This window comes from Vulpes lagopus, chromosome 24 (assembly GCF_018345385.1).
Source record: "Vulpes lagopus strain Blue_001 chromosome 24, ASM1834538v1, whole genome shotgun sequence".
Lineage (NCBI taxonomy): Eukaryota > Metazoa > Chordata > Mammalia > Carnivora > Canidae > Vulpes > Vulpes lagopus.
In genome coordinates, this window is record NC_054847.1 from 32,585,856 (window position 1) to 32,653,861 (window position 68,006).

The following is a 68,006-nucleotide window of genomic DNA, read 5'->3' on the forward strand; positions in this document are numbered from 1 at the left end:
GACTTGCCCAGGACCCCAGGGTCACGCCCTGAGCTGAAGACAGATACTCAACCACTGAGTCAACCCAGGCGTCCCTAAAACATTTTCATAGCCTCAAAAAGATAGCCCAGAGCCTTGAGCTATCACTCCCCATCCCCCCAAATACTCCAATCCTAAACAAACAACCAAAAATGTAATTTCTCGGGATCCCTGGGTGGCGCAGCGGTTTAGCGCTTGCCTTTGGCCCAGGGCGCGATCCTGGAGACCCGGGATCTAATCCCACATCAGGCTCCCGGTGCATGGAGCCTGCTTCTCCCTCTGCCTATGTCTCTGCCTCTCTCTCTCTCTCTCTCTCTCTCTCTGTGACTATCATAAATAGTAAATTAAAAAAAAATTTTTTTTTAAATGTAATTTCTCTCTTTACACATATGCCCATTCCGGACATTTCGTATAATCATATAATATGTGGTTTTGGTGACTGGCTTCTTTTCACTAAGCATGATGCTTTCAAAGTTCATCACGGTCTAACATGTATCAGTACTTTGTTCCTTTTTATGGCTGAATAATGTTCCATTATATAGATACATCACATTTTGTGATCCTTTCATCAGCTGATAGACATTTGAGCTATTTGCACCTTGTGCTATTATGAATAATGTTGCTACGAACATTCATGTACAAGTTTTGTATGGGCATCTTGGGAATAGGTGCTGAGACCAGAACTGCTGAGTCATATGGTAACTCCATGATTAAATTTGAGAAACTTAAAAAAGTAAAAATAAAAAAATTAAATAAAAAAATAAAAAGATAAAAAAATTTTAAGAAACTTCCAGACTGTTTCCCAAAGTGGCTGTACCACTTAACGTTCACACTAGCATGTATGGAGGTTTTGATTTCTCTACATCCTTATCAATACTTGTTATTATCTGATTTTTTTTATTCTAGCCATGCCGGTGGGTATAAAGCTGTATCTCATTGTGGTTTTGGTTTGCATTTCCCTATTGACTAATGATATTGAGCATCTTTTCCTGTGCTTATTGGCCACTTGGACATTTTCTCTGGAAAAATATCTATTTAGACCCTTTTCTCAATTTTTAAATTGGGTTGTCTTTTTATTGATGGGTTGTAGGAATATACTTTTTGGATATTAGACCTGCAACAAATACGATTTTCAACTATTTTCTCATATTCGGAGGATTGTCTTTTACATGTTTATTTTTATAGGAAACTGCCAATCTGTTTTTCAGAATGAGCTTACCATTTTATATGCCTGCCATTCCTGTGTAAGTGTTCCAGTTTATCTGCATTCTCATCAGCATCTGGGGTTGTAATTATTTTTAATTTTAGCCCTTCTGATAGTTGTAGAGTGAAACCCCATTGTATGGTTTTACTTCTGCATTCTCTAATGGCTAAGGATGTTGAACATCTTTCACATGTGCTTACTTGCCAATTGTATACTTTCTTCAGTGAGTTACACATTCTGTTTATGAATTTTCCTCGTTTTCCTATGGGGTTATTTGGTTTTTTTACTGTTGAGTTTTGAGAGTTCCTTATATATTATAGATATTAGTCCTTTGTCAGGTATATGGATTTTAAAGTTTTCTTCCAGGTTTTCATCCTGCAAACAGAATCTTTCACAGAGCAAAGGTTTTTGTTTTTTTTTTCATTTGGGTAATGTCTAATTTATGCATTTTTCCTTTTGTGAATATTGTTTTGGGTCCTGGTCTAAGAGCCAGTCTCTCATTCCTGAAGTCTTTGCCTAGTACTAGATTTTGAAGATTTTCTCTTTTACTTCTTTCTGAAAGTTTTGGTGTTACATTTTACCTTGAGTATATGACCCATTTTGATTTATTTTCTAATTAAATATGAGGCTTAAGTCTTGGTTCATTTTCTTGGCCTGTGGATGTCAAATTTCTCCAGCACCTTTTGTTGGAAATTTTTCTCATTTTCCTCAATTGAATTACTGTTTAATGTTTGTCAAAAATCAGTTGGACCAAAAAAAGAAATCAGTTGGGCATAATTGTGTGGGTCTATTTCTGGCTTCTTTATCTGTCTATCTCTCTAGCAGGGCATGTTGTATTGATGAGGATAGTGCTACAGTAGGCCTTCATATCAGGTATAGTGATTCCTCCTACTTGATTCGTCTTTTTTGAGATCATTTTAGCTACTCTAGGACTGTGCCTTTCTTATAAATTTTAGAATAAACTTGTCTAGGTCTACAAATACCTTCTTTTAAATTAATTCAACATGTATAATTTAAAAGAGCTATCTAGAGAATGTTAAATTAGTTCAGTAATTTGTATTTTTAAATTATTTTGAGATATATAGAGCAAATTAGATTAATGCATATGGCCGGCATTGATTAGCTCCTTGGCATTGCAATTTTAAAAGCTGAGTAAACCATTAGGCTTTTATATTGCTTCAATTAAAGAAAATGGGGGTAAGGAGGTGAAATTGCCATTTGTGTATAGACTTCTACCGCATAGCATGAAAGTGGTTTACTATGAATGTGCTATTCAAGCAAATCAATAAGAAAGAGATAAGCAACACAACAGGAAAGCGGACAGATATTATAAGTAGGCAATTTCACAACAAAGACATGAGGAGAAGTGCTCAAATGCTCTAGCAAGCACAGATAAACAAATTAAGGTCACAGGAATATTTTTGGTGGGGGGGGTCATTAATGTCAAAGTTGCAGCCACTCATCAACAATTCTATTTCTGGGAATAACTTATTCTGTAGAATACGTAAATGCATATAGAAATTTATAACACAGGACATCCATGTTCGCATAGTTTATAATAGAGAAAAATCCAAACAATGTAAGTTCATAAATGTGGAACACACCAAGTTAATTGTGTTTAACGCCATATTATATAATACCATGTAGCCTTTAAAAAGAAAGAAGGAGATCTATATGTATGAACATGAAAAGATCTCGAAGATATATTGGATAAAGGAAATAAGCATGTCACAGAGGAAAACGTATAATACGGCTACAAATACATAAAAATGAAGATCTATAAGTGTGTGTTGAGATACGTGGAAACAAGTCACTGCTAGGCCTGGACGAGCACACACATACAGAGGTTAAGGGGAAGAAATGGAATTGGGCATAGGTTGGGGAGGGTAAGGTTTAGAGAAGCCTTTAAGATTTCACTTTATATTTCTGTATTGTTTGAAATTATTTTACAATGAGCATTTTCATTCATCTTCAGTAGTACTTAAGATATTTTAAGTTATGTTTTGTGTGTTCGTGTTAGGTTGCTGCCAAAATAATATAACTCCTACCAAAGGGAAATCAAACCTATAGATGTAACTGAGTATATAGGAATGATATAATATTAACAGCCAGAAATAATTTTAATTCCCCACTTAATTTATCATACTCTTTTAGATTTGTGCTGTTGTTTTCAGGGATTGCTCCCAAATATTACTAACCAATTCCCTTAGCATTTTAGACAAAGGCAAATCTGGTGCTCATTAGTGAGTCATTCTCTTTGGCTCTGATTAAACAAACATGGGATTTCGCAGGCACAGAAGTAAGCATTGCCCTACTCCTGACTGTAACCAGCAGAGATTGTAAAAAAAATCCACTATTGTTTTCATGAGCAAACAATACTGGTAATCCATTCCTAATGGGGCAAACTTTTAAAGTTATTTTCTGAAGATTTGTTGAATTTGTGCCTATCCATTCTAGCTGCCCAGCTTCCTATGGCACTTGCAAGTTGCCTTCCTATAGTTGCTGTGTTTATCAGCCAAGGCTTTTGTTTTCAAGCAACTGAAACAACACTGGCTTTCTCAAGCGAAAGAGTAATTTATTAGAAGGTCATCAGGGCTGACCAAATTGATGGGAGTCCAGTTGGCCAGGCTTGAGGAATGGGAATAATCCCAAGGAGGACTGTATGACCAGGAAGAGCAACAGATACCCCAACAAAGGTCACCCAACAGGACATTAAGGCCACTGCCTCTATGATAAATCTGGCCTACATCTGTTTCTACAACGTTGCATGACAAAGTACAGGACAGGGTGTCCAATAGGAGGGCCCAAGGTCGTATGTCCTCTGAATCTGACAAGGTCAAGGTGGCCACTATCCCCCTCTGGAGATACATGAAGTGGAAGATTACTTAAATGGTAGATGAGAGTGCTAAAACAAAATGCCAGTTTGCTTGATGGCCATGGCCAAAGGCAAAATTATCCAGCCCAATTATAGACTCATTTTTAACTTGTGGATATGGTGCTTTAACAGCGATATCAGAGCAGAGTTCTTGGGTCTCTCCTGTTCTTTCACAAGATTACTCATTTCCCTGTAAGAAAAATGTATCTTGAGACATATGGGTGGCTCAGTGGTTACACATCTGTTCAGGGTGTGATCCTGTAGTCCAGGGATCGAGTCCCACATCGGGCTCCCTGCATGGAGCCTGCTTCTCCCTCTGCCTATAAAAATAAAATCTTTAGAAATAAATAAAAATTTATTGGGCCGAAGGCAGACACCCAACTCCTGAGCCCCCCAGGCATCCCAATAAGCAGCTTTAAAGGTAAAGATGGTGGATTTAACAAGTGCTGTAATATTCTCTCCCTCCTGAGATTTCTCTAAAAGGACATTATATAGATGTATTTTGAAAGATCTTTATATCATATGAAGATTTTGGAAGCTAGGAAGCAGATATGAAAGTGGCAACCACCTTAGCAGAACAAGGGAGCTAAATCCTACCCTAGAAATGAGGGAATCTGAGACATAATCACTACACTGTAGAGAAAAAGAAAAAAAGCTCAGGAATTAATAGTACCATATACTTGTAAATGTGGTAAAAACGTGAGGATTGGTTGAAAGAGTGTTGAGGAATCACCGTAACTCCCAGATCCGGGCCCTAACCCTGATCAGCGTGGCCACTGCTCTTCCACTTCCCCTACGGAAGACTGGACCGTGTTTTGTTTGTTTTCTTTGAAGGGGGCAGAACAGAGGATCTCTGGACAGGATAAAATCAGTTATAACAGAGAATGGAAGCGACGTACTAAAGACAGGAGCACTAAGTGGATATTTGCATGATGAAGGATGAGGCCCTGGCCTCCTTCCCCCATACAGTTCCCAGATGCGGCAGCTAAGCAAATCACTGGAAGATTCTTATCTGGAAAACAGGACTGATCTAAGTGCTCAGACCTACAGACACTGACACTGACAGCTTTCCCAACACAGCCCAGCCAGGTTGGCCTAGAGTGAAGGTCATCACCTGCAAAACTCACAGGGGCTCTCAGGGCTTCCATTTATGTTTTTAGTTCCAATCCTTAAATATGAGCAAACACTCAAGGGTTACCAGAAAGTGAGGAAATATTCGATGTGGAAAACAATGATGAAAACAAATGAACAGAAGGAACCTGGAAGAAACAAAGACTAAACAGGGAAAAGAAAACTTCAAAATCCAACATAACCAATATCCTCATACAGTTCAAAGGAGCTATTATATCCATGGAATAGAAACACCCTTTTAACATGGTTTATTCCAGGAGAAGAAAAAAAAAGGGAAGTTAAAAAAATGATAGAAATGAAAAACCGTAGAAGTTTTGTAAGGTAAAGTGAGGTAGATCTCTCAGAAAGCAAACAAAAAAGACAAAGAAATGTAAAAGGTCAAGAAAATTGGAGGGTAAAATAAGAAGTTCCAACTCTCCTTTTAGGAGAGTCCCTAAAAGGATGACTATCTCTGGGAATGGTTTCTTTCTCTTTATTTATGAAGCAGTCAGTGTGTGTGTGTGTGTGTGTGTGTGTGTGTATGAGAGAGACCGCCAGGCAGAGACAGACAGGAGTTCCAACATCTAACCTACAGTAATATGAACGCTAGAGAGAGAGAACTTAGGAAACAGAGAGGAGAAAATCATCAGCAAAATAATCAAGAAAAATTCACAATACACAAGACTATATATACGCTTCCAGGTTCTAAGAACCCACTGTCCAACACAGTGGTGGGAAAGTCTCTCATTAAAGACGCAGGGGCCCTTGGCTGGGTCAGTTGGTAGAGCGTGAGGCTCGATTTCAGGGTCATCAGTTCATGCCCCACAGTGGGTATGGAACCTACTTAAAAAATAAGTTAGGAACACCTGGGTGGCTCAGTGGTTGAGCATCGGCCTTCTGCTCAGGGTGTGACCCCGGGGTCCTGGGATCCAGTCCTGCGTCGGGCTCCCCGCAGGGAGCCTGCTTCTCCCTCTGCCTGTGTCCCTGCCTCCCTCTCCTTGTCTCTCATGAATAAATACATATTTTAAAAATAAGTTAGATAAATAAAATAAAATAAGAAATCTTCAATAAAATATTTCTTTAAAAAAGAGAAAGATACAACTTTGTGCAGTTTCTGAACACTGGGGACAAAGAGAAGATTTAACAAGTATCTGGGAATGGGAAGATAGAAATTCGGGAATCAAAATATTGTCAGACTTCTCAACAGCAACACTGGAAGCTTGAAGCAAAGAAGAGATGCCATCAAAATTCTGAGGAGGATTATTTCTGAGAGTTCTATAAATTATCAATCAAGTATATCAATCAGGATCCTGGCAGGAAGGAGACAGTGAACCCCAGGAGGATAACGGTGGATGTTTAATAAGGGGACTGGCTGTAGGTGGGGAGAACACCATCATCACGGGGCCACAAAGAGAGGACGAGTTCCCAGCACCCGGAGAGTAGCTGCACGCAGAAGGCCACGGGAAACGGGAACCTTCTAGTAGAGGGTGCACACAAGGGCCTCAACCTGGCAGGAGAGAGGCCAAGAAACATCCTCCAGCCTCTTGTTTGCGGCCTCCCTGTCTCCTGCTCATGCTTCACTGTCCAGACAGCTGAAGGCCAGATGGCCAGCGATGCAAGCCCGCGTCTACAAACCTCAGCTTCCTAGGAAACCGAGCAGGGTGGGGAGGGTGGAGTGAGTAATAAAGACTAAATCTGTTAAAATGTGGAAAGCCTCTAGAATAATGCCCATCACCTTTTAAACACTCGATGCGCCTTAGCTGTATTGTTGCTAGTCTCATCATCATCGTCGTCATTAAGACGGAACTATTAAAATTCACGTGAAACCCAACATTGACAATCAGCCTAACCATTTTCTGGATCCCCTTCCTCCTTCCCTGATAAGACTCTTTGACACAAATATGCAAAGCGTATTGTAAAATTTTACTACCATAAAAAGTAATTTTCCACTGACTCCCAGGGACTTTTCAAATTTTCTCCAGATTTATTAGTGACAAGTCATCTGGAATAAATTTGTATTGGACTTACTTGTAGCGATGTGTAATTCAGAAGTAGTGTGATTGGGTAGAAATAATTACGAAGTACCGATTCAGTGCTACGATCTTCCAGGAAAATAAATGTGGCATTGATAGTTTCTTCCCATGCGGTAATTTAATCAGATTACCATTAGCTCAGTATTTTGCAAAGTAAGCACCATAATCCCCGGAAGTGCTGAACAGGATGGGGTAAAAGATTGGGGTGGGTGGGGCACACCATAATAAAATAAGAGAATTACATCGAACTTAAAATATAATTTAGGGGCACTTGGGTGGCTCAGCCGTTGAGCGTCTGCCTTCGGCTCAGGGCGTGACCCCGGGGTCCCAGGATGAGTCCCACATGGGGCTCCCCGAATGGAGCCTGCTTCTCCCTCCGCCTGTGTCTCTGCCTCTCTCTCTGTCTCTCTCATGAATGAATAAATAAAATCTTTAAAAAAAAATCACTAAAATGTAATTTAGTTCACAATGCAAATAACCACTACTATACAAAACAGATTGTTCAATGTTTCATCTCAAAAGTAATCAATGTGATATAAATTTAAATAATAATGAGATGGCAATTTTGACCTACTCAATTAGCAAAGATCTTAAAAACCATGCTATCCAGGATTTGTTGGAATAGAGGAAAAATGGAACTCATACTGAGGATGGTGTGTGCATTAGCACAAACCTTTTCAGAGGACAAGCTGGCGGTATGCAGTAAAAGCGCTTAAAACATTCACACCTATCACAGTCTACGTGGAAGGCACAGATAAGGACATCACACCGCGTATGGTAGAGAGGCGCCCGTTGTGTGCAACACAAAGGTAGAAATGGTTCAAGTGACTAATTGTTCAAGAGAAGCAAATGTCACTTCACAAAAGAGATGGCACTTGGATAAGATTTTGAAGTGATGAAGCTTCACAGGGCACCATCAACAGTTCCAGTAAGAGTCACACTTTTCTGAATCACTACACAAAAACAGAGACATGTTAAGGCAAAGTATTTTCATTAATTGTGAAACTTCTGATGTAGCTGGAGGGGTGGAAAATAGTGCCTGGAAAACAAGGCCTCATCATTTGAGAACCAATGGACGACGAGAAGAGAAAATCATCTGCTTTTTGGTGAGGTCATGAATATGGCTTTTAAAATCATAGTGTAGAGAGAAGTTGAGCAATTGCCCACCCATAGCACTCCCACCCCGCAGCCATCGAAAAACCCCAGTCTGACAAAAAAAAAAAAAAAAGGAAGGAGGAGGAGGAAAAGAAGAAAAAACAAGGCTGGCATAGAGACAAATATAGGAAAATAATGTGGAGTTCATTCCATGCATAAGGACAGCCAAGTTAGCAAAGAGTGGGCAAATGGGTACAAGGTGGTCAGCGGCAAGCAGCCTAGAATGTCATACCACCACTTGTAATTATATTAAGTATTGAAGAACGAAATAATTCTATTTCTCTTATAATTATATGGACTATTTTGAGAAAAATTCTATTCTAATAAAGGAGTAATGTATGTTTGCCACTTTTACAAATGAACTTATAGAATGAGTCATCCATAAGCACATCAGGAGAGTGACAGAAATGAGAATTGGGGATTAAAAAATTACAAAAACAAACCCAAAACAGCAAGATGTGAATGCGGTCTGGAGCACTGGCAGCAGGTGGTGTTAACCAAGAAAGGGAAGAGCAGGTGTGTGCTGGCTCTCTGGACCTCCCTCCCCACCCCCCCCCCCCCCCCCCCCCCCCCCCCGCCCCGGTCCTGTGACCATCTCTCTGCCCCTTCCAAGGCCTCTTCCACTGTCGCCTATGTCCCCTCTCTCGCCTGGGGAAGCTCTGACAGAGAAGGGCACCGGCTGGCCGTCAGTGGGAGGCCCCTACAGGACACGGCCACCCAACCCTGCCCACCCCCCACCCCCACCCCGTCTCGGCCAAGCTCGGAAGGGCGATAACGAGAGTCCACCTGCAGAGTCCCCGATGCACTACTAAGAAGGGGAGGCTGAGGAAGAAGAAGAGGAGGGAAGCAGGGGAGGGCACTGCGGAGAGAGGGAAGGAGAAAGAATTTGAAGTCATTCAGTTGTCAATTGGTTTGCAATCCTGCTGCCTTCCCCACCTGCTCTCTGGGGGGGGGGGGGGGACATGTAAGGATAATGACAACTTAAACAGAAGACCTTTTAAAATAAGGATTCAGGGGCACCTGGGTGATTCAGTCCGTGGGGCATCTGACTCTTGTTGGGAGCTGAGGTCATGGTCTCTGGGGCTGTAAGATCAAGGCCAGTGGTGCTCTTCCTCTCCCTATGTCCACCCCCCTGGCTGGTGGGCTCGCGCTCTCTCTCTCAAATAAATACATAAAATCTTTTTTATTTTTTTTTTAATTTTTTTTTTTTTTATTTATTTATGATAGTCACAGAGAGAGAGAGAGGGGCAGAGACACAGGCGGAGGGAGAAGCAGGCTCCATGCACCGGGAGCCCGATGTGGGATTCGATCCCGGGTCTCCAGGATCGCGCCCTGGGCCAAAGGCAGGCGCCAAACCGCTGCGCCACCCAGGGATCCCCATAAAATCTTTTTTAAAAAGTAATAAAATAAAATATGGATTCACACTTTATTCTGCTTTGTAAATAAAATATCCAGGGACTGGTTGTGGTGAACCGTAACTAATTTTCCAAATTAAGAATGCTACCTGGATCCTGATACGCCAGTGTGACCCCTGATGAGAACTCCGCAGGAAAATGTGCTGTGAGCACCAAGGGAATTAGCACCGGGTATGGGTTGCGTACCTGGTCCCGGAAGCCATTCCCGTATGTGCCACCAGAGTCCTGCACAGGGCATATCTACGCACACTTTACGGACAAGGAAACTGAAGTTCAGTGAGATGAAGCAATTAGCTCAGTCACAAAGCTAACAGAACTGACTTCAGATTTATTTTCTTCCCACGCCATACTATCTCCCTCTTGCAAATTATCATTATTATGATGATTGGTATGCTTCTCAAACCACACCTATGAATTCAGTGGAATAACTGTTATGTTTGTGGTGGAATGTTTCCAGAACAGGGTTGTTTCCAAAGAATATGTGGGTTCATTTACGCATCAAACATTAATGTGTCAATGACATGCCCCATAATTTATTTTTGATTCAGAAAATGTTGTTATTGTATGTTCTCATTCATTTGGGGAATATAAATAATAGTGAAAGGGAATATAAGGAAAAGGAGAAGAAATGTGTGGGAAATATCAGAAAGGGAGACAGAACATAAAGACTCCTAACTCTGGGAAACGAACTAGGGGTGGTGGAAGGGGAGGAGGGCGGGGGGTGGGGGTGAATGGGTGGCGGGCACTGAGGGGGGCACCTGATGGGATGCGCACTGGGTGTTATTCTGTATGTTGGTAAATTGAACACCAATAAAAAATAAATTTATTATTAAAAAAAATGTTGTTGGGATCCCTGGGTGGCGCAGCGGTTTGGCGCCTGCCTTTGGCCCAGGGCGCGATCCTGGAGACCCGGGATTGAATCCCACATCGGGCTCCTGGTGCATGGAGCCTGCTTCTTCCTCTGCCTGTGTCTCTGCCTCTCTCTCTCTCTCTCTGTGACTATCATAAATAAATAAAAATTAAAACAAAAATGGATAAAAAAAATGTTGTTAACATAAGAAGGAACTCTTGTAAAGAAAGCCCGAGATGGGCACCTGGCTGGCTTGGTCAGAAGAGCATGTGACTCTTGGTCTCGGGGATGAGTTTGAGCCCCATGTCAGGTGTAAGGAGTACTTAAAAAATAAAAGAACTTAAGAAGAAAAAAAAAAAGCAAAGTCTGAGAATTAACTCACACAGGATAAAGGGAAGTTTCTTGATGAGAGAGGGAGCAAAATTTGAATAATAGGTTTTTTTTTTCTAGTGGGGAGAAGGGAGACATAGACAGATGTGGCATGTTTACAAATGGCCAATATCAACACCGAACAAAAAACAGCAAAGGTTGTGTGACGAGCAATGTGCAGGTCTCCAGCACTGAAACTCTGAGTGGGCCCAGAGCATGGCAAGAATGAAACATGCATCATTGTTTTTTTTTTTTGTTTGTTTGTTTTTTTTTTAATTAACTTTTATTGGTGTTTAATTTACCAACATACAGAAAAACACCCAGTGCTCATCCCGTCAAGTGTCCCCCTCAGTGCCCGTCACCCATTCCCCTCCAACGCCCGCCCTCCTCCCCTTCCACCACCCCTAGTTCGTTTCCCCGAGTTAGGAGTCTTTATGTTCTGTCTCCCTTCCTGATATTTCCCAACATTTCTTTTCCCTTCCTTTATATTCCCTTTCACTATTATTCATATTCCCCAAATGAATGAGAACATACACTGTTTGTCCTTCTCCGATTGACTTATTTCACTCAGCATAATACCCTCCAGTTCCATCCACGTTGAAGCAAATGGTGGGTATTTGTCGTTTCTAATGGCTGAGGAATATTCCATTGTATACATAAACCACATCTTCTTTATCCATTCATCTTTTGATGGACACCGAGGCTCCTTCCACAGTTTGGCTATTGTGGCCATTGCTGATAGAAACATCGGGGTACAGGTGTCCCGACGTTTCATTGCATCTGAATCTTTGGGGTAAATCCCCAACAGTGCAATTGCTGGGTCGTAGGGCAGGTCTATTTTTAACTCTTTGAGGAACCTCCACACAGTTTTCCAGAGTGGCTGCACCAGTTCACATTCCCACCAACAGTGTAAGAGGGTTCCCTTTTCTCCGCATCCTCTCCAACATTTGTTGTTTCCTGCCTTGTTAATTTTCCCCATTCTCACTGGTGTGAGGTGGTATCTCATTGTGGTTTTGATTTGTATTTCCCTGATGGCAAGTGACATGCATCATTGTTGTACTTGAAATCCCTTTTGTGATCGTAACATGAATTCAGGAGTGCCGACATTTCTGATCCTTATTTTCTCCCCCCCACCAAAGCAAAAACAGGGATAAAAGGCAAAACTAGATATCCTGATATGAGGAATGCCACATCCTCACAGGTAGCCCCGATTAGTAAGCCGTGGGCATGCTCCTGTAACTGTGAGGAGCCCTGGAAGACGCGTGCCTGCGACGTCGTGTCCTTGACCTTGTGCAAAGGCAACCTCAGCCAAGTCTTAGTCACGTTCTTGTCAATCCAATCGTTAAAACTTGATCAGCCTTGGGCAGCCCTGGTGGCCCAGAGGTTTAGCGCCGCCGTCAGCCCGGGGTGTGATCCTGGAGACCTGGGATCGAGTCCCGCATCAGGTTCCCAGCATGGGGCCTGCTTCTCCCTCTGCCTGTGTCTCTGCCTCTCTCTCTCTCTCTCTCTCTCCCTCTCTCTCTGTGTCTCTCATAAATAAATAAATAAGATCTTAAAAAAAAAAAACTAGATCAGCCTTGGTGGTTCAGCCTAGCATAAACAAAGAAGCTCCAGAACTAGAAATACATGTGGATTAATAAACACATGAGAATATATTCAACCTCATTGTTTTAGGATCTACCTGAGGGAGTGTGAAAACTTTAGGGCTAAAGATCGTACCTCAACATTTCTTGCACTTTTCATATTTCTGTCCTTTTGCATTGGGCTCTGAGATAATTTCTCTTTTCAATCCTCCAGCCCTTCTTCAGTTTTCACTTGTGTCCATTCTGCTATTCAGCTCACCTACTGAGTTTTTATTTTAATGATCACCATTATCATTACCATCATCATCCACTGTTCTCTTGTCTAATATTCTGCTCTTGTTTGATGATTATAATCCACTCTTATTTCTATAAATTGGGTTTTCTCAGATGTTAGTTTTGTTAGTTGAGTTCAGTGCTTCTATTTTATGGTTGCGGTTTTTGCCTCTATGATCGTTGGTTTTTGGCTCATTCTGTGTCTCCGAGATCCCGTGTTTGCCAGTCTGGGAACTCTGCTTCTGTTCAACAAGTCTGCACCAGTTATTGCTTGGAAGAGGTAAAATCTGATGCATATTGAAAAATGACAGTAGTTTATCTTCTGAAAGTACCGGTTCCCCTCCCTTCCTGGGGTAAAAAAATCACCCAGAGGACTGCCCTTCCTCTGGCCAAGTGTCCACCCTCACTGCTCCAGGTAGGTGGGAACAGTTCTGCTGTCTTCCTCTTGCCAGAATAGGGCTGACTTGGTTGGGAATTCTGGATGCTTCCCCAATCACACTAATGGTTGCTGCAGGGATCCTCTCTATTTGTTACAGCCATTGCTATGCATTCAGAGCAATACTGGAACTAATCCCACCTTTAATAGAAATACTTTCCTGCTTATGCATTTTTCTCTACTCAGCTAACCACATCTGTTTGTCTTTGGAGTTTTTCGAAATTTCTGATTAATGATGGCATTTTTTCCTGGTTTTAGGCCATCTATAAATATATTTTTTCTGAATTTTTCCTTGTGTTACAGCTGCAGAATTTCTAGAAAGAGGAAATGTGAGGGCTATAATCTGTTTCTATAGGGGAGACTTTTATTTCTTTTTAAAAAATTTTTTTAAAGAATTTTATTTATTTATTCATGAGAGACACAGAGAGAGAGAAAGAGGCAGAAACACAGGCAGAGGGAGAAGCAGGCTCCGTGTGGGGAGCCTGATGTGGGACTCGATCCCAGGACCTGGGGGTCACGCCCTGAGCCAAAGGCAGAGGCTCAACTGCTGAGCCACCCAAGCATCCCGATAGGGGAGACTTTTAAATCTAATGGTATGCATTGGATACCCATGTACTATTGAAACATGGGTAAAAAATTATTTTAAAAATATGTATATGTTTGAGTGCTTGTGTGTATTTTTTAAAAAGATTTTATTTATTTATTCATGAGAGACACACAAGAGAGAGAGAGGCAGAGACACAGGCAGAGGGAGAAGCAGGCTCCATGCAGGGAGCCCGATGCGGGACTCGATCCCAGGACCTCGGATCATGCCCTGAGCCAAAGGCAGACATTCAACCACCAGGCATCCCTTATGTGTATTTATTTTAAAATGTTTATTCTCCCAATAACACCTGATAGCAAGATATACCTTATATGTTAATACACACACACACACATACACACACACATACTTTGCCATTGAATTAAAAAGTCTCTTCCTTTAAAACAGATTGTAGTTCTTAAATCACTCAGGTAAACGCACTTAATTGGTCTAAGAAGTCATAAAAGTTTACAAACAAGGGGACTCTCGAAGAGTCTTGGAGTTTGAGGCAATTAAGAAACGTTGTAGACAGTTTCTTGGCCCTTAAGAATTGTCATCTAGCTTCCAGAATAACATTCAAAATCTCTGTTTGACCACTTCCCCATCCTATCATGCTCCCTTCCCCAGCTATAGTAAAGAACTTGCTGCTCTCTACAGGAGTCCGCTGTTTTAGTTTCTGAGCTTCCACGTGTATGCTTCTCTTTGCTTGGAACATGTTGGCCCTCGCAACATTCTCTCATCCAAATGCTATTTAAAGATAATTCTTTGTCTAAAGAATCGGACTGGTAGTGCATTTATTGTGATTAGCTACCATGTTTCATCCTATTATAAGCAATATTATCTTCCTTTTCAAGCATGATATATGTGCCAGCCTCCTCTTGGTCCTAGGCCATCAATATCTCGGAGTGTTGGCCGGGCAGTGACAGGGTATTAGATAGGTAAAAAGGCTTCAGAAAAAAAGAAAGCCTTTCCCCTCGCCAGAAGATAGTACTATTGACTTTATTAATGATGTGTGAGCAAGAATCTACAGACTTGGATCTTAGTCCAGATTCCGATAAATAGAACCTTGACAAGTCAAGACAGTTAAAGTCCCTGGGCCTATGTTTCTACATTGGGAATGTGTCCTCTACATAAAGGTGCTAGAAAGAGGCTCCCTAAGCTCTCTGCCAGGTTTCAAATTAGATAACAGAGCCAGTAAATTTGGCTTCTTAAAAAAATTCCAGGTTAATTTAATTTTAATTACTCAATGACATTGTCACATAAATACTCAAAAAATTCTGATTTAAAACAATGTCCCTTATGAATCTTGGAATTATTCCTTCTCATCCTTTACACTGTTTCCCAGTGTTCCATGATATGACCGAACCACTAGTTATTTAATCATTCCTGTGTCTATGGACATCATGTTTGCTTCTAATTTGTCTTCTTATACCCAGTGCTAGAATGAGCATCTTGGTTAGATGGTGTATATTTTTTAAGGTATCTTGGCTTTGCTTACAGCAAAAAGTCTGTACTGTGGACTTTGTCCTCAACATAAATTGGCTAAAACAAAGGTCTCCTGTGTACGTAAAGGTCCCCTTAGAAGTGACCTAGAGAATAGTGACAACGTGTTTTCATTTGAACATCATAAGAAATCTGACAACTGCAACCTAAAGCTAAATGGACATAATTACAGTAGTGGTCCCTCAGAGAAGGATGTCAGGACATGTAGGAGGCTGACTCTCTTGAGGTTTGGGCCAAGGCGAAGCACTGAATGGGGCTTAGAGAGGGGAGTAAACCCTTTTAAGAACCCCAGGACCTCATAGCAAGGGGGACCACTTGGTTTCTTGAGTCACTGGAGCCATAAAGACAGGAAACGAGACAATCCCTTATTTTCCTCTGTATATAGTATGGGTCTATGAAAGAAACACAAGTAATCACTGGCCAGAACAAAAAGAAACCTAGAAGCTTCTCTTTCCTGCTAGTATGGAAGCTGCTGAGGGAGATCATTGACCTGAATAGTCAACACTAGTGAGAGAGAAGCCTTGAACCAGTGGAAGATGGCACCACAGAAGAAAACAGCAAAAGGAAAAATGAAAAGACCAATCCTATTGAAAATGTCAAATAGGCCAAAAAGACTGCCTTCAAATGCAACAGGACGGATCCCTGGGTGGCTCAGCAGTTTAGCACCTGCCTTTGGCCCAGGGCCTGATCCTGGAGACCCGGGATCGAGTCCCACGTCAGGCTCCCGGCATGGAGCCTGCTTCTCCCTCTGTCTGTGTCTCTGCCCTGCCCCCCATGTCTATCATGAATGAATAAATAAAATCTTTAAAAAAAATGCAACAGGAAATCTATGTAGTGATGCTAGAGGATTCTATAGTCCATACCTCCTGTGGTCCTCACAAGTACACTTAAGGGGGTGGTATTACCATCTCATTGGACATATGAAAATACAATGACTCAAAGAGGTCTTTCCTTTCTTCTTTCCTTCCACAAATATTTGTTCACAGTCTATGACATACCAGGTACTATTCCCGGCACTGTGGATATGGAGGTAAAGGAGGAGGTAAGGTCCCTGCTTTTGTGAGCCTATATTCTAGTAGAACATAACAAATAACAAAACAAATAAATGAAATTATAAATTAATACATAAATAAGAAGGAATATTGGATTGGAACAAATTTAATGAAGAGACTTAAAATAGGATAGTATGGAGGGAAATTTTTCAGGTGACGAAAATTCTCTATATCTTGATTGTGGTAGTTACAGAATTGCACGCATTTGTCAAAATTCATAGAATGGTATACCTTATAAAGGGTGACTGGCCATATGTAAATTATATCTCAATAAACTTGACCTTTAAAAAATAGGATCCTCCCCAAAAAGTGACAGGAGGCTACTTTAGATTGAGCAACAAGGGCCTCCCTAAGAGGGTAGTAATTAATTTGAGATTTGAGCACAAGAAAGATGAAGGGAGAGGTCATTCCAGAGGAAGAAAAGAGTAACTGCAAAATCCCTTTGGTGGGAACGAGCTTGGCACGTTCAAGTTACAGCTGGGTGGGGGAGGCTGCAGATGTGGATGAGAACCAGAGCAGGGTGGGGTTAGAAACCAACATCAGGAGACTGATGTTATTTTCAGTGCCACAGGAAATAGGTTTGTAAGCAGGGGAATTACAAGTCCTGATTTATGCTCTTAAAAGACCACTCAAGCTGCTATGCAGAGGATGACTTGTAAGGGAACAAGAGTAGAAGAAGAGAAATAAGATTTTTTTTTATAATAGTCCACACAAGAGACTATGAGATCATGGACTAGGGTGGATACAGATAGAAGAAGGTCTAATACAATATGATGGTATTATATTGATTAAGATAACAAGTACATCCCAATCTCTATAGCTTGACACAGTAAACTTGTGTTTGATACTCCTGACTGGAGCACTTCTCTCTATCTGGTCACACAGAGCATTGGGCTCTTCTACCTTCCAACTATACTTCCCGCTAGGGCCATGGAAGTCCTCATTTAGTCATCAGATGCAAATGAGTGACTACTTACTGGAAATTCCTATGGGTCTTGTCTGAAACTAGTATACATCAAATTAACCCACACTCTGTTAAGTAGAACTTAGCCATCTACTCCATGCACCTACCCGCCGAGGGGGCAGAGAAATGTAGCCTATGACTGTGCCCAGATAGAAAGGGAACCTGGTTTGGTTATCATCTAACAATCTCTGCCACATGGAAGCGGAGCAAGAGAGGAATCAAGGAGGAAGAGAGGAATCAAGGAGGAAGTCTTGGACTTCTCTCACTAGTGATGCTTGGTAACTGTGGTGAAAGGACATCTGGGAGACATGCTGGATTCCTCTCCTTCCTTTAGCCCCACCTGTTGTACTAAAAGAAGGGATGATGCGTGGAAGGAGACACAAAGATCTTGCCCATAGCAACGGAACAGAACATAAAGGCAGAGGAGGAGGAAATTATTCCTCCTTCAAAAGTGAAGCTGTCCCTGATGATATAGATCCTTCTCTTTGAAGAAGGCTGCACTCACCTAAGTGCAGTGAATCTTTCACTTACCTGAAAGATTTTAGGTCAACACAAGGGGGACAGCATAGCAAGGATTCACAACACTGGTAAAATGCCAACCAGGTGGTCTCTAAGTTTCCAACAATGAGTTCTGTGGTCGTCTCACTGAGTCAGGGGAGACAATGGGGTGGGGAGAAGGAGGTAGAGTTTCCAGGTCTTATCAGGTATAGGGAGCAGTTTGGAATAAATGCATATAGGGGAACACCTATAAATAACCTTGGAAGGCAGATCATAGGCAGATTTGGGGAACTGCGTTTTGTAAGGAGGTAGGATGAGGAGAAGGATGTTAAGTAAATAAAATTTTACCTCCATCTCCTTGTTCTTCTCTCCTCCTCTTCTTCTTTGTCCTTCTTGTCTTAATTTTTGCATCTGAACGTCCATAGACCCCTAGTCTTCTGAAATTATCCTTTGCTTTAGTACCCATATAAGCTCACTTCTTCCTATAAATCAGGAAAGATCAAGTCATGCTAACAGTAGGAACAACCCCCCCCCCAAAAAAAACAATAAAGGTTCATATTTCATTCATGCTACATAACATAACATCAGGAATTAATCAGGGATCCAAGTGATGGAATAGCCACCATCTCAAATGTTTTCTCCACGTGGGCCAAGGGAAAGGGTTCTGGAGCATCGGCATTCAAGTGTTTGGCTCTGAGATAACATATATCATTTCTGATCATATTTTATTGGCCCAGAAACAATTGCATGATCCCACCAAAACCTGGAAAGCCATAGAGTACGTGCTGCCAGAAGATGGAGAACCAGATACACCAGAAACACTCAGTGGGCATTACTACTGACTATCACACCATCTACCTATGGGAAATCCAACGTCAGGTCTCTTTCAGTGTCATATTCACTTTCTAAAAGCTTTTTGATATAAAATAATTAAATCTTTCACTTTTCCATATATTTGCCATTGTTCAATGGAGGCCCTATCCTGCTCACTGGCCCTGTAAAAGTTGGCAGCCTTCCACTTGAAGATTCTTAAGTATTTATTGAATTAATGAGTGGAATGCCACATACATTATTTTTTTTTAATTTATTTTTAAAGATTTATTTATTCATAAGAGACGCAGACTGATAGAGAGAGGCAGAGACACAGGCAGAGGGAGAAGCAGGCTCCTTGCAGGGACCCCCATGGGGGACTCGATCCTAGATCCCCAGGATCATGACCTGCACCAAAGGCAGGTCAACTGCTGAGCCACCCAGGCATCCCTTTTTTTTTTTTAAGAGAAGAGAGAGCACATATGCAAGCTGGGGGGAAAGAGGGGGCCAAGGGAGAGGGAAAGGGAGACTCTTAAGCAGACTCCATCCTCAGCGCAGAGCCCAACACAGGGCTTGATCTGATAACCCTGAAATCATGACCTGAGCCAAAATCAAGAGTCAGAGGCTTAACCGACTGAGCCATCAGGAACCCCCATATTTATTTCTTTAACCTTGTTCTATGCCATGCATCAGAATTTCTCTCAAAAAAAAAAAAATTCTCTCCAGTTGTTTTAAATTAGAATGACCTTAATCTCCATTATTGTCCTTATTCCCGCACTAGTCCATATGAAGATTTTAGGATGGGTGAGGCATTCCTGTAGCATAATTTCACAGCTTTACTGGAAATGTTCTTAAAGATGTCTTTCGCTAACATATTTTGTAATTCACTGAGCTCCACCCTTTTCTTTTCCTCTTGTTTTTCCTTTTTCTTTCCAAGATTACAAAATATAATCAATAAATGATATAATTTGTGTTTTAGTTTTCATACTATGGCCAAAGAATTGCATTTTCCTACAACATTTTGCTATTCAAATCCAGTCTTTTTAAAAGTGTAATCAGATATGTATGAGATCTCTCAGAATTTGTTTCTCTTCCCTCTTTTCCTTGTCTTCCCCCATCCACATCCACCTGACATTTCTCCCTATCTTTTCCTACCAGCTGAGACTGAGCTTATAAAAAAAAAACAAATCTTAATATGCCTCCTCTTATCTTCTGACAGATATCTAAAATTCTATTTTAGAGTCTTTTTTTTTTTTTTTTAAGTCTGTGTAACAGTGACATCACTAAACCACTGTGCTGGCTTAGGAGATCTCAAGCTTGTTCAGTGCAGGCTTAGACCAAATCAGATGTGGAGGTCTCGCCTTCCTGTTTTTAGGTATCTGGTAGCTGCTTTGATATATGGGTATTGGAACATTGTGGAAAAGCTACCAAAAGGGGAGCTGCCTCTGCAAAAAAAAAAAAAAAAAAGAAAAGAAAAGAAAGAAGAAGGAATGAAGAGGAAAAAGAAAAAAGAAAAAGTGTTGCTGGACTCTCAACCAGTAACTGACAGGAGCAGGAGGGGGCACTGCACACCTTGGGATGGGCCAATCAAGAGATTGGGGCAGGCAGGTGTGGCACAGCATTGGTCTACAAAGGTAGAGCATTTGACTGGTAATCTGTTAAGGAACTTTTTTAAGAGAAAAGTGTGTCTTCTCTCCGCTCCCCATACACGTCCTGGGTAGTGCTAAGAGTTGGGCAGGGGATACCTACTTATCTTAGGCAACTTCCAAGGGAAGTTCATAAGCCACACTCCCTTTGCTACTCTTCTTCCCCCACTTGTCCTCCCCTTAGTTCCCACTCATACCCACTGCATCTTTTCTTTTCTTTTTTTAAAGATTTTATTTATTTATTCATGAGAGACACAGAGAGAGGCAGAGACACAGGCAGAGGGAGAAGCAGGCTCCATGCAGGGAGCCTGATGTGGAACTCGATCCGGGGTCTCCAGGATCACACCCCAGGCTCAAAGGCAGATGCTCAACCGCTGAGCCACCCAGGCGATCCCCCACTGCATCTTTTTCATAGAAAATCCTCATCTGAGCACTGGGTGTTATTCTGTATGTTGGCAAATTCAACACCAATAAAAAATAAATTTATTATTAAAAAAAAAAGAAAGAAAATCCTCATCCACTTCTTTTCTTCCACAATAGAAATAGAACAGTCTGACAATAGAAATGAACACTCCCTCAAAACCAGAGACCACATCTATTAGGCACAGTTTTCAATTTGCTTGATGAAAGGGAGGGTAGGGTTTCCAAACATTGTATGGAGGTAAGGGGAAATATTTGTATTTTGGGGAGTTGGGGGGAGAGGAAATGAAGCCCTCTACCTGGATTGGGTTAATCCATCAAAGCAATCATTAAATTTTCATGTTAAAACAAAGTTCATACCTTCCTATACTTGGGGCTTCATTAAAATGCAAATAAACAAAGATGTTGTTGTTAATTATTTGACCTAAGTAAAGATTAATTTCCAACCCCTTCCTGAGAGTGACTTTTGATAAATGAGAGCCAGGGGAAATTGGGTATTTCAAAGAAATGTGGAAAGGGCACAGCCGGAAATATGTGACCAGGCAAAGAATGAGGAAGCTGTGATGGTTGTGCTGCAGCCTTCCTTATGTTATATTTACTTCCTAAACCACAAACTTAAAATACTCATATAATTCTACTTTCCAGAAAAATGTCATGGTTTGTTCCTTCCAACTCTCCATTCATCCTGTTCTCTCTGACCACGGCTGTGTTCCTCACAGTCACACCCACGTGGTCTAGACTATATCCTTTTTTGTACCAAACTGAAACTCTCTAACCCTCTCAGTGAGCTGGGATACAATTCCCTCATTTCTCATTTGTTGTGGGGCCAAAATAGAGATTTTGAACCCTAATAATTTTATGCATACCTCAGCGAGCATCCAGTGAATTTTGCATCCTCACAACTGCTCTTTCCAGGAGAGATGAGAGCAAGCCTTCAATGTTCAGTGCAAAGACACCTAGGGGATTCCAGGCTAACTTCAGACCAGGCAAGTCCAGAAAGTTGGCATTTTGAAAGGATTCCAAGTCACTGGAGGGACGAAGAAAGCACGAGAGAAATGAATTTGAAAACAAATGGAAAGCAATTTGGCAGCAATAGTAGAAAAACTAAAACATTGCCCCCAAATGGCTGTCAGTCAACAGGAAATGGCACTAGCATCAGAGCAATGGGGCTATCGCTAGATCCACGGACCCTCCACAAAAGGAGTGGAAAGCTTGAGCTATTTTAAGGTATGCTGACTTTACTACTAGTAATTATCACCTTTTATTTTGATCACCTTCAAAGTTAGAGTGGGGGGAAGCTAGGGTCATGTCTTTATTAACTCTATCTACCCCCCTCAATCCCTTTCCCCCGATCTTCAAGAAATTTGTGTTATATAATAAGGTACCCCAGAGCTGCTGGGATGTGTCCTAAAGCTCTGAGATGGAGCTACTTTTCTGGAAGTTGATGTGTTGACCTGCTGACCACAATAAACCAAGGTCTGCAAGAGATCCACCCCAGGACACACACAGACAGAGGGTAAAGACATCACTGGAGATAGCTTAGGATTTACCAAACTATGTACACCTTTGTTTTAAATTTCCTATACAAGCTTGGCAATATTTAATGAAAATTACAGTAACATTACCAGTGTCAAGTTCAAGATGAGTGCTTGACCCTAAACCCCACGCTCTATAATGGACTTACTGCAAATAAGACATTCAGGGTTTTCTCTTAAATTCCTACCAAAGTTTTCTGTTTTTGTTTTAATCACTGCTGAATCTACAGCGAGTTACACAAACTTCCTAATTGAAAAATGTCTGTGACAGACAGACTGAATGAACCACTTTCCAAGTACATGAATTTTAAAATGTAGATGATCATGCTATATCCTTAATTTTGGTTGCCAATGCAAATGAGTCAGAGGATTTGCTTCAGACACTGAGTTAATTGTGTAACTCTACAGTGAAAAACCCCATTGGAGAGTACTTGCTGACCTCACAGTTGAAAAAAAACATTTAAAAGATGTGGAAACCAGATGTTTCAGTCACATTTCAGCCTCTGCTTGGAGAGCTTATACTGAGCAGCCTCTAACAGGCTATTGCTTCTCTACAACTAAGATATGATCATCTTTATTTCCTTATTTGTCTTGCTGTGGGAAGAGGCGCACGGATGGGGATTCAACAACGGGATTTTTCATAACTCTATATGGCTTGGTAAGAAACTTCATTCATGAGCTTCTTATTGGGGGCGTTACTTCTTTGAATTAGTGGAGAAGTGAGTTGAAGGAGAAAAGTAAAGTTTTCTGTTCTGTTCAAGGCTGCTGTTTTAAAACAAAATGCTGAGGAAAAACAGCTATTGGAATGCACGTGCCTTTAAAAAAATGACTGTTCTTGCTTTCTAAAGTTAAAAAAGTTTTTTATAAAGTGAACTATTCAGTAGAAGTTAATATTTTTTTGAAGTTAAATTTATATTCCATATGAAAAAAATATTTTTTCAAAGCAGATGTGATGGTATATAGTATGGAAAGTTGAGCAAAATAATAACACCATATTTTGTATTTACTTCAATGCATTTGCATTCAGCTTTCATAGCAGGTAACCATACCAGAAACATCACAGGTAAATTGGGATATACAATGATTTTATAATCATGTGCCTGTGTTCTCTGACCTGTAATGGATATCTTGCTTTTTCCAAACATCTTTGGACTAGTTTGATGCAAAGCCACCTTGTAATACAGAACAAATGAAGAAAAGCTTGTATTTCTGAATGGAGTCTCACCACTTTGATTCCTCTTGCTTGAGCTATCCATATAAATACTTTCCTACCCCTTTTGTTAGACAAGGAAAGTTTCTTGTTTTGTTTTGTTAAATGTAAGGAATGACAAGCGCCTGTGAATATAAACAATAGACCAAAAAAGGCTAAATAGGGAAAACTCAAAATACCCTGTATGGCACTCTAAACTATGCTTTCTCAGGCCACAAATTAATATTGCTTTATGTTCATTACTGTGTTTGATTGTGAAAAAAATTTTAATCACTCAGGAAGAAAATCGACAAATTCTTGTATAAAATAAAGAAATACAGAGAAACCAAAATTAACCTAGATCTTGGTTTTATGCTTGCCAGGAGGCACATGGCTGTGGAATATTTTCCCTTTCAGCATGTGTCTCTCTGGAAATAACTGCAGCCATGCGGATTTCATTAAAAAGCTCGATTTGCAATGCACAGCCTTGCCCCCTTCAGCTTGAGCCAGTGAACTAGTTTCATGCTGAACAGTGCGATCCCTTTGGCCAAGATGGGGTCTGGGACTTTCTCGAGGAGTGAACAAGTCTCTTTGTTTATTTCCCTTGCACATCCCCAAACCTAAGAAATATACACATTTGTTACAAGTGGAAAAAACTGCCATAAAGCTGGTAAGATTTAAATCCATATGCACAAACCTTGAAACTCTGTCAAAATCTCTAATGATCAAGCAATTTGGAGCTGTTGTTTTTTTTTAAGTGATGCTGTATATTACAAAAATGTGAACATGGACAATAGAAGTTCTGTCCTAGACGTAGAGGGGAGCGCACCCAAATGTTAATAGTATGCTGCAAATCTGAGGCTCAGGGTAATTGCAAATTGCTTCAATCTGGGACAAATTATTGACCAGTCAGCCTAACACAAATTGTTTACAGTTGGTTAGGTCAATATGGTATTAAGAACTATTTAGAGAAGGAAGAGAGTTGGGTAGGAAGGTAGGAATCTGCTAGTAACTATCACAAAACAAAGCACTTTAAGCTTTTGGTCTCAGTTCTATACTAGTAAAATGAGAAAGTCAAAGCAGGGGACTGCTAAGGTTCATTTTTAACTCTGGCATCTTCCAGTTCCTTAAATAGCAATTATGATTCCTTAAACAGTAAATTTTTTAATGATAAGGACAAGACACTTCAACTAATTTACATAGATTATGAATATAAAAATTGCTCAGGTAAGCAATTCTTTTCAGCCATTGTATTGAATCTTAAAAAAGAAGAACAAGTAACATTATCTTGAGCTCCTACTAGGATCCAGAAGTTATGCTTGCAGGTTTTAATGATTTACATATTCCAAAGCTATCATTATTCCCATTTGATAGATGAGGACACCAAGGTGTAGGCAATCGTTTGTACAAGGTCACAGAACCAGGAGGAGAAACTAGAGCCAACGTGCTCCTGTCGTCCCATGCTAATAGGAGAACAAGGGTTGGTTAAAGACTCAGTTTGAATGAATGACTGTGGGCTATAAAAATGAATAAATTATTCCTTCTGAAAGGTAAAACTTTTAAAATTATGACTCATTGTACAAAGGACCAGCTTAGTAGTTTAAAATTCTGAATTGAGGAATACTTTCAAATAAATGTGTGTTTAAAATTGTCAAACACATACGAGATTTCAACTGTTCAAAGGCAAAATAATAGGAAGTTTGTTGCTCTTTCAGGAAAAATATAGAATACTATTTAATGAATTTAAAACGCTATCATAAAATGCTAAAATGAATGAATTAATAAATAAATAACATGCTAAAATGCTACATTTCCACCATTTAAATTACTATCTTACTACTAGATGAGTTTTAGGACTCGAAATTTAAGAAAAATCACCTGGACAAAAGCTTAAAATTGTTTTTCAAAAACCTCTCTGTTAATTAATTTCTCCCTATGAACGTCACATTTTGATTAGGGAGTAAAACACAAGGAAATCTTAGTTTGAGAAACATGTGTAAAAAAAAAATAAAAATAAAAATAAAAATAAAAGAAACATGTGTAGACATTAATTCCTACTGGTAAAGACTGGATAGCCTATATTCTCAGGGAACATACACAATTTTAACATTTTTTATCATCTCTGATATGATACAGGAGAAAGCTCAACACATCCCCTTTTTCTACCAAAAGTCTTAGTACTCTTATACTTCAAAATAAAGGCACTTCCATTGCCCGCCCACTCGTGTCCGGGTCGCCTGAGACCAGGACTCGATCCACAGCACTTGGCAAACCGCATGGCATATTTTCAAAATAACCAGATTGGAAACCAGCCACAGTTTGGTGAAGGAGGCTTCACCACACAAGGGGCTCTAGGGCAGGAGGCGACCTTCGGAGGACGGAGAGCTTTGACGTTCCTCGCGTCCCCTGGGCTTGAGCATCCGATTGACCATGGTCTTCGGTGCATAAGTGTTGGGACTTTACTGTGAAATGTGGGGACACCTCGCAGGCCGCAGGGGCAGGACAAGGGGGCAGCAGCACCTCCGTGAACGGCCGGGTGTTGGCCTCGGCCTGGGGACCCGTGTCTTGCTGCAGGCCAGGGACCTGTGTCTTCCTCAGGAGTGACCTTATGGGTGGTGGGCTGTCCGGGTTACAGCACCAAGATTTCATCACAATCTGGTCGTCTACACGGAACCATGGGTCACAGCACCAAGATTTCATCACAATCTGGTCATCTACACGGAACCATTAGAGCTGGTGTTATGATTATTGTCCTGGAAAACGTCTCACGTTGTTTCTATGGCAAAGTGCACTCCAAACTCAAAACAATTTAAACAGCGATGTCCTGGAAGACAATCCATTCTGACTTACACCCTAAAATATGTTGGGAACAGCACGTAAACTAAAAAGAAGACAAACCAGATAAAGAATTTGGCAACTGGTAGTTCGCCGTGCCAACTTTTTCTTTGCTGTGTTTGAATCTATATTTTTTTTCCTTGACACTGTCCTTATTTGCTTGGGATTCCTTTACACCTTCCCGTAGTTTTTTATTTGTTTACTAAATTCTCAGTTATGTCGCATTAGTCACTTCCCTCAAACGGATATTTTGGGTTATTTTCTTCCACCTTTGTGAGCTTACAGAGAGGATCAATTTCCATTGGTTTCTCTTGCCCTCCCCCCCACCCCCCCTACTGTTTACCCTTCCAAGTTCTCAACTGACCAAAAAGAAAGCCAAAAAAGTCAAAACTTTGTCACCTTTCAATAGTGTAGAAACACAGTGTTGGTTTGCAGCTTTCTTTCAGGGCATCAGTTCAGGAACATAAGTTAGCCTCCAGTTTCCTCTATGTCTTCAAATTTCTCTAAAATTCCCCTCATTCATATTTTCCCCAAAAAAGCTTTCTAACCATGAAACGTACCGAGGCCACTGGCCCAGGAAACTCCTTGGCAGGAACCAGGGCTGCGGAGGCTCCTGGGGAGGCCACAAGGCCCCTCGCTCTGCCAGGATGGATCCTACCTAGTGTGTTCACGGCCTTTTGTGAATTCGCAGAACAGGCAGCTGGCGTGTACCACCGGGAAGCACGCTCGGGCCGCTACAGGCTCACGTACGCCGAGGCCAAGGCCGTGTGCGAGTTTGAGGGCGGCCGGCTCGCCACCTACAAGCAGCTGGAGGCGGCCCGCAAAATAGGTAACGCGTGTGACCTACGGATTTTCTCCTTTTTCACCTCCGGGGAGGGTGGGATCGCACCTTCCTGTGGCCCCTTCACAGGGTCTCTCTCCGGGGCTTCCAGAAGTTCTCCAAGCCCCCGTGACCTCTCTGCTCTCTGGCTCGGCCCACCTGCTCTGCCCAGAACCAGGGGGAGTTCTTAGTGCTCACCACTTGTTCAGGGTCACAAAACATTGTGACCTAATAGAATTAGAAGTCAGAGGAGAACAAAGGCTCATTATCCCAATATCACTCCAATTCCTTCCTGATTTTAATGCCACTTCTATTCATTTGTATCACTGTTCTATCTTAACACCCGAGCCTGGGTTTCCTTAGATGTGAAATGTTATACCGTGATGAGTTTTTCAAAGAAATTTCTACCAGATGCTTGGTAGAAGAAATACTGAATTTGGTGACTTCTTTTTTTCAAAAACAATATTTTTTTAAGATTTATGTCTTTTGAGAGTGAGAGAGAGAGGAGAGAGAGAGAGAGAGAGAGAGAGGAGAGAGAGAGAGAGAGAGTGCCCATGTTGGGTGGGGGGTACAGGGAGTTGGAGGGGCAGCGGGAGAGGGACAGTCGCAAGCAGACTCTGCACTGAGCGAGGAGCCCCAGGCCGGCCTCCATCTCCCAACGCTGAAATCACTGCTCTGAGATCACGACCCCAGCTGACACCAAAAGTCAGATGCTTAACCAACTGTGCCACCCGGGCGCCCCTTTTCTCTGATTTCTGTAGGGTAAGTGGGAGAATGCAGTTGTACTTGAGGATCAAAAGAAAGATAAGCAGGTTGTAAGATGGCAGGAAAAAGAAACTGAGAGGATGATGACCAGAGAGACCTGGTGCAAAGGCAGTGATTAACTAGTGCTAGTTCCTTCTTTTTAGGGGGAAAAAAAATGCACCATGATCATCTCTCCTGGTGGTTTTACATGGATTTACAGGAGAATCCAAAAGGCCACCCCCATTCAGAACTCTCTTCTCCACTGAAGAAACCCCTTTGCTGATAAAAAACAAAAACAAGAAAACACCTGGCAAAGCTTATGCTGATATTACATGTATTTCTCAGGACAAAAATAAAACTGTTCTCTAAAAATCTGCAAAGTCCAGCCAGCACATTGCTCAGTCTAGACCCACAGAGCAGTCGGGGATGCGGTAACTGGCACGATAGACACAAAGGCCGAGGCCATTGCTGGCTTCCCGGACCTTTAGTAGAACCGCTCCTGGATGGCAGCGGCCAATATTTAAACAGCTCTGAAGCTGGGCAGGGAAAACAGGGCTGACGCTTTGTTCAGAATTAATGAGCACGTTTATCCCTATTCAAATTTTTAAACATATTAGCAAATCTTAATTGATCCTGGAATAGAAATTAATTAAATTATCATTTGAAAAAAAATTATTTTCCAGGACTGATGGTAATTTCAAAAATTATTTCATGGCACTAGATAGGTCATTTAGGAAACAGAGCCAGCTCTGAACTTGGATTGTTTTCGCATCCATGGGATTATGATTTCCAGTCCATCTGCCTCTTTTTTTTTTTTCAAGTAAGACATCATTTTCTAGTAAAAGTCAGATGTTATATTTTATATGTATTCAAATTTTATTTTTTTTTAAGAAAGCCGTTTTTCAAAATAATAAAAATTAAAGAAAGAAAACCATTTTTCTCCTTTTACCTATCTGGCTTTGGGCAGTTGAGAAGGGGCCACTTTTGTTAAGATGACCTTCACTCAGCTGAGGGGTTTACTGGTTAGTCCATAATCCTTTCCTTCTCTTGCAGGATTTCACGTCTGCGCTGCTGGGTGGATGGCCAAGGGCAGAGTTGGATACCCCATTGTGAAACCAGGGCCCAACTGTGGATTTGGAAAAACTGGTATTATCGATTATGGAGTCCGTCTTAATAGGAGTGAAAGATGGGATGCCTATTGCTACAACCCACATGGTTTGTTAAAAATTATAATTTTATACTTTGCTAAAACTGTTACATGTTACTAAGAGGTTATTAAAAACAAATGGCTCCTTCTCCCAGAGATAAATCAACTTGGTGATGATGACTATTAATAACAACAACCATTTACAGAGTGATTATGCTGGGCCAGACACTGCCTCATGCTCCTCATCTACACCGTCAGCATTCGTGATGACTCTGCAAGGAGCTATCGTTCTACCAATTTTATTTTATTTTTAAAGATTTTATTTATTTATTCATGAGAGACACAGAGAGACACAGAGAGACACAGACACAGAGAGACACAGAGAGAGAGGCAGAGACACAGGCAGGGGGAGAAGCAGGCTCCCTTCTCCCAAGACGCAGGACTCAATGTGGGACTGGATCCAGGACTCCAGGATCACATCCTGGGCAGAAGGTAGATGCTTAGCTGATGAGCCACCCAGGTGTCCCTGTTATATCCATTTTAGAAATCAGGAAATTGGATAATTAAATAACTTACCCCAAATCAGATATCCAATAATTAGCAGGCAGGGTAGGATCCCAGATTCAGGTCTTTTTTCTATTCCTAACCACAAAGGAAAAAAAAAAAAAAAAGCAGGTTATAAACTTGTCATGGTTACTTAGCCCAAACAACAAAGTGATACTACCAAATGTTAACTGTTCAAAATTACCCCTTTGATAGAACGGAGGAAAAAAGAGACCAAGTAAACTTTTCCCCTAATTTCTTTTTGTGTATAAATTCTTTAACTTCCAAACTAAGCAACCCTCACTCTGTGGTTTGTTTTCACAATTATATACTGGATATACTAGTTTTATTATATAGTATATTTTTATTTATATTTTCCCATGGTTGATTGTAGCTAGGAAAATTTTTAAAAGAAAATTAGGGATGCCTGGGTGGCTCAAGGGTTGAGTGTCTGCCCAGCCCAAGGCGTAACCCCAGGATCTGGGACGAGTCCCACATCGGGCTCCCTGCATGGAGCCTGCTTCTCCCTCTGCCTGTATCTCTCATGAATAAATAAATAAAATCTTAAAAAAAAAAAAAGAAAGAAAGAAAATTGATTCAACATAATTACTATAAAGAGCTATTCTTTGTTCATGTTCTTGGAGAAAAAATAGATTGTTCTTTTTTGGTGCATTTCCCCCAGGAGGATACTACAGAGAATTACAATATGTTACCAAGTCTTCCTCACATTTATGATCCCAAGTATCCTCAGGTGTTGTCCTGTGTCAATCTACCTTATAAGAAAGTCGCTATAGTGAAGTTACAGTGAGTTATAGTGAAGGTCTAGCATATTACTGTAGAATTTATTATTTAATGATATTAACCATTGGAGAGCCATTTCTCATGCTTATAGCTAATCTTTATCTCAAAATAATGTGTATTCTAAGTAGAAAAGAAATTAACCTAGAGCCATCATCTATGCCCACTTAAGACAAAATATGAATAAATATGTATAGTGCATTTATGCAGGGCTATAATTTTCAAATCACCTTGACATACGTTAAACCTATGTTATATTTAGTTCTCTATTTATTGTTAATAGTTCCCATATCTTCTCGTCCTCCCTCTTCCTTTTTCTTCAGTATATTTATACAAGCAGGCTTCTTTTTACTCTCAAGAGTCACTTTTATTTCCAAGTATATTCTCTGATTCTTCCTTTGCTTGATAAATTTTAGGATCTCTGAGCATCTATTCAGTCATTTCCACAGGTCAAGATCTAGGGGAGATGAAGAAGTGCTAGTGGAAAGTTCCTTACAGTATTTCCTTGCCCTTTTATAAGAGCGCCACCTTAACTGACACATTTTTATAAATTGCTTTTGCTTCTCAGACAAGCTGAATCCTTTTCTACTCTGGGAATATTTGTACCGAATCCTGTGAGACTTGTTCTTACTCAATTCTCAGCTTACTTTTGGATTCAGTGACATGCTGATTTTTTAGGATGTGGTGAGCCTGAGCTAGCCCTGGGAGAGAAACAGTTCAATGAAAAATAATTGGAATGAAAAAATCATAATGATATCATAAAAAGAAACCAATGATTATAATTAATCAATAAAACATAGAGCTGGATAGCTAAATAGACAACCAAATAGCTCAATATTTGAATTGTTTCCTTATCTTATGGGATAGACAGCGGAGATAGGATGGTATGGGACAGAGCAAATCACTGCAAAAACTGGCACTGTACATGCTTATGTACACATATAATCTAAGTATTATATAATATTCAAGAATACAATAAGAACAGCTTACATTTTACCTAACACCCTTAAGTTATCTTTGATGTTGCTATCCTTTAATAGCCCTGTGAGGTAGGTTATAGGAGAGGCATGATCATATTTACTTTACCAATGAAAAACTTAAAGTATAGAATAGTCACAGAGCTCAGACTAGATCCCTGACCTTCCTTAGTCAGTCCTCTATCTTTCTTTCTAAGATCCTGTTCGGCCCTTGGGGAGATCAGCTTCCTTAACTTCTATGGCATTAAGAATTCTAACACAATTTTTTTAATAGCTATTTGAAAGGATAATACTCTTGGAAAAAGCCTCTGACTGATATAATGATAAATGTCTTCAAATGCTACCACAGTCCCCATCACCACCAACATTCACATTATTTTTGAGTTTCCAGATTGATCTTTTTTTCAAGACATTAGACACTTACTTGATCTGAAATTGAAATTAACCAGGGCTTCTCCATACATTTCCCACCAGGTCACACTATATAATCACAGGTTCTGGCAGAGGTTGTTTGATTGTTTGTTTGTTCTCATACCAAGTTACAAGGCAGGACAGATATCTATAAAATGATAAATGACTTTAAAAAACCAAACATGAAAAAGAAAAAAATATAAAAATAAAAAACCAAACATGAGTATCTCCATCAAATCCTCAAATATTAGGATTAAGGTGATAATTTAAAACCAGTGAAAGGCATATAGAATGGTTATAAATTATTCCTTTAACTAGATTAGAATAACCTTCAAGGTCCCTTGTGATCCTGAAATTCTATAAGGATTTTCCAAACAGAATTTTTCTGACTCATTATGCTACGTGTCCAAGTCTTTGAAGATACAGTGTTGACAAAACAACACAAAGGACAAAATCCCAGCCATCTTGATTGGGCTGTTGATAACATGGGTATACACAGTCATCAAAATACATGAGCATGTACACATGAGACATGCATTCTTTTAAAAAAATTTTTATTTTTAAGTAATCTGTACACCCAGTGTGGGGCTTGAACCCCCAACCCTGAGATCACTGAGCCCTGAGATTTGTGCATTCTAAGCTAAGAAGATAAAAAGCAAAAAAAAGTAAATAGGAGCCCAATTAGTTAAATTGCTATTTTTTCTTGCTATTTTATCTTTTAATTCAGTCTATATTCATTTGAAAGAATTTAGTGGTGAATAATGAAAACATTCATTCTTTAGCTGTAAGAATACATATTTAACATATCATTAGAAGTAATAAATAGGAGCTAAGACATGCATACAGCTTAAAACAGAGGTTATATTTCTTCTAATGCTTTCTTTCTTTTCTTTTTTTTTTTTTTTTCATTGTATCCATTTCAGCAAAGGAGTGTGGTGGAGTCTTTACAGATCCAAAGCGAATTTTTAAATCTCCAGGCTTCCCAAATGAGTATGATGATAACCAGATCTGCTACTGGCACATTAGAGTCAAGTATGGTCAGCGTGTTCACCTGAGCTTCCTGGACTTTGACCTTGAGGATGACCCAGCCTGCTTGGCTGACTATGTTGAAATATATGACAGTTACGATGACGTCCATGGTTTTGTGGGAAGGTATGTGTTTCCCATATAAAGGATTTAAAAATACCTCCAACGTTTTGTTTGATATTTAATTTTCTTTAAGGTCCCCACAGTTATTGATTATCTAGTATTTCTACTTCCCTGCAACACCATATCCCTTTTAGCAAAGATTTTTCTTCATACGTGACGCCAGTCAGCTGTTGCATGTTCTTATAACTAAAACAGTGACAGCTGACTTTTGATTATTGTTAAGTTGTAAGAATCAAATAGTCTATTTAAAAGGACCTCAGGGCGTCTCAGTCAGAAAAGCATGCAACTCTTGATCTCAGAGTCTTGAGTTCAAGCCCCATGTGGGCTCTAGAGATTACTTAAAACTTTCAAAAAAAAAATTAAAAAATTAAAAGACCTCAGAATTCAACTAACAAAAGGAGGACGAAGACCTGTGAATTGAGAAGTTTGTTGGGGTTTTTAAGTATTGTAATTACTATCAACCTCCTAAAAAAAATTATAAATTCAGTAACGATTGCCTTTCTTCTGTGTACAAAGCATTGTGTTAAAGCATTATAAATGTAAGAATTAAGCAAAGTATAGCCCCTTCTCACAAAATTTACCGAAACCTGTACAATGGACATTGTCTTTAAAATAGCTTTCTTTTTTTTTTTTTTTTTTAAGATTTTATTTATTTGTTTGAAAGGGAGAGAGAGAACAAGAGATAGTGAGGGAGAGAAGGAGGGAGAGGCAGGCTCCACACTGAGCAGCGAGCCCAATATGGGGCTCAATCCCAGGACCTGAGATCATGACCTGAGCCCAAGACAGATGCTTAACTGACTGAGCCAACCAGGCACCCCTAAAATAGCTTTCTTTGCCACAAAAACAAGTGCTCCTTTCCTCAATATTTCGACCTTGGTTTTTCAACACGCTGGGACACAGTTCTGTGTTGCCATCCCAGATCTTCAGTGTAGTTTAAACTTTGTCTCACAAAATATTACAAACCAGAGCATATAATTATGTATTTTATTTATTTAGCCCCCTACCAAATAACGCATATCTGAGACTATCCATTATTAATAGACTATCAGTTATCAATTTTCTATTATCCATAACAATAATTAAATGAAAGAAAATAGTAGTGAGGACACTTAAAAATGATACACTCAGTAGTTTGCTGTGACTTTGAAACGTTTAACTTAAAAAAAAAGAAATGTGTAACTTAACTACAAAGAGAAATGAAGGCACTTCTTGCATAAATGAACAATGATTTTTGGAGGGAAATTCTTTGTTTTGTTTTATCTTGCTGCTATGGGAAAAAATACAAATAGTTTTAAAACATAGTTCGAAGAAGAGAGGAAACAGGGTTGGAGAAATTAAGAGCAAAGTATTTATTGAAAGAATGGACATCCTACCTTGAGAATCAAGGTGACATTTTCATTCTAAACCTAGTTTCAGAAATCAGTTATAGCCCTAGATAAAAGAATATACTGTTTTTTTAAAGGTTTTCAATAGACTGATTTGTTATTTATTGGATTTATATTATGTGATAAATTCATCCCTTTTGTGTAATGTACAGGGAGTTCCTTTCAAGTCATGATTCAGATAAAAATCAATCCCTCTTGTGAAGTCCAATAAAATTTTCCACATTTAGATCAGTCTACTCTAGAATTCAGATTATTAATACCATCAGCCATCCACCTAGTCCTCTTTAACCATGAAGAAAACTTTATGGGATAATCAGAATCAAATTTAAAATTTTTCCAAACAGATTAAAATTGTCTACTACACAAATAGTTTTGCAAGTACACAGGGTAGAAATGCCACATATTCTTTTTTAAGAATCTCATTTATACTGAGGTTATTTCAAACAACCAACTTTGTTTTAATCCCTCTTTTCCCCTTACAAATTCAAGTTTAAAAAAAAAACCCAAACAATAGAAAGTTATAAAATAATAGAAAAAGGAGCCATTGCTTAGGAAAATAAAGCACTTTAAATACAGGTCAGAGCCATGTCCAGCAGCTGTGTAATATTCTTTTGTGTGACTTCTCTTTTTAAAAAATTTCCTTTCAGGTACTGTGGAGATGAGCTTCCAGAAGACATCATTAGTACAGGTAATGGCTCTAAATTGAGGTGTAGGACTGGGATTTGTTTTTCCAGTGTCACTGAAGTGAAGAACCCAGTAGTTATTACTATTTCCTTTATTAAAGTTGAGAGAACCATTGGGACAGAGGTAGCTCACCAGCTTGTAAAATGCAGTGTTTCCACTTAAAGACTAATGTCAACTCCTTACACTAAAAATGTGTAAACTCGTCAGGTGCAGGAACACAGTCTGAGATGGTCTGGAATCTGCAAACCCTCAACACTGCTGTCGGTTATGACGTCCGTAAAATGTGGTTATAAACGACCAAATGTTTCATCAGTAAAGGCTTGAAAAGTATTTTCAAAAGTATCAAAATTTTAAAAAATACCTCTGTCACTGAAAAAAATTTTACATCACACTTAGTGCATTTGTATCTTAGTACAGCACTCCCCAGAGGCTGTGAAGAACACAGCTCCAGGACACATTTTGAATAGGTGTTGCATGAGAAAAGAACTCTAAGGTCAAGTGAATTTGGGAAAAGTGGGTTTGAACAATGTTAAACTGGTCTCTTTATTGGAAGATGTCAGTGAGCTTTAAATATGCTAATTATGCATAGTAAACCTCAAAAGGCCAGTTATGGTTGGCAATGAGCTCCAGAACTTTTTAACTCCTGTGAATTTTGTGATTTGGTCCTTTTTTTTTTTTTTTTTTAAAGATATTATTTATTTATTCATGAGAGACTTGGAAAGAGGCAGAGACCCAGCCAGAGGGAGAAGCAGGCTCCCTGCAGGGAGCCCAATGTGGGACTCAATCCAGGGACCCCGGGGTCACGCCCTGAGCCAAAGGCAGAAGCCCACCCACTGAGCTCCCCAGGGGACCCATTGTGACTTGGTTCTATGCAATGTGCCTGGAGCAATGAGCTGGTAGTCAAATATATTTATTTCAATAAGCAATACTACTGCCATTGGCCTATACGGATATTTTCTAGCTAAGAATCTTCACTTTCTTGGGTGTTCTTGTTTTTTTTTTTTTCTTTTTATTTCCACCCCCAGCACTAGTAGTTGCCATTCTTACTTGCTCTTTTTCCTCCAAGTCAAAAAAAAATGATCATAATGTTTTTGCAACTAAAAACAACAAAATACACTGCAATGCAATTTCTAAGTAGTCCTTAAGCTCAAATACCACTAGCTAAATTACTCCCACACCCTAGCCCTGAGGTGCACGGAGTTCTCATGAAATTCTCATTTATGCGTCATTATTACAAGAGATGGAACTTCTTATTCAGTCCTTGAATGATTAATGCTAAAAAAGCTATTCATTCTCTGTTAGCATCTTCCCAGTAAGGGCAGCCTAGGGCAGAAAGTTACAGGAAGGGCAGAAAGTTACAGGAAGATAGGACCTGTAGGAGGTAGTTCAGGGGGTGAGAATTCTATTTTTAAAAAAAAGAAAAAGAAACAGGGAGAATCAAAGCCTGAAACTTGACATTTTTCTTGTTTTGTCTAAAATAGAAAAAAACTTACTGCAAGCGTAATCAAATCAGTGTTTTTCTAACACAACTGCAAGGAATTGAAGAAAAAAAAAAAACCACACAATTTATTATTCAGAGAGATAAATCAACACACAGAACAGGACACAATTAAAATAGCCAAAGATTCAGCAAAACAGGAAGAGGAGGGAATTGATACCAAGTAATAGAAAAGGTTTTAAAATATATTTGAAGCATAATCCAGTCAAGGATATACTGTTAACATTTTGATCTAGTTTTCTTTTTAAATATGTGCTTATTCACTCCAGGAGATTTATATTAAAAAACAAAATCAGAAAATGAATGAACTAAAAACTACCCATAAACTACACCACTTTAATAAAAGATATATAAAGTAAGAATATGCCCACTCTCATCTCTCTGCACCCAAGAAGGGCAGTGAGTGACTGCATAGTGGCCATTGCCAGGTGTTTTCCTATATAAACAGTATTTACACAGATATCATGGACATATTTCCAAGTCAGCATACAGGATGTAGATCATCAAATTCATTTTAATGATTGCGTACAGGTTGCCGTACGGATGTACCAATATTTAAAGTCCTAAAGATGGTTTTTCTGATTTCCCTTTTTTGGGCCATTTCACCGGATATTTTTAAACCTCGACTTTGCAGTGCTCCTTTTTTATTTTTTATTTTTTTTTAAGAGTAGATTCCTAGAAGTGAAATTCTGGAAGCACAAGTGATTTCATTTTAAGTGTCAGTAGATGCTGCCAAATTGGCACTGGCTCTACAGTGCCACTTTGTATATATTGAGTAACCTATGAAATGTTACTTTTTGTTTGTTTGTTTTTAATTTAGGCAACTCTTCCAAGTGTGAGGAAAGTGTAGTGGATAAGAGCACTTAGTGGACTGCACCAGGCTCAAATCTGGTTCCACCATGTTAGCTTTGCACCCTTGGGCTAGCTACTCAAACCGGGCTCTCTATGCCTCAATTTTACCTATAAAATAAATATTTTAATAATATCCACCTCATAGTGTTGTGGGGAATAAATGAGTTAATAGATGAAAGGCACTTAAAGCTGTGCTTGGCAAAAATGAGCATTCAATGTAGGTGGATTTTTTTGGGTTATTGGTTTTTGTTTTTTTTGGTTTTTTTGTAATGAATTCTGGATCTGTGATGTGGATTAAGAAGACCTTTCCCTGGTGAAAAAGAAAAAATATTCTCATATTTTATTTTATATAATAACATTTTCCTTTTTATTTTTAAGCACAGCTTGGACTTTAATACAGGTAAAATGCATTTAAGCACTCTGTGTAAAGTAGGGATTTAGGGGTGTGGCTTTGTTTCTTGCAACATAAAGTTTGTTGCCCTAACATCATTTATAAATAATCCATCCATATCTCATTGGCTTAAACTGCTTGACATTCTCCTGTAATTCAGTGGCCGTTCCTTCTATAAGGAATAGCTTTTTTTTTTTTTAAGATTTTATTTATTTATTTATGAGAGACCCAGAGAGAGAGGCAGAGACACAGGCAGAGGAGTAGGCTCCATGCAGGGAGCCCTACGCAGGACTCGATCCCGGGACCCCTACGCAGGACTCGATCCCGGGACCCCGGGGTCATGCCCTGAGCTGAAGGCAGATGCTCACCTGCTGAGCCACCCAGCTGTCCCTAAAGAATCCTTTTTTTTTTTTTCATTTTTAAAAAGAATATCTTTTAAAACAGAATACACAAAAGTTCCTGAAGGACAGATTGAAGGGCCAGGGGAGAGAATAGGACAGTCTCTCCCCCTGCTACACGCGGCAAAGGAAACACTGACTCTACAGCTTGAGAATCCAGCTCTGAATTCCGGGAGTCTGGTTCACGAATTTTTATATTCTCCTATAAGAATGAGGAGTCTTTGAACTGCCAGCTAAATCAAAGCAGAGTAACATCTTTGTTTTTTTGCATTCTCCTCCCCAGGAAATGTCATGACCTTGAAGTTTCTAAGTGACGCTTCAGTGACAGCGGGAGGTTTCCAAATCAAGTATGTTGCAGTGGATCCTCTATCCAAATCCAGTCAAGGAAAAAACGCCAGCACTACTTCTACTGGAAATAAGAACTTTTTAGCTGGAAGATTTAGCCATTTATAAAACAGAAAAGGACACTCAGTGTTTATGTTTGCATCTTTTGGAAGCCCTTTGATCTCACTTTTATATTATTATTAATAACATTTATTTATTATTTTTCTAAATGTGAAAGGCAATATCTGATACTTTGGGGGAAATTGGAAAATACAGAAAGCTTTAAATGAGCAAACAAAATCTCTCATAATCCTACTGCATAAAAATAACAAGCATTAACATTTATATATCTGTTTCTTTTAGTTATTTTTTAATTTGTGGTATATGTATCTATACGTATTTGTATTTGAAATTTGGGGATCCTGGTCCATGAACAGTTTAATATCTTAGTATTTTTAACCTTGAACTTTATGGTTTGAGGATTTTCCCATATCATTGAGTATTCTGCAAAACAGTTTGAACAGCTGTAAAATATTCCATGGTATGATTGCTCCATACTTTATTGTAGGAATTTTATGTTGCTTTCATAAATATTGCTGCAATAAATATCCTTGAACATATGTATTTGTACAGCTCTCTAATTATTTGGGATAGGGTCCTTGAAGTAGAATTATTGGCTTAGATTAGTTAAAATAGAATTTTCTTAGGGTCTCTGGCTGGCTCAATCAGTAGAGCATGCAATTTTTGATCTTAGAGTCATGAGTTTGAGCCCCACATTGAGGGGTGGAGTTTACTTTTAAAAAGTAATAAATGTACAGCTTTTAAAAAAATACAATTTCCTTTTTTTATGGGCAAAAGTGACTTATCATTATGGTTTGAACTTACAGTGAGATTGATGGTTGGTTTATTTATTTTTATTTCTTTTGTGAATTTTTTTTCATGTCTTTCACCTATTTTTTACTTATACAATCTTTTATTAATTTAAAAGATTAATTTAAAAGAAATCAGTATATATCAGATATATAATTTCATGTCTGTCATATATGTTGCAATTTCATTTTATGTGAAGTTTGATTTTTACAATTTTTTATTAAAGGTTAATTTTATTTACTGTCATACTTACTGATCTTGCTGGGGTCTCTTGCCTTTTTGTTTAGAGTGAATATTCTCATTATGGGTTGATATAGTCATTCATTAATATTTTATTCTTGTTGTTTTACGGCTTTGCTTTCATAGAAGGAAAAAGTCATAATTGTTATCCTTTATATGAGGGGGTAATGGTTACTATCCAATTAAATTCAACAAAAATGTATGTGCCTGGCACTGTTCTGGACACTTAGGAAACACTCAAGAACCAAGTGAACAAAAATCCCCAGGCTTGGGGAGCTTATATTCTGGTGGGAGGAGAGAGACAATAATCAAACATGATAAATTAGTAAACTACATATTAGAAATAGGTTAGAGGGAGTTCCTTACTAAATTACTAATGGAATGAGTATAGATTTAAAAAGAAAAAAAAAGGCTGAGAACTGTGGAAGAGCAAGATCAGCAGAGAAGACTTAGCAGGAGTCAAGGATGAATTAGAAGGAGTATCCGAGTATCCTCTGGGGTTCTAGACACCTAGTGGAAAAACACATCAAGGAGGAGCATCTGACTGTTTTGAATGCTGCCAGTAGATCTACCAAGATGAGAGCTAAGCATAACCATGGGGTTTATCAACATGAAGATTGTTGATGACCTTGAGGAACAGTCTTGGGGGTGGAGGCAAAGGCCCCCCAGAGTGTCCTATACAGTGAAGTAGAGGAGACCACTGGAGACCGTAAGTCTGGCTATCATGGAAATGCAGCTGTCAGGAAAACTGGGTTGAAAGAAGGCTCTCTTGATGGGAATGAACGTAGGAGAGATGGAGAAAGGAGAAATGCTGGCGCCATTTTTCTGAGTCTGCGCAGTAGTTAGGGTCCTGGCAGGAAGCAAATGACACACTCAAAAGAGGGAAACTGAAGAGATTATCACAGAGGTGAGGATTGACTTATAGAAGGCTCTCAAAGGATGGTAGGTAAATCACTAGATGCTCACCACAGAAGGAGAACTCCCTGGAGGAGAAAAATCAGGGGCAGTTATGTATGAATCCAGAGAGCCAGCTTCCTTGAGAGGAAAGAGGTGCACAACCAAAGCTGAATCCCAATTTCTCCCTCCTCCCATACTTTGATGTCCTGCTGGTGCTTTACTGTCCAAACTCAAGCAGAAATCAGGATACAAGGAAACCTGGTCGGTGCTGTCCACAGAGATCTGCTCCAGGTCTAAATCAGGAAGTCAGAGCATAGATCTGGAGGCCTGAAAGAAGACATCTGTCCTCATGGGTGAGAGGAGCCTAGCTCTAGTGCACAAATGGAGGGACTGGCTTTAAATAGCAGCAAGGACAGTCCCTCTATGGTCTCTCTTTTATGCCATGAATCCTTTAACAGTTGAAACCTATTAACACTTATCAGTGTTATGTTTTTATTTATTTTTAAATTAAATTAAATTAAATTATTATTTTTTTATTTTACATGTGGTCCACTCCCAAAATGAGGCTTGAACACACAACCCTAAGATCAAGATTTGCATACTCTACAAAATAAGCCAGCCAGGCATCCCCCTCATTGTTATGTTTTCAAATGCATAAAATACATAGGAGCATAAAGAAAACCAATTGTTTTGAAACACAGTTATGAAATCATTTTAAAAATCAAATCTGTGATACTTTAATGCATGTGTTTCTATACTAATGCCATAAATAATATCTAGTAGTACACTTAATAACTACCATAATTTTAAAGTAGCAATATGTTTGTGTTATAATATTCTGATGTAGATGCAAAAACTGTTTCATGGTATAAAATCCTTAAGATGTTTACTCATGATAAAAGCATAGGTGTTGCTACTGTGGTTTACTAACTACACCCATTAAAGAAAATGACTCGATTCAACAGTTATTAGAAATAAAGATGCATTTCCACATGCAAGATCATGATGGCATTAAGTCCAAGTTCCATGAGGAGGAAGTAGGATGTGAGGACAGAAGCTGACCTGTAGAGAGATATGTGGGAATGTGAAGGGCTTTCTTCTGCTTGTTTTGCATTTTGCAGGAAAGAAAGAGTCAAGTCATATGCCAAGAATGAGGATGGAGAAATAAATGTATGAGGTCTGAGAAGACAGAAGAAGGCATGCCAGGGCCCTTAGGAAAGTGGGAAGGAGAATGGACCAGGGAAATCACATGTGAATACCAGATAGAATCAAGAGCCCACGTCAAGTTTGTGGTATGGATTTGAATAGGACACCGGTCAGCAAGGCTGTTTTCCTTCAGTCATGTTCAGCTACACAAAGACAACGACAGACTGGGGGAGAGCTGGAGTCATCAGGGTTGGGTTTCACCGAGTGAGTGGGACAAGAGATGGGCAAGGGAGTAGGGGATGTGCCTAAAGAAGGGACAGTGATGATAACCCATGGAATTTAGTTTAATAAGGAGGGAAGAGAGGACTTTGAGAAAACAAGAGACAGTGAAGGAGTGGTAGGCTCAGAGGTTGTAGAGTCACAGGATGAGAGGGGATGAAGCAGAGAGACGGGAGGTAGTGGTTAGAGAATGGGATTTTAAACATAAGCTTTTGTTGTAGGCAGAGTAGTGCTCCCTTCCCAAGATACTATATCCTAATCTCCAGAACCAATGAATATGTCACCTTAGGTGGCAAAAGGGATTTTGCCCTTAGGATTAAATTAATGTCCTTAAAGTGGGAGATTATCCCAGATTATCCAGGTTGGCCAATGTAATCACAAGAACTCTTTTTTTTTTTTTTTTTTTTTTATTCATGATAGTCACAGAGAGAGAGAGAGAGAGAGGCAGAGACACAGGCAGAGGGAGAAGCAGGCTCCATGCACCGGGAGCCCGACGTGGGATTCGATCCCGGGTCTCCACAGGATCGTGCCCTGGACCAAAGGCAGGCACTAAACCGCTGCGCCACCCAGGGATCCCACAAGAACTCTTAAAAGTGGGTGAGGGAGGCATGAGAAAAAGAGAATCAGAGAAAGAGACGTCACAAAAGAAGTAGGGTCAGAGAGATGCAATGTCGCTGGCTTTAAAGATGGAAGAAAGGAGCCGTGAGCCAAGGAGTGTGAGTGGATTCTAGAAGCTGGAAAAGGCAAGTAAAGAGATTCTTCCCTAGAACTTCCAGAATGAATGCATTCCTGCTGACACCTTGATTTTGGCCCAAAAAGACCCATGTTGGACTTCTGAACTACAGAGTCATAAAATAGTAACTTGTGTTGTTTTGAGCCACTAAGTGTGTTATACTTTTTTTATGGCTGTGTTTGAAAGCTAATATACCTCTTAATCAGTTTCATGCAAGCTTATACTTTGAGAGATTAAAGTATAATTCAAAGTGACAAAGCATAAACAAGAAGCAGTAAGTAGAAGACAACCATTTTTTCTAGAAAAATTAACTTAGTTGAATACTATTTAAGGCTAGCATAACACTTATGTTTATGTTTTCCTACCTACACCTAACACCTTTTTACTTCCTTGCTCATGAAATCTCTTTCTTTCTTTCTTTCTTTCTTTTTTCTTTTTTCTTTCCTTTCCTTTCCTTTCCTTTCTTTTCTTTTTCTCTCTTTTCCTCACTTCCATAGGCTTTATTGGTATTTTTTCAGAATCCCCATTTTTTTTTTTTTTTTTTTTTTTAGTTTGTTTCCTTTGGAAGTCTCAATGAATGAATTTAAATAGGAAATTGAAGACCAAGGACACCTGGGTGGCTCAGCGGTTGAGCAGTTGAGCGTCTGCCTTTGGCCCAGGGTGTGACCCCGGGGTCCTGGGATCGAGTCCCACATCAGGTTCCCTCCATGGAGCCTGCTTCTCTCCCTCTGCCTGTCTCTGTGTCACTCATGAATAAATAAATAAAATCTTTTTTTTTTTTTAAAGGAAACTGAAGACTGTGAGTAAATTTGAAAAGCATGTGTATTCTAGCATATAAGGTATTATTATTGATGATGATGATGATTAACATGAATTCTCTTAAGATTTTCCTGAAAATAATACTCAGATGTGTGAAATATTTAGAACAATATTGAATGCCATCTATTACTACTGACCTAGATTGTTCTGTTCTGTACCTCAATAATATAGAGAAAGGAGGATACACAGGGTCGGAAAGAGGTTATAATGACTTCTGGAATTTTGGCTGAATCATTTATAAACCTTCCTACCGAGGCTTAAGATACATTATGGTTATATTCTGAGATCTACAAAAATAATTGGACAGGAAGAGTTATACTATGTATAGATGATTTTTCTTGAGTAAATCGCTAAGTGATTTTGTAAAAAAAAAAATTTTAAAACTTAATTTTCTCAAGTTAGCATCCTTTTGCATGTCTAATTTAGTATTCTTTATGTTTTAGTAATTCTACTTTATTTGAGGGGGTAAAGGGCAAGATGGCAGAAGGGTAGTTGACCTTGTCTCATCTGGTCCCTTGAATTTAGCTAGATAACTATCAAATCATTCTGAATACCAATGAATTCAACCTGAAATGTAAGAAAAGAATTGCTAGAACTCTACACATAGAAAAGTGACCACTTTCTGCAAGGTAATAGATGCAGAGAAGTGAATCCAAAATGGGAGGCTGGTATAGCCCCAGGCACAAAATCAGAACACCTGGAAATCTGCTCCAGGAGTGACATCCCTGCCTGAAATGTGCGCAGGTGGTGAAATGGGAGCAGAATCCTAGTTGGGACACTGTGGTCTCAGGATCCTTGGAGGCAGAGAAAGACCGAGGATGCCCGAGGCAGGAGAATTCCCAAGCCCTGGAGAGGGGAAACTGGTTATGGTCAGCGAGCTCGGGAGGGGGCTTTCAGCTCAGTTCCCCATAACTGAGAGCCCCACTCATGGCAATGGACAGATCATCTAAGCAGAAGATCAATTAGGAATCAAGGACTTGGAAGGACATACTGGACTAGATGAGCTTCACAGATATATACAGAGCATTACATCCTAAACAACAGAATACACATTCTTAAGTGCACACAGAAAAGATCACATACTGGGTCACAAATCAGGTCTCAGCTGATATCAAAAGATTAGGATTATTCTCTGCATATTTTCAGACTACAATGCTTTGAAACTTGAACTCAATCACAAGAGGAAATTTGGAAAGAATTAAAACACATGGAGGTCCTACTAAAGAATGAATTGGTCAACCAGGAAATTTAAGAAGTCTTTAAAAAAATAGAGGGAAACTACGGAAAATGAAAACATAACTGTTCAAAAGCTTTGGGATGCAGCAAAGGCAGCCCTAAGATGGAAGTATATTACAATACAAGCCTCTCTCAAAAAATTAGAAAAACTCAAATACACAAGCTAACCTTATACGTAAAGGAACTGGAGATAGAACAGCAAATAATGCCTAACCAAGAAGGAGAAATAATAAAGATTAGAGCAGAACTCAATGAAATGGAAACTAGAACAGTAGAACAGATCAATGATACTAGAAGCTGGCTCTTTGAAAGAATTAATAAGATGGGTAAACCCCTAGCCAGAGTTATTAAAAAGAAAAGAGGAAGGACCCAAATTAACAAAAGTATGAATGAAAGAGGGATCCCTGGGTGGCGCAGCAGTTTGGTGCCTGCCTTTGGCCCAGGGCGTGATCCTGGAGACTGGGATCAAATCCCACGTCGGGCTCCTGGTGCATGGAGCCTGCTTCTCCCTCTGCCTGTGTCTCTGCCTCTCTCTCTCTCTCTCTCTCTCTGTGTGTGTGTGTGTGTGTGTGTGTGACTATCATAAATAAATAAAATTTTTTTTAAAAGTATGAATGAAAGAAGAGAGATCACAACTAACACCAAGGAAGTTAAATTTTGAGAACATGTTATGAGCAACTATATGCCAACAAATTAGGCAATGTAGAAGAAATAGATTCAATCCTCGAAATTTATAAACTACCAAAACTGAAACAAGAAGAAAGAGGAAACCTGAACAGACCCAAAACCAGCAAGGAAATTGAAGCAGTCATCAAAAACCTCCAGAAAAACAGGAGTCCAGGGCCAGATGGCTTCCCAGGGGAATAGCTACTCTTCTGAATGTTTCAAAACATAGAAATGAAAGGAAAACGTCCAAATCCATTCCATGAGGCCAGCATTACCTTGATCTCAAAAGCAGATGAAGATCTCATCAAAAAGAATTACAGATCAATATCCCTGATGAACATGGATGCCAAAATTCTCACCAAGATACCAGGCAATAGGATCCAACAGTACATTAAAAGGATTATTTAAAAAAAAAAAAAGGATTATTCACTACAACCAAGTGGGATTTATTCCTGGGCTGCAAGGAATAAACATTCCTGAATTCAACATTCACAAATCAATCAGCGTGATACATCACATTAATAAAAGCTAAGAATCATATGACCCTCTCATTTGATGCATTTGACAAAATACAACATCCTTTCTTGATTAAAATTCTCCACAGCGTAGGGATAGAGAGAACATAACTTAATATCATAAAAGTCATCTATGAAAAGCCCACAATGAATATCATTCTCAGTGGGGGAAAAACTGAGAGATGTTCCCCTGAGGTCAGGAACATGACAGGGATTCCCACTCTTACCACTGTTGTTCAACATAGTAGTAGAGGTCCTAGGCTCAGACAACAAAAGAAATAAAAGGCATTCTAATTGGCAAAGAAGAAGACTCACTCTTCACAGAAAACATGATACTTTATGTGGAGAACCCAAAAGACTCCGCCCCAAAACTGCTGGAACTCAGACAGCAATTCAGCAACAAAATTAATGCACAGAGGGACGTCTGGGTGGCTCAGCGGTTGAGCATCTGCCTTTCACTCAGGGCCTGATCCTGGAGTCCTGGGATCGAGTCCCACATCGGGCTTCTTGCATGGATCCTGCTTCTTCTCCCTCTGCCTGTGTCTCTGCCTCTGTCTGTGTGTCTCTCATAAATAAAGTCTTTTTTAAAAAATGCACAGAAATCAGTTGCATTTCTTTTTTTTTATCAGTTGCATTTCTTTTTTTCTTTTTTTAAGATTTTATTTATTTATTCATGAGAGACACAGAGAGCGAGAAAGGCAGAGACCCAGGCAGAAGGAGAAGCAGGCTCCATGCAGGGAGCCCGACATGGGACTCAATCCCAGGACTCTAAGATCATGCCCTGGGCCTAAGGCAGTGTTAAACCACTGAGCCACCCAGGCTGCCCATCAGTTGCAGGTCCCTTGAATTGAGACTGAAGAAAGAGAAATTAAGGAATTGATTCCATTTACAATTGCATCAAAAACTATAAGATACCTAGGAATACACTGAACTAAAGTAGTAGAGAATCTATATTCTAATAACTATAGAACAGTTATGAAAGAAATTGAGGAAGACACAAAGAAATGGAAAACCGTTCCATGCTCATGCATTAGAAGAATAATTATTGGGATGCCCGGGTGGCTCACTGGTTGAGCGTCTGCCTTTGGCTGGGGGGGCATGATCCCCAGATCCTGGATCGAGTCCCACATTAGGCTCCTTGCATGGAGCCGGCCTCTCCCTCTGCCTGTGTCTCTGCTTCTCTCTCTCTCTGTCTCATGAATGAATAAATAAAACCTTAAAAAAAAAGAAGAATTATTGTGAAAAATGTCTATGGTACCCAGAGCAATCTATACATTCAATGGATTCCCTAACAAAATACCATCAATATTTTTCACAGAGTTGGAATAAATAATCCTAAAATTTGTATGGAACCAGAAAAGAGGGACACCTGGGTGACTCAGTTGTTGAGCGTCTGCCTTCAGCTCAGGGCATGACTCTGGAGTCCTGGGATGGAGTCTTGCATCGGGCTCCTTGCAGGGAGCCTGCTTCTCCCTCTGCCTGTGTCTCTGCCTCTCTCTCTGGGTCTCTCATGAATAAATAAATAAAATCTTTAAAAAAAAAAAAAAAAAGGAACCAGAAAAGACCTCAAACAGAAGAATGTTGAAAAAGAAAACCTGGGGCAGCCCGGTGGCTCAGTGGTTTAGTGTTGCCAAAAGCCCATGGCCTGATACTGGAGTCCTGGGATTGAGTGCCACGTCAGGCTCCCTGCATGGAGCCTGCTTCTTCCTCTGCCTGTGTCTCTGCCTCTCTTTTTCTCTGTTTGGCTCCTGAATAAATAAATAAAATCTTTAAAAAAAAGAAAGAAAGAAAGAAAGAAAGAAAGAAAAGAAAGAAAGAAAGGAAGGAGAAAACCAAAGCTGGTGCTGGTGGCATCACAAAGCCAAACTTCAAGCTCTATTACAAAACTATAATCATCAAGACAGTATGGTACTGGCACAAATAAAGACTCATAGATCAATGGAACAGAATAGAGATGCCAGAAATGGACCCTCAACTCTATAGTCAACTAATCTTTGGCAAAACACAAATGAATATCCAATGGAAAAAGGACAGTCTCTTCAATAAATAGTATTGGGAAAATTATACAGCTATCTGTAGAAAAATGAAAGTGGACCATTTGCTTGCACCATTCACAACAATACACTTAAAATCAATGAAAGATCTAAGTATGAGAAAGGAATCCATCAAAATCCTAGATGAGAACATAGGCAGCAACCTCTTAGACCTCCGTGGCAGGAACTTCTTGATAGACACGTCTCCAAAGGCAATGGAAACAAAAGCATAAATGAACTATTGGGACTTCATCAAGATAAAAAGCTTCTGCACACCAAAGGAAAGAGTGAACCAAACTAAAAGACAACCTACAGAATGGGAGATGTTTGAAAATGACACATCAGATAAAGGGCTAGTGTCCAAGATCTATAAAGAACTTAGCAAATCCAAAACCCAAAAAACAAACAATCCAGTCAAGAAATGGGCAGAAGATGTGAACAGACATTTCTCCAAAGAAGACCTACACATGGCCAACAAGCACATGAGAAAATGCTCTGCATCACTTGCCATCAGGGAAACACAAATCAAAACCACAGTGAGATCCCACCTCACACCAGTGAGAAGGGTGATAATTTTTTTTAATTTTTTTATTTATTTATAATAGTCACAGAGAGAGAGAGAGGCAGAGACATAGGCAGAGGGAGAAGCAGGCTCTATGCACCGGGAGCCCGACGTGGGACTCGATCCCGGGTCTCCAGGATCGTGCCCTGGGCCATAGGCAGGTGCTAAACCACTGCGCCACCCAGGGATCCCGAGAAGGGTGATAATTAACAAGACAAGAAACAACAAATGTTGGAGAGGATGTGGTGAAAGAGGACCCTTCGTCCACTGTTTCTGGGAATGCAGGCTGGTATAGCCACTTTGGAAAATGGTATGCAGTTTCCTCAAGAAGTCAAAAATAGAGCTACCCTACAACCCAGTAATTGCACTATCAGGTATTTACCTCAAAGATACAAAAATAGTGTTCCAAAAGGGCACCTGCACCCCAATGTTCATAGCAGCAATGTCTACAGTAGCCAAACTGTGAAAAGAGCTGAGATGTTCATCAACAGATGAACAAAGAAGATATATATATATATATAAAACATATATATATATATTAATGATTAGAAAGGATAAATAATTACCACTTACATCGATGTGGATGGAACTGGAGGGCTTTATGCTGAAGGAAATAAGCCAATTGGAGAAAGACACTTACCATATGATTTCAATCATATGTGGAATATAAGAAACAGCACAGAGGATCCTATAGTAAGGGAGGAAAAACTAAATGGGAAGTCATCAGAAAGGGAGAAAAACCATGAGAGATTCTTAACTATAGGAAACAAACCGAGAGGTGCTGGAGGGGAGGTAGGTAGGAGATGGGGTACCTGGGTGATGAGAATTAAGGGGGCATGTGATGTGATGAGAACTGGGTGTTATATGCAACTGATGAATTATTGGACACTACATCAGAAACTGAGTATGTACTATAGGTTGGCTAATTGAATTTAAATTTAAAAAAAAAGACAAAATTCTACTTTATTTGAATGTTTTCCATTTAATACATGCTCAATATAATTATTAATATTAAAAAATTAATATTTCTCTTTTTCTTTGTGATGTTTATGTCTGGATTTGAGAGGTTCCTTTTTTAAGTAATGCTTACTCTCAATTTAATGTGATCCTTATATTAATGTCATTCTCTGAGAATAAAACAAATATACTGATATTCATATATGTATATATTCAGTATTTTATTTAATATGATATTCAAATTCATATTTTTGGAAAGATAATTTTTTGACAAGGAATTTTTTTGGGAGTATACTTTATAACTAGTCTTCCTCAAAAATTTTTTCCTAGGCTCTTAGTGTGAAGGCAAGTTGTCTTCACATTTTATGTTGCTTTCAAAATTTCTAAAACATACATTCAGAGCTGTTTAATTTCCTTCTGATCAAATGTCCAACAAAGAAAACCCCCAGACAACATCACATACCACAAAGCCTAAATTGTATAAAAGTAAACTCCCTGGCTCTTGGGCCACCACTGGAAGAACCGCATTCTTAATAGTATTTATAAAATACAAAAAAAAAAAAAAAAAGTTTTGAGCATTTATTTGACTGCCAAACAATTGTAAATAGGACTATTACTGCCTAAGGCTCAGTAACCTCACAGTGATTCTCAAGATGCCAAGGAATCTTACACAGTATTAGATTTAATTGAATCGAGATGTTCATTTAAATTAAAATTACATGTAAAACATAGTACAAAAGTACTTTTCACATTGTTTTCTGAAATTCTATCCCTGTTGCTGCAAATGGGGTTTCACTTACAAAACAATCTTACAGGGTTCTTTTTGTTTTTCTATTATAAAATACCAAATATTTTTGTAATCAATATTTTGTAAGCAGAAACAAGAACTCTTACAATAACATTATATTGTTGATAATGTTGGTAGCCTCCTGTCTCAGAAGAAAAGCTAAAGTCAATCCTATGACCTAGAAGACCCATCGTCATCTGGCCCTCTTTTGCAACTTCTGTCAGCTCATCTCCTATTTCTTCCCTTACTCTGTCCAACACCATTACCTGTGCCCAGCCACACTAGTGTCCTTATTATACCTTGACATATTAGCGTACTAATGTGGGCCTTTATCCATGCTGTTCCCTCTACCTGGAATATTCTTTCCAGAAAGCCACAGGGCCCACTCAATCATCTCTGCAAATCTTCATTCAAAAGTCACAATTTCAGTAAAGTCTTCCTGGGCCTTTCATTTCAGCTAACTCGTCCCTAAAATTTCATATCCCTTTTTTACTTTATTTTTATTCTTAGAACTTATCACTATTTAGCACACTACATATTTTAATTGCTTACCTGGATTTGGTACCCCAGTAGAATGTGAGCTCTATGAGAATAGTGATTTTTGCTGGATTTTTTTCTCCTGTTGTATCTATACAACTCCTTTCTCCTGTTGTATCTATAGGCCCTTTCAATGCAGACTGACACATAGAAGATCCCTAATTAAATGAAGGAATGAACTACTATTCACCTTTTATTTAGAATGAAATATGATATATGAAATATAATTAGCTAAAAAATAATAAAATCAAGCAGAGAATTTTAAGATGGTGGCTATCATATATATTCTTACTATATGTCAAGAGTTAAGTGATAGAGAATGTATGTTTTATATTTGTATCAGTTAGGGCCCAATCAGGAGACAGAAACTATAAAGAAATTTATTTTATTTTTTTTTAAAAACAAAGATTTTATTTATTTATTCATAGAGACACAGAGAGAGAGACAGGCAGAGGGAGAAGCAGGCTCCATGCAGGGAGCCCGACGTGGGACTGGATCCTGGGTCTCCAGGATCACACCCCGGGCTGCAGGCGGGGCCAAACACACCCTGGGCTGAAACCGCTGCGCCACTGGGGCTGCCCTATAAAGAAATTTAAATGAGATACCTGTAATATAAAAAACTATTAACTACTACAGGGGACTGCAGCAACAAGGATTGGGTAGTGGAAAGTAAATATACAAGAAGATAGAAGCAGATAAATGGAGCTACCACATCCCTATGGCTGACACAGAGAACCTGAGGAAGAGTCGTCCCCACCACAGATAACCAGACCTTGCTGGAGAGAATGACTCCAATGGTCCCTGACTGTAAAATAAGTCACTCTGGTGCAGTGCTGGTGGAACTTCCTAGAAAGCATCCTGCCCAGGAAGCCTGTTCAAAAAGATGTGTCTCAAGGAAGACCTCCCACTGTAAAATCATCTGAGGTGGTTGCCAGGAAAAGCTGGTGCTGACTTAGTGGCACTGTAGAAACTGGATGCTAAAAAAGCCTTGCACAATGCAGGAACTTGCTGAATAAGCTCACTGCAACCAGACGGAAGCTCCTTCCTCTCGTATCTTCAGTGCCCTCTACTGACACAGCTTAACAATCTGCAACTCTGCATAAGGGATACATTTTATTTTTATTTTTATTTTTTTAATAATAAATTTATTTTTTATTGGTGTTCAATTTGCCAACATACAGAATAACACCCAGTGCTCATCCCGTGAAGTGCCCCCGTCAGTGCCCGTCACCCATTCACCCCCCCCCCCCCCCGCCCTCCTCCCCTTCCACCACCCTTAGTTCATTTCCCAGAGTTAGGAGTCTTTATGTTCTGTCTACCTTTCTGACATTTCCCTCACATTTTCTCTCCCTTCCCTCATATTCCCTTTCACTATTATTTATATTCCCCAAATGAATGAGAACATATAATGTTTGTCCTTCTCCGATTGACTTATTTCACTCAGCATAATACCCTCCAGTTCCATCCACATCGAAGGAAATGGTGGGTATTTGTCATTTCTAATGACTCAGTAATATTCCACTGTACACATAGACCACATCTTCTTTATCCATTCATCTTTCGATGGACACCGAGGCTCCTTCCACAGTTTGGCTATTGTGGACATTGCTGCTAGAAACATCAGGGCAATTTACACGTTTAATGCAATCCCTATCAAAATACCATGGACTTTCTTCAGAGAGTTAGAACAAATTATTTTAAGATTTGTGTGGAATCAGAAAAGACCCTGAATAGCCAGGGGAATTTTAAAAAAGAAAACCATATTTGGAGGCATCACAATGCCAGATTTCAGGTTGGACTACAAAGCTGTGGTCATCAAGACAGTGTGGTACTGGCACAAAAACAGACACATAGATCAATGGAACAGAATAGAGAACCCAGAAGTGAACCCTGAACTTTATGGTCAACTAATATTCAATAAAGGAGGAAAGACTATCCACTGGAAGAAAGACAGTCTCTTCAATAAATGGTGCTGGGGAAATTGGACATCCACATGCAGAAGAATGAAACTAGACCACTCTCTTGCACCATACACAAAGCATTCTGTAGTTAATATTTTAGTAAAGCCACAGCAGATACTTCTAAGATCATGTATGAGGGGTGGTGCATGTTGGGATTTAAGTTGGAATAAAATGCATACTTTGTCTAGCTCTGTTTGATTTAGTTTTTTAATATAGTATGCCAATTTTGTGACTGTAATGTGAAAGTCCTGTTAAAGTGAAAAATTACACAGCAGATACTTCTAAGATCATGTATGAGGGGTGGTGCATGTTGGGATTTAAGTTGGAATAAAATGCATACTTTGTCTAGCTCTGTTTGATTTAGTTTTTTAATATAGTATGCCAATTTTGTGACTGTAATGTGAAAGTCCTGTTAAAGTGAAAAATTACATCTGACCCCCGAAATTAAAGAATTAATGTGTAAAACAAAGTGAATAAATCTCATATCAAATGTCAATCTTTTACATGTGGTTTTCTCCAAGAACATATAAAAATCAATAAAACCCTCTTGATTTTCAAAAAAAAAAGGAGGAAACACTATCCACTGCCCACAACAGGGAAAGAGAGACACTGCAGATGACTAGACCCAATTACATTAGCAGGGCCCACACAATACACATAGGAGACACCCCTGGAGCCTTCAGGGAAGAGGGGACACTGCATTGCAGGGCACCATAGGACTTCTTCATAGGTCCAGTATTTTCAAGAGCCAAAGATGTAGCTGACTTTCCTAACACAAAGAAACAGACATAGAAAGTTAGACAAAATGAGGTGACAGAGGAATATGTCTTAAATGAAAGAACAGAAAAACCACAGCAAGAGAGGTAAATGACAGAGAGATAAATAATATGCCTGATAGAAAACTTAAAGTAATGGTCATAAAGATATTCACTGGACTTGAGAAAAGACTGGAGGATCACAGTGAGACCCTGAACAAATAGATAGAAAACATAAACCAATCAGAGATGAAGAATTCAATAAGTGAAATAAAAAATATACTAGAGTGAATAAATAATAGATTAGATGAAGCAGACAAACAGATCAGTTTTACTCTGGAGGACAGAGTAACAGAAAGCACTCAAGCTGAAAAGAAGAGAAAACCAATAAAAATAAATGAAAATAGACTAAGGAAACTCAGTGACCATCAAGCATAATAACATTCACATTATAGGGATCCCATTAGGGGATAAGAGAGAAGAGGGTACAGAAAATGTATTTGAAGAATTAATAGCTGAAAACTTCCCAAATCTGGGGGGTGGGAGGAATGAAGTCCAGACACAGAAGGCATAAAGATGCCCCAACAAAATCCACCCAAGGAGGTCCACAACAAGACACACAGTAATTAAAATGGCAAAAGGTAGGAATAGAGGATATTAATAGCAGCAAAAGAAAACAGTTACAGGGATCCCTGGGTGGCGCAGCGGTTTGGCACCTGCCTTTGGCCCAGGGCGCGATCCTGGAGACCTGGGATCGAGTCCCACGTCGGCCTCCCGGTGCATGGAGCCTGCTCCTCCCTCTGCCTGTGTCTCTGCCTCTCTCTCTCTCTCTGTGACTATCATAAACAAAAAAAAAAAAAAGAAAGAAAGAAAGAAAACAGTTACATAGGAGAGAAAGTGCATAAGGCTATCAGCTGATTTTTCAGCAGAAAATTTGCAGGCCAGAAGTGAGTGGCATTACACATTCTAAGTTCTGGAAGAAAAACATCTGCAGCCAAGAATACTCTATCCAGCAAGGCTACCATTCAGGACAGAAGGAGAGATAAAGAATTTCCCAGATAAATAAAAGTTAAAGGAATTCATCACCAATAAACCAGTCCTACAAGAAATGTTAATGGGGACTCTCAGTGCAAAGGAAAGACCAAAAGTAGGAGTGAGAAAAGTGGGAAGCATGAAAACAGTTCAATTAAACAGATCTATAAAAATGAATTAAAGGATTCACTAAAGGATGTAAAGTATGACACCATATACCTAAAATGTGGCAAAGAGAGGATTAAAAAGATTGTTGGGCTAGAGCAACCATCACCTTAATGTAGATTAAGTTGCTATCTACTATATGCATAAGATGGCATACATAAACCTAATGGCAACCAAACACTAAAAACCAGTAAAAGATACACAAAAATGTAAAGAGAAAGGAATCCAAGTATATGACTGAAGAAAGCCAGAAAACTATGAGAGCAAGAGAAGAAAAAATCAGAGAACTACAAAAACAACCACAAAACAAATAATAAAATGATATACGTACATACCTATCAATAAGTACTTTGAACATTAAATGGACTAAAAGCTCCAATGAAAAGACACAGGGTGACAGAACAGATTAAAAAAGCAAGACCCATCTGTATGCTGACTACAAGAGACTCATTTCAGACCTAAAGACAAATGTAGATTAAAAGTGAAAGGCTGGAATACCATTTATCATGCGAATGGCAGTGAAAACAATGCTGGGGTAGCAATATTTATGTCATGCAAAGTAGACTTTAAAACAAAGACTGTAGGGGCACCTGGTGGCTCAGTCAGTTAAGCATCTGACCCTTGATTTCACCTCAGGTCATGATCTCAGATCCTGGGATCAAGCCCCGCATCAGACTCCTTGCTCAGTGGAATGTCTACTTCAGGATTCTCTCTTTCCTTCTCCTTCTGCCTTCTGCCCCTCCCCCCACACCGCTTGCTCTCTCTTCAAATAAATAAATACATCTTGAAAAAAAAATCCTTAACAAATTAGGTTTAGAGGAAACATATCTCAACCTAATACAGACCATATCTAAAAAACTCACAGTGTACATCATACTCATTGGGGAAAAACTGAGAACTTTTCCTTCAATTTCAGGAATATGACAAGGATGTCCATTCTCATCACTTTTATTCAACATAGTATTGGAAGTCTGAGCCACAGCAATCAGAAGAAAAAGAACTAAAAGGCATCTAAATTGATAAGGAAGTAGTAAAACTTTCACTATTTGCTAATAACATGATACTACCTATTGAAAACCCTGAAGACTCCGCCAAAAAACTACTAGAATTGATAAATAAATTCAGTAAGGTCGCAGGATACAAAATCAATATTAGGAAATCCATTGTAGGGCACCTGGGTGGCTCAGTCAGTTAAGCGTTTGCCCTCAGCTCAGGTCATGATCCCAGAGTCCTGGGATTGAGTCCCATATCTGGGTCCCTGCTTCACAGGGAGTTTGCTTCTCCCTCTGCCCCTCCTCCATTCATGTGCTTGCTTGCTCTCTGTCTCTCAAATAAATAAATAAAATATTTAAAAAAAAGAAATCTGTCACATTTCCATACACTAATAATGGAGTAGTAGAAAGCTAAATTAAGGAAACAATCCGTGTACAATTGCACCAAAAGTAATGAAATACCTAGGAATAAATTTCTCCAAGGAGGTCAAAGGTCTGTACTCTAAAAACTGTAAAATATTGTTGAAAGAAATTGAAGATGATACAAACAAGTGGAAAGATATTCCACGCACATGGATTGGAAGAACAAATCCCGTTAAAATGTCCATATGACCTAAAGCAATCTACACATTTCATCCAATGCTTATCAAAATACCAATTATTTAGGAACAAATAATCCTAAAATTTGTACGGAATCACAAAAAAACCCTGAATAGCCAAATCTTGAAAAAGAAGAAGAAAAACTGGTGGTATCACAATTCCAGATTTTAAGACTACAAAGCTATAGTAATCAAATGGTATGGTACCAGAACAAAAACAGACATATAAAATCAACAGAACAGAATAGAGAGCCCAGAAATAAACCCATCATTATATGGTCAATTGATCTTCAACAAAGGAGGAAATAATATGCAATAGGGAAAAGCTGGTGTCTTCAACAAATGGTGTTGGGAAAACTGAACAGCTACGTGCAGAGGCATGAAACTGTGCCGCTTTCTTTTTTTGTTGTTGTTTATTTTTTGTTTATTTACTGTGCCACTTTCTTACACCATATCAAATATATATTCAAAAGGGATTAAGGACCCAAATGTGAGACCTGAAACCATAAACATCCTAGAAGACAGCAGGGGCAGTAATTTCTCTGACATTGGCAATAGCAACATTCTTCTAGATATGTCTCCTGAGGTAAGGAAAACAAAATCAAAATAAATGACCAGGACTACATCAAAATAAGAAGCTTCTGCACAGCAAAGGAACAATCAACAAAACTAAAAGACAACCTACTGAATGGGAGAAGATACTTGCAAGTGACATATCTGATAAAGGGTCAGTATACAAAATATATAAAGAGCTTTTAAATTCAACACGAAAAAAAAAGAAATAATCTAATTTAAAAATTGGCAGAAGACATGAGCATTCTCCAAAGAAGACATATAGATGGCCAACAGACACATGAATTTATGCTCTACATCACTAGTCATAAGGGAAATGCAAATCAATACCACAATGAGATATCACCTCACGTTTGTCAGAATGGCTGAAGTCAAAAACATGAGAAACAAGTCTTGGCAATGATGTAGAGAAAAAGGAACCCACGTGTACTATTGGTAGGAACATGAACTCATGCAGCCACTGTGGAAAAGAGTATGAAGATTCCTCAAAAAAATTAAAAATAGAATTCCCGTATGATCCAATAATTCCACTACTGGGTATTTACCCAAAGAATACGAAAACACTAATTCAAAAAGATATATGCACCCCTATGTTTACTGCAGCATTATTTATAATAATCAAGCTACGGAAGCAGCCCAAGTGCCCATCCACAGATGAATGGATAAAGAAGAAGTGGTATATATCCATATCAATATCTTTATCAATATATATCATAGATGTACATGAATATTACTCAGCTATAAAAAAGAATGAAATCTTGCCATCTGCAACAACATGGATGTAGAGTATAATGCTTAGTGATGTCAGTCAGAGAAAGACAAATACCATATGATTTCACTCATATGTGAAATTTAAGAAACAAAACAAACAAAGCAAAAAAAAATAGAGAAACAAAAGAGACTCTGAACCATAGAGAACAAACTAACGGTTATGGGGGTGGGGCAGGGATGGGTGAACTAGAAGAAGAGGATTAAGAGTACAGTTATCACAATGAACACTGAGTAAGGTGTAGAATTATTGAACCACTACATCGTACACCTGTAACTGATATAACACTCTATGTTAACTACACTGGAATAAAAATTCTTAAAAAGTTGTCATAATATCAGATGTATAGGGGCAGCCCAGGTGGCTCAGCAGGTTACCCCACCTTCAGCCCGGGGCCTGATCCTGGAGACCCGGGATCGAGTCCCATGTCGGGCTCCCTGCAAGGAGCCTGCTTCTCCCTCTGCCTGTGTCTCTGCCTCTCCCTTTCTCCCTCTCTGTGTCTCTCATGAATAAATAAATAAAATCTTTAAAAAATATATCAGACCTATAAATTAAATCATTGGTTGCCACAGGGAAGGGGGGTGGGGAAATAGGCAAAATGCATGAAGGGGAGTGGGAGACACAGCCTTGCAGTGATGGGATGAATCAGTAAGGGGGATAAAAGATACAGCATGAGCAACAGGGTCAGTGGTGTTATAGTAGAGTCAGATGGTGACAGATGGTAGCTACACGTGTAGTGAGCATAGAGTAACATGTGGTCTTGTGGAATCACTATGCTGTACACCCGAAACTAATGCAATATTGGGTATCAACTATATTTCAATAAAAATAAATTCTTAAAAGTACAAAAGAAAATGAAAGCCATCCTTTCTCCACTGAATTGCATCTTTGTGGAGGTTCAGGTGACCATAGGAGGTCATCTCACGTGGAGGTGTCTTTGTGGAGGGTCAGTGGGCCATACATGTGTGGGTCTCTTTCAGGACTGTGATTTTGCACCTTTGATCTACAGCTCTATCTTTCAGCCATAACACGTTCTCTTGATTACAGTGGCTTCATAGTAAGTTTTTATTTTTATTTCTTTCTCTTTAAAGATTTTATTTATTTATTCATGAGAGACACAGAAAGAAGCAGAGACATAGGCAGAGGGAGAAGCAGGTTCCATGCAGGAAGCCCGACGTGGGACTCAATCCCAGGACCTTGGGGGGGTCACGCTCTGAACCAAAGGCAGACACTCAACCACTGAGTCATCCAGGTGCCCCATTTTTTTAAAGATTTATTTCAAAGAGGGTGCGTGATTGGAGGAGGGGGCAAAGGGAGAGGAGAGGCAGACTCCTCACTGATTTCAGAGCCCAACATGGGCTCACTCTTCCTACTCCGAGATCATGACCTCAGCTGAAACCAAGAGTCTGTTGCTCAACTGACTAAGCCACCCAGGTGCCCCTTTTCATACTTTTAATATAATCCTCAACCTCCTTCTTAAATCACTTTGTCCATGTCTCCATGGCAATGGAAGAAGGGGAAGAGGACCATGTCCACGATGAAAAAGCCTGCAGAATCCATCCCTAAAACTCAGAGGAGGTGCAGTGAAAACCCAGCAGGGAGGAACCCTTAACTGACAGACCACCACTGGATTCCTAGGGAGCCAACTTGGTCTGAGGGTGAAGGAGGTATCCCAGAATCAAGACTGCAGTTGGGAATGCACGGACACTGGATTGGTTTCTTATTCTTCAGTTTTGGGAAAAATCTCTCATTTTAAAAAAGCAGTAAGTTTGTTGTTAAAAACAACAAAAAAGCAAACAACAACAAAAAGTTGTGTTCTGATCATGAAAATTTTCTTGGATTATACATGTATGGGACTCTCCTTCACAGGGTAAGGTTATGGAGTTGCTACAGCAGTATTTGGTTATATAAGGAGAAAATAATGATAATTCATAATTACTTAATAAGTAAAAAATATTGAGTGGAGTCTGCTAGTCACGGTGATTTATCATGTGTAGCAACATAGACTTGACAGCTAGTATGAGATCTGAGGGTATTTTGACTTATGTGTTGATGCCTGTAATTGCTCTTGAGGCAAGGAAGTTTATTTTTCTTTTTTTCCCCCCACCCATCCACCCTCTATTTTGCTGCTTCTTTAAGGGATAGGCTTGATAGGCAATGTTTTTTTAATGAGTTAAAATCTCTAGAGCATGGCCTAACATGTTCATGTTTGTACAAAAATAAAGATTTAAGTAATTAAGGGGAAAAAAAAATCAAACTGTAAGCTATGGGCTCTGCTCCAAGTTAAAATTTCCGGTCTGTGGGGTCTTGTCTTTCATCCCTAGGAATTCTGGAACTGAAACTATTTGGGGAGGGTAGTTGCCCAAATCATATATAGTATATGAGTTCTCACATCAAGGTGCACTATAATCTGACCAAGTATAAGAGCTGCAGTATATTCTTCTCTAAAACTAGATCTCACTTACTACATTTGTAGGATCAGAGACCCCCAAGACCACCCCCAGGTGACAGTGATTCACTAGGAAGGCTCACAGGACTCAGCATACAGCAGTCCTCATAGCTAAAGAGTGTAGATAATACCAAGCAAAATCAACGAGGAGAAAAAGCACTTGAACACAGTCTGGGAGAAACTAGACAGGCTTCCAGGGGTCCTCGCCCAGGGAAGTCACACAGGACGTGCTTAATTCTCCTAGCAATGAGTTGTGGCAACGTGTATGCAATGCTGCCAAACCTGGAAACTCATTAAAGATTCAGTGCTGGGGGGATCCTCGGGTGGTTCAGCGCCCAGGGCGTGATCCTGGGGTCCCGGGATGGAGTCCCGAGGCCCACGTCGGGCTCCCTGCATGGAGCCTGCTTCTCCCTCTGCCTGTGTCTCTGCCTCTCTCTATGTATCTCTCATGAATAAATAAATAAAATCTTAAAAAAAAAAAAAAAGATTCAGTGCTTGGGCTTCCAGTAGGAGCTAATTGTGTAGGTAGCCCCTGCCTGGCACGTACCCAAATTCCAGGCTCCCAAAAGGAAAATCAAGTATTTAGCAAAAAACATATTGTTTGTACAAAAAGTTCAGTGAGTCATTCTCATCATTTGATGTTGGAACCCTCCGGAAACCTAAGTTCCCAGATGCCAGCCAAGAGCTGACCTCGAAAATGGGCCTTTTCAACAAGGATAGCACTCTGTTTCTGCTATTTTGATTGTTTTCTGCACAATATTGTATCACAGAGAGTAAGAATATTTTTTGTCTTTTATTTTTTAAGAATTATTTATTTATTTGAGAGAGATTAAGAGAGAGAGTGCGGGGGTGGGGAGGGGCAGGGAGAAGGAAAGGAAAAGAGAGAGAATCCCGAGCAGGCTCCCTGAAGTGGGGCTCAATCTCATAACCCTGAGATCATGATCTGGTCCAAAACCAAGACTTGGATGCTTAACCAACTGTACCACGGGGGTGCCGCAAGAATATTTTTCTGACAGTTCTCTCAAAATATCAATTATAGCCAAGACATTGAATTGTTAAAGGTTTTGACGACTTGCATGGTTCTATTAAACCAAAGAAAATGAAGTTTATTTTTCTTTAAGCCTTTCAGAATTTACTCTATATATTCAAATTTATCTTGTCCATTTTTTTTTTCCAGAACAATTCTGGCTCCGTCATTTTTACATTAATAAAAAACTTCTTCTTTTCTCATGAAAAGTCAATTTGTCTTTTTTTCTTCCTTTTAGACAACTTAAAATTTTTGCTCTGTGATAGAGGTGAAGCTAATGTTAGATAGAATGATACACAGGAATTTTGTTCCTCTAGGGAATTAGAACAAGGACTGGGGATTATTAGGTGCCCTCTTCTACCTTGGAGCTGCATCACTGGGTAGATTTATGGATGGATAGTTGCCGTGTGGTACACAGTTTGTTTAACGAACCTTCTGCTCACTATATTTATAAATATCCTTATCTACAGGCTCCCATATCTTAGAGAAGAGATATTTTGGGTTATTTCACCAAGAGAGCCACAAGATGTATTGGTTTCTAGCTTGTTACTTTTTAAAGCTATCTGGAAATGTTGAGCAACATATTAGATATCCTCTAAATTGGCAATCTCACATTTTTAATTAATTTTTAAATTAAATTGTCTAATTTAGGTGTGAACCCATTTATAAAAACAGAAGGCAAGGCTCCTTTCACCTCAGGTACTCTATCTAATCAAGAGTACCGTTTGAAAGTTTCCTAAAGTCTGTTTTGTATTTTTACTTATGTTACAGTTTTGAATCTGTCTATAGTCTACCCTTAAAAGAAAGGCTTTTATAATTGCTTTATGTAGTATTTTTTTCCCTTGTATTTAGAAGTTTTTCACCGCTATATTTTTAAAATCTCCTCTTTCGTGTCTTGCTGATTTCAAACATTTTTCCCTTTAAATTAGTTGGGATGGATCTACAGTCCAGAGTAATAAAGATCTTTAGAGTCTCAGATTCTGTAGTAAAATTTGTGCTTTTCTGAAGATTAGGAGGTTCTTTAATTATAGCCCTTAACTTTACTCTATACAAGGATTTTTTCGTTTTTTTTTTTTTGAAGGTTTTATTTATTTGCTCATGAGAGACAGAGACAGAGACAGAGAGAGAGAGAGAGAGAGAGACAGAGAGAGAGGGGCAGAGACACAGGCAGAGGGAGAAGCAGGCTCTCCACAAGGAACCCGATATGGGACTTGATCCCAGGACCCTGGGATCATGCCCTGAGCCAAAGGCAGATGCTCAACCACTGAGCCACCCAGGCTAGACCAGGATTTTAATTTAACTCTGAATGTCCATGAATTTGTAAACAGATAAGAAAATGTGGTATATCCATTCAAATGGGATATTTAGCAATAAAAAGGATGATATAACATGGATAAACCTAGAAAACAAAATACTAAGTGCAAGAAGCTGGTCATAGGAGGTCACATATTATGTGATTCTATATAAAATGTCCAGGCAAATCTATAGAGACAGAAAATAGATTAGTGGTTGTGTGGGGATGGGGTTGCTGGTATTAGGTGGCAAAGGAAAGAAAGGTAGAAAGGTAGAAAGTACAAAAATTTTTTTAAAAATATTTTATCTATTAATTTCAGAAAGACAGAATGAGTGGTGGAGAGGGGCAAAGGGAGAGGGCAGGGAGCCCAACGTGGGGCTCAATCCCAGGACCCTGGGACTATAACCTGAGCTGAAGACAGATCCCCAACTGATTGAGCCATTCGGGGGCCCCAAGATTTTTTTTTGAGGTGATAAAAATGTTCTAAACTGGATTTCAATGATGGCTGTACAGTTCCTGTGAATATATCAAAAGTCCCTCAACTGTACACTTTAAAAGGGTAAATTGTACAGAATGGGAATTATCTCAATAAAACAGGAAAAAAGAGAAGAATAAAAGGTATGTCATCTATCTCACATAAGAGAATAATATAAAGTGTTGCTCAAATTCATTATCAGAAAAATGCAGCTAAAGACCACGGTGAGATACTTTTTTACACAGTGTGGCTGGTACAAATTAAAACTACCAAGTATCAGAAAAAAATGTGGATCAATGAGATTTTTTTTTTAAAGATTTTATTTATTTATTCATGGCAGAGACACAGGCAGAGGGAGAAGCAGGCTCCATGCAGGGAGCCCGACGTAGGACTCGATCCCGGGACCCCAGGATCACACCCTGGACTGAAGGCCACGCTAAACTGCTGAGCCGTCCGGGCTGCCCAATGAGATCTTTTATAAAATTGCTTGTGCGATTATAAATTGGGAACATCACTTTAGAAAATAATTTGTCATAGCCTTATAAAGTTGAATGTTCTCATATCCTATGACCCAGAAATTCAACTGCTAAGTATATACCAATAGAAAGACCTTTCTGATGTTGACAGTGGTATTAAACAAATGTGATATTTGGTAACATATAATCAAATTGTCAACATTTGGAAGATCCATAAAACTCAATGACTTAATATTTTTCAAATGGCCAGTGCATACGAATACAAAATCATGCATGAGCAAAAGACTGATTCAAAATGAAATATGGGGCACCTGGCTGGATTGGTCAGTTAGTTGTGTCTGCCTTCTGCTCAGGTCATGGTGCCAGGGGCCTCTCTCTCTCTCAAATAAAGAAGTAAAATCTTAAAAAAAAAAAAGAAAAAAAAAAAGAAGTAAAATCTTAAGAAACAACAACAACAACAAAACATCACAAAAACCAAAGCATGCAGCAGGAGAATAAGCAGGTTGATGGCAAACATTTTCAAATGGTAGACTTTGAAAGCAAAAGGTCTAATAACCTCATTACACACTTTGGTGTAATTTCCAAGTGGTGTTATTCTAAACCAAAAGGTCTGATTACTTAGAACAAAAACCTAAGCCTAATGATCTTATGTAAAGACCTACTTGGTTACAAATACACTAACAAAAATTCAGTGAAAAAAGAGATCAAATGGTTATTGAAACTGATTCATTTAGCAGCTGACCTTGACTGACAAAGCTTGGACACAAGGGGCCCAGTCAAACACAACTGTTGGCCCAAATATTACCTGGAATTCTGCCAACAATGAATTTTCAAAATGACCTGGGGGGAAGTTCAAGAATTACAAGATAATGAAACTACCACTCAATTTTTATTTTTTTTTTTAAGATTTTATTTATTCATTCATGAGAGACACCGAGAGAGAGACCCAGAGGCACAGGCAGAGGGAGAAGCAGGCTCCATGCAGGGAGTCCGACGTGGGACTCGATCCCGGGTCCCCAGGATCACACCCTGGGCCGAAGGCAGATGCTCAACCACTGACCCACCCAGCCATCCCTACCACTCAATTTTTAAAATAAAAAGATGAATACTGGTCAGGCAAAATTGAGCAAAGCAAACTGCTGGGTCTCTGGGAAACATGGAGGTCAAGGTGGGCGGGCTGCAGAGACACATGCAGCTTGGCACTATCCCTAGAAGCTTGGTTACTTCATGACCGTGTGGATTGCTGGGTACTCTGGGGCATCTTTTTTGGAGTGAGTTCAGCAGCCCGGCTCCACCGACTTTCTGAAGCGATGATGACTGCTTGGCTTGTGGAAGCCCGTTCACCAAGATGATTTGTGTTTATCCACTGAATGTGCTTAAAACTGGTTCTGGTTGCAACTTGGTCCTATGGCTACAGAACTATCAATCTTTTCCTAAATTTGTTGGAATTTCTTATTCTGATTTTCTTACATAACCGTAGTATAATTGTCAAGTATAGAAAATTTACAATCTTTCTTCAAATTTCACTACCCTTTCGAAGCAAAATGTATTGTTTCCACAATGCATTGGTCCAGGATTACATATTGCATTTTATTATTATTATTTTTTGAATGTATTTGAGACAGAGAAAGTGTGTGAGTAGGGGGAAGGGCAGAGGGAGAGAATCCTTGAGCTGACTCCATGCTTGGCACAGCCCCACGGGGGGCTCAGTCCCAGACCCTGAGGTCATCACCTGAGCAGAAATCAAGAGCCGGCAGCTTAACTTAACACCCCTGTGGATGGCACTGCGATTGTCATGTTTCTTGAATCATCTTAATTCTGAAACAGTCCCTCCACTTTCCTTTGTTTCTCCTGACACTGTCATTTGAAGAGCATAGGGTAGTTTCTTGTTTGGCTTTTGCTTTTTGGTTTTATTTTGTTTTTAAAGAATATCCCTCATTATGGTTTTTCTGATTCTTCCCTCATGGATAGATTCAGGTTATCGATTTTTGGCAGGCACAATACCGTATCAGTTGGCACCAGTTTTGATGGTTTTCCTGGGTGTCTCTGCTGTAAAGTTACCATTTGTCTCTTCTTACTTGGTAGGTATCTTTTTGTAAAAATTTTGTTTGTTCATTGGGAGAGAGGCTGCATGTGTGAGGTGGGGAGAGGGTGGGACGGAGGGTGAGGAGAGAGAAAATCCCAAGAAAGCTCCAGGCTCAGCTCATCCTAACGCAGAGCCCATGAGATCAGGACCTGAGCAGAAACCAAGGGCGGGATGCTTACCTGACTCAGCCACCCAGGCGCCCCTCGTTGGTGAGTATCTTAGATATTTCCAGATTCTGTTCGCCATCAGATTTTTGCTCGGTGGTTTTAGGACCTACTGATGATTATTGCCTGAACCAATTATCACTACTATGGTTGCAAAATAGTGATTTCCTAACTCTGTCCTTCCCTCCCATACCTTTATTTACTTATATTTTTAGCATCATTAAGGGCTCATGGATTCCTTTCTTATTTGATGGTTATGATCCATTGTTCCAGATTCAGCCAAGAGAACCCCTTCAAGCTGTCTCCTGAGTCCTTTTAACATGTTCCCATATTTTTTAAAGCATTTCTTTCTTTTTTTAAGAGTTTATTTATTTGAGAGAAGGAGAGAGAGAGTGAGTGCACAAGAGCAGAGAGGAGGGGTAGAGGGAGAAGCAAACTCCCCACTGAGCAAGGAGCTCCATGGGGGACTCAATCCCAAGACCCTGGGATCATGACCTGAGCCCAAAGCAAACGCTTAACCAACTGAGCCACTCAGGTGCCCCTAAGCAGTTTGTTTACTTTCTGACACCAAAAGATGTTGCAGGCTTTTATATTTGTTTCAGCCTCAGCTCTAGAATGAGTTATTCCTTTAACATTGGTTCTTTTCAATGGAACTTTTTTCCTATTAAACATACTTTGGATATCACTATATATTAATTAGTACATAGAGAGCTGCATAGTATTTTACAGTCTGGATGTACCATAATCTATTTACCATGTCCTCTTTGGTTGTTTTTAATTTCTTTTTTCTTTCTTTCTTTCTTTTTTTTTTTTTTTTACAAACAACTCTGCAACTGACAAAAGTCTTCATACTTCATTTTGCACATGAATGAGTACATTTGTAGGATAATCATCTACAAGTAGAATTTCAACATCAAAAACTTTGGGATTTTGAAATTTTGAAAAATATTGCACATTGTCCTTCATAGAGATTGTACCAATTTGTATTTCTAAAAGTATCATATGAGAGCAGACAACCAAGTTTACAAATTTATTTCAAAATTCTGTTTTATCTATACTATACTTGGGGGATTAACATTTTCAGTTATGTTAATTTAATAGGATAGTCTAAGAAAAATTTCCTTAACTCAGTGATCAAGAAAAATAGATTTAATCCTGCCTTGAATACCCTTTGTGATGAATTCAAATTAGATTAAATTTCTAAATTTGTGATTATGTTTTTTCTCTAGAAAGGCCTGAAGCATGACAGTGAGTCACTTTCTCTTTTGGTTCCTCAAGGCTTGTCAGTATCAATTATTTTTGTAGTTTTTGAGCTCATAAAAGACTTTTGTGTCCTCTCCACGAATGTTTTGAGATATAGGCAAAGGGTTTCTGCTATACATTAAGTTGGTTCTTTTAAAAATAGAGTTTTATTTTTCCAATTACAAATAAAATTAATAGTTAAGAGCTCTCCCATAAGAGTTAAAGAACATTTGTAACTTGTACACAGTAGGAATCTCAATTTTGTGTTAAAAAGAATCATTAAGTGTGCATATTAAAATGCAGATTATGGAGGGTGCCTGGTTGGCTCAGTAAGTTCCTGGCTGGCTTCCGCCCACATCCAGTGTGGGTGGGGCTCCCTAATCAGCAGGAAGTTTGCTTCTCCCTCTGCTGCTCCCCCCTTGCTCACGCTTGCTTGCACTCATGCTCTCTCTCTCTCTCTCTAATAAATAAATAAAATCTTTTAAAAAAATAAAATGCAGATTACAGGGCTGTCTTGGAACTCCTGGTTCAGTAGGCCTGCCAGGTCTGGACCAGATACTCGCTTTATAAAGAAGTTCTCCTGTGATTCTGATGCAATGATTCTGGAATCACACTTTAAGATATAGAACAATAAATTATTGTTGATGGCTGTAGTCTCATATTTTAATGTGGACTAGACCAGAAACCAATTTAAATGACTAGGGCTTGGGTTTTTTTTGGAGGGAAGCATTTGTGGTTTTATAAATGTTGGCTTACTTGAACCTGAGAAACCAGTCACTCTGGCTAACATCTTCTGAATATTTATAACATGTCATTGTTTAAGCAATTTCTGCGTATGAACTTACACATACCTCAGACACCTACGACGTAAGGGTAATTACTCTCGTTTTACAGATAAAGAAATTGAGGCACAAGAGAGTAACTTGCCAAAGTCATACAGCTAAGAAGGATTCAAACCATATCAGTAGGACTCCAGGTTTAGCCCTTCCACTATGTCGCCTCTCTTCATTTGAACTCAAAAGGGCTAAATTTTCCCATTTAAAAAAAAGTTGCTTTGTTCATAAATAATAGGAACTCTTTGTCCAGCTCAGTGGAAAGATGAAAACGAAGCACCTCTTGTTATTACAATTTGATGACGTTGTGGAGTATGTAAGGGTAGCTAGTCATAGAGTGTGTTATTAGCTGTGTATACT

General features: G+C 39.3%; 1 protein-coding gene across 1 annotated transcript; it reads left to right on the forward strand.

Moving 5' to 3' along the window:
- Positions 1-22,835: 22,835 nt before the first annotated feature.
- On the forward strand, positions 22,836-39,097 carry TNFAIP6 (TNF alpha induced protein 6). Its single transcript, XM_041739716.1, has 6 exons — positions 22,836-22,990; positions 27,048-27,185; positions 28,974-29,135; positions 32,720-32,948; positions 34,978-35,018; positions 38,437-39,097. Exons 1-6 carry the CDS (start codon positions 22,897-22,899, stop codon positions 38,604-38,606), a joined length of 834 nt encoding a protein of 277 aa, XP_041595650.1. The 5' UTR covers positions 22,836-22,896; the 3' UTR covers positions 38,607-39,097.
- The last annotated feature ends 28,909 nt before the right edge of the window (positions 39,098-68,006 follow it).

Coding starts and splice junctions, on each gene's coding strand:
- TNFAIP6 (XM_041739716.1), top strand. CDS start 22,897: ATGATCATCTTTATTTCCTTATTTGTCTTGCTGTGGGAAGAGGCGCAC. Junction 27,186..28,973: donor GGAGGCGGCCCGCAAAATAG/GTAACGCGTGTG, acceptor CTTCTCTTGCAG/GATTTCACGTCTGCGCTGCT. Junction 32,949..34,977: donor GTCCATGGTTTTGTGGGAAG/GTATGTGTTTCC, acceptor ATTTCCTTTCAG/GTACTGTGGAGATGAGCTTC.